At 32.3% G+C, this 60,720-nt stretch overlaps 4 protein-coding genes and 1 non-coding gene across 7 annotated transcripts; 4 read left to right on the forward strand and 1 right to left on the reverse strand.

Moving 5' to 3' along the window:
• Positions 1 to 9,285: 9,285 nt before the first annotated feature.
• On the forward strand, positions 9,286 to 10,696 carry LOC124833455 (uncharacterized). Of its 2 annotated transcripts, none has more exons than XM_047307948.2 (3): positions 9,286 to 9,640; positions 9,804 to 9,909; positions 10,231 to 10,696. In XM_047307948.2, exons 1-3 carry the CDS (start codon positions 9,605 to 9,607, stop codon positions 10,374 to 10,376), a joined length of 288 nt encoding a protein of 95 aa, XP_047163904.1. In that variant the 5' UTR covers positions 9,286 to 9,604; the 3' UTR covers positions 10,377 to 10,696. The 2 variants fall into 2 exon arrangements, with proteins under 2 accessions (XP_047163904.1, XP_047163905.1); XM_047307949.2 differs by having other exon boundaries at positions 9,295 to 9,640; positions 10,234 to 10,696.
• Positions 10,697 to 33,160: 22,464 nt separating this feature from the next.
• Positions 33,161 to 37,719, forward strand: LOC124833451 (Tetratricopeptide repeat (TPR)-like superfamily protein). Of its 2 annotated transcripts, none has more exons than XM_047307944.2 (2): positions 33,161 to 34,344; positions 37,474 to 37,719. In XM_047307944.2, exon 1 carries the CDS (start codon positions 33,248 to 33,250, stop codon positions 34,337 to 34,339), a length of 1,092 nt encoding a protein of 363 aa, XP_047163900.1. In that variant the 5' UTR covers positions 33,161 to 33,247; the 3' UTR covers positions 34,340 to 34,344; positions 37,474 to 37,719. The 2 variants fall into 2 exon arrangements, with proteins under 2 accessions (XP_047163900.1, XP_087947540.1); XM_088091414.1 differs by lacking the exon at positions 37,474 to 37,719 and adding an exon at positions 35,341 to 35,357.
• Positions 37,720 to 42,963: 5,244 nt separating this feature from the next.
• Positions 42,964 to 49,458, forward strand: LOC124833453 (uncharacterized). The gene is made up of 5 exons (XM_047307946.2): positions 42,964 to 43,334; positions 43,738 to 43,826; positions 44,035 to 45,957; positions 46,907 to 47,090; positions 47,929 to 49,458. The coding sequence occupies exons 1-5, from the start codon at positions 43,319 to 43,321 to the stop codon at positions 48,546 to 48,548; spliced, it is 2,832 nt and encodes a 943-aa protein (XP_047163902.1). The 5' UTR covers positions 42,964 to 43,318; the 3' UTR covers positions 48,549 to 49,458.
• Positions 49,459 to 51,766: 2,308 nt separating this feature from the next.
• On the forward strand, positions 51,767 to 51,849 carry LOC124833463 (small nucleolar RNA R16). The gene has a single exon (XR_007028416.1). It is a non-coding gene; the product is annotated as a small nucleolar RNA R16 (small nucleolar RNA).
• A 5,588-nt stretch (positions 51,850 to 57,437) lies between these two features.
• On the reverse strand, positions 57,438 to 59,594 carry LOC124833446 (protein SODIUM POTASSIUM ROOT DEFECTIVE 2-like). Its single transcript, XM_047307933.2, has 3 exons — positions 58,720 to 59,594; positions 58,283 to 58,358; positions 57,438 to 57,814 (listed from the first exon to the last, which is right to left on the reverse strand). The coding sequence occupies exons 1-3, from the start codon at positions 59,311 to 59,313 to the stop codon at positions 57,639 to 57,641; spliced, it is 846 nt and encodes a 281-aa protein (XP_047163889.1). The 5' UTR covers positions 59,314 to 59,594; the 3' UTR covers positions 57,438 to 57,638.
• Positions 59,595 to 60,720: the final 1,126 nt, after the last annotated feature.

The following is a 60,720-nucleotide window of genomic DNA, read 5'->3' on the forward strand; positions in this document are numbered from 1 at the left end:
TGGAGTTGTTTTGGTATTTGAAACTAAATTATAAATGTTTGAAGTGAGTAGTTATCAATTTCTTGTGTTTTAAGCTTAAAAAGGGAAGTTTTGATAGGTGAGTTTGATAGATAAGTATTGGGGAGAGAATAACAATTGGTTTAAAACTGTCATTGGGCCATTTAAGACTTGTTAGAAGTGTTGTGTGATTGAAATCTGATATAGAACAAATAGTTGGTCCAATGTTGAGGTTTTGGAAGATTTTTAAGTGTGAAATTGAGGTTTTGGGTGGTGAGATTTAGATATAATGGGTATAACCTATTTTGGGAGGTTGGGAACTTATTATTACACTAATTATGACTTATCTAGGTCTTTAAATAAGAAAAATATGGTATGGAAGTGTGATAGTTGCTTAATAGGTCGACTTTTCTTAGTACATTTTAGTATAAATAAGGGTTTTAACTATCGGAAAATAAAAGTAGGAATTCGCAATCAAATGTGTCATTGTTTTAACTATCACCTATGATAAATATACTTATATAAATAAGGATAAAACGAAAGAATTGTAAAAATCAATTAAAGCACGTATCATAGATCAAAGTCTTTCAAGCCTTTATAAGTCAAGCTTGTTATAAGTATTATGATCCAAATAGAGTCAACACTCTCGGATGCCTGAGAGGAATTGAGAAGGAAGATCAAACAAAGCTTAAACTTGAGAAAATGAATAAATATCACTAAAATTGAGACCAATTACCAAAATAAGGGACTCAACTAAAGGAGGTCAGATAGGAGAGTATTCAACTCGAGTCTATAGTGGACTAGGTTAGCTCGTGGGTTTTAATTCATTTTGACTACTCTAATTCAATGATATATTTAAGTTGTTGTTCTTAAAATTTGAACTACCTATAAATAGTTATTGATTTTTAAATGATATTTTGTTTGATTTGGGTGTCACAAATTTTTAATATACTTTGACTTTGAGTGATACTACACACTACAAGTAGTTTGGTCTATATATTATATATTAATATGTTATTTTGGATCTAGGAGAAAACAAGTCTACCTTTTATTTTAGAATTTACTTCAACTACTTGAGTTTGCTTCTTCATGCTAAGTAATTTGAACCTTTAATTATAGATTTTCATGGTTATTTAATAATATGACAGAGAATGATAGTAATTTATTTTTCTGATTCTACTATTATATGTGCTTTTTTTAGTAGACAAAATAAAAAGAAAAAATGAATTTTTTTTATTTTAATTAGAAAAAAATATTTTATATATACAAATTTTAATTTGGCATCCCTCAAATATTTTTCCAAGCTCACACATGTTTTCATTTTTTATTTTTCATATCATAGGTAATTCCAAAAACTTATTAATCAATGTGTTTGATTTGACTTTACCTATCTGTTACTAGAGATCTACACTGTCAACTAATGCATTGAATTAACTTGGTTAACGTCTTAGTGTGAACAATGTAACTCACATGTGTGTGGGGTCCCCAAAGTAATTTTGTGAAGAATAAAATACATGAAAGGTGAATTACGTGTTTAATTATAATAAAAAAAATTGTTATATTTTTAGAATATAAAAAACATAAAGACATTACTATATATAAAAAAAATTAAGATATTATAAGTTTTTATTATAATGTATTTTTTATATTTAATTACAGCTTATAATATATTAAATTTTTTTTCTTACAAGCTTTTAGACGAATCAGAAAGAATAAAATTAATTTTTTTACAAAGGAAAATTAATTTGTTCAAAAATTATATGGAAAAATTATTTTGTATTAGCTTATGTGACCTTTAATTCATTTATAAGTTAATTTCAGTATATAAAGTTATTTTATTTTATTTTTCTCCGTTTTAAAAGAGATAATTTTTGTGTAGTGCAAGAATTGTTTTTCATATGGATAACTTATTATCAGGTTAATTCATGAATAACGCCTCCCCACGTTTTTCAAAACCCTTTTCTTGTTCCATTCTTCAATCAACTGTCGTAATGGCGACATGATGGAGAGAGTGAATTATTTTTGCCGACATGCACTGAACTCAAGGTCTTTTAATGGTGGAATGCTGTCAGGTACAAATTCCATATTCAGAGGAGATGACTAATTAGCGGTGATGATTTAAATATTGTAAAATAATAAAATAAATGTATAAAATGAAGAGGAATAAAATAAACTAATAAATATAAAAAATTATCATTTCGTTGTCAACCTCGTCAAGCATGATGCTAAAGTAATAAAATAAATATTATAAATAGTTTTATGGTTAAAATAATTGAACTTATTTAAAAATATAAAAGTGACAAAAATAATAGAGATCTTCACACCTATTTATTATATATATATATATATATATATATATATATATATATATATATATATATATATATATATATATATATATATGGGTTTGGTAATGCACACCTGTTTTTCAGTTGGTACATTTTAGCAATGTGTACCGGATTTTAGTAGACAAAAATACTCTTATATATCATGGATTCTAAGTTTTAAGGTTAAAGATATTTTAATAATTTTCATTCTCAAAACTTAAAAAAAAACCCACTATTACTTTAATAATTGTTAAGGGTATTTTAACAATTTGTTACCTTTTATAAAATTAAACCTATATATGTTAAACTTCCAAATAATTCCACTGTTATGGTTGAACATGCTGGAACTATCCAATTTTCTAAAGATTTTGTCATCTTCAATGTGTTATACATTCCTGATTTCTCTTTTAATTTAATTTCTGTCCTAAGTCTAATTAAGGACTTAAACTGCACACTAATTTTTTCCTCTGAGATGTGTCAGATAATGGACAGCTCCACTTTGAAGATGATTGGGCGTGCTAACATCTCCGAGGGACTTTATTACTTACAACTCTTTCCTATTTCTGACCAAAACTTTGTTCACAAATCTGCTATCTCCTATGAGTGTATTGATGTAAATTTGTGGTACTATAGATTAGGCCATCTAGGACACAAAACTATAGAACAAATATGTAAAATTTTTCCTATGTGCAAATGACTTCTAATAGTGTTTCTTTGTCCAACGAATGTTTTTACATAATTCACTATGATATCTGGGGTCCTTATCTCTACTTCTTCTGTTCATGGTCACAAATATTTCCTTACTATAGTTGATGATTACAGTAGACATACTTGGGCTTTCTTAATGCATAATAAAGGTCAAACTAGAGATCTGTTACAAAATTTCATTATAAGAGTTAAAAATCAATTTAATAAGTTTATTAAAACTGTTAGATCTGATAATGGGTCCGAATTTAATTGTGTTGCTTTGTATGATTCTCATGGCATTGATCACCAAAAGAGCTATGTTGAAACTCCTCAACAGAATTTTGTTGTGGAGCACAAACACCAGCACATTCTAAATGTAACCCGTAGTCTTCTTTTTCAGTTCAATAATCCTAATGCTTATTGGTCTTGTGTTGTCACTCATGCTATATATCTAATAAATAGGTTGCCTTCTACTGTTCTTAATGGCAAAACCCCTCATGACATAATGTATAATACCCCTCCCACTTATCTCAATTTAAAAACTTTTGGGTGTTTATGTTTTACTTCTACTCTTGAAAATAATAGGAGTAAACTTGATCCTAGAGCTAGGAAAGGAGTCTTTCTTGGCTATAAGAATGGTGTTAAGGGTTATATTGTGCTTGACATCAATACTAGGGAACTTTTCTTAAGCAGGAACGTGATCTTCTATGAAGATGTTTTTCCCTGTAAAGACCAACAAAGCAGCAAGGAAACCCATGACAAGGAAGAAGACAAAATTGTCTTTCTTAATGACCTTATATGCAACTATAGTCCAGTTGACATTGAAAGACCAGCTGAAAGGGATATTGATGACCAGAGGCATACTGAACTTGTTGATACTAATAGTAACAACAACAACAATCCTGCTGAAGGAGAAGAAAATTGCAATCACAGAAGATCTGTTAAAGTCCGAAGAACTCCAGAATACCTAAATGACTATGTGCATCAGGTTAATCAATCCTTGTGTATGAAAAATGTTTTAAAAACCCCTTATCCCATTTCTAACGTGTTGTCTTATAATTCCTTATCCAAGAAACATCTAAAATATACTTTGGCCATAACTGCCAATAATGAACCTCACTCTTATGATGAGGCTAAAGACACACATGAATGGGCAGATGCCATGTAGAAAGAAATAAAGGCCTTACAAGAGAATGATACTTGGTATCTAACTCAACTTCCTCCTGGAAAGACGCCCATCGACTGTAGATGGGTGTACAAGACTAAATATAGAGCTGATGGGACCATAGAAATATACAAGGCCAAGATGGTTACTAAAGGATATACACAATAAGAGGGAATAGATTTTTTGGATACTTTTTCTCCCGTTGTTAAGCTTATTACTGTCAGGTTACTCATTGCTCTTGCTGCCTCAAAGAATTGGTTCTTACACCAGCTTGATGTGGACAATGCTTTCCTACATGGTGACCTAAATGAAGAAGTCTGCATGGAACCTCCACTAGTCTACATGTCCATGAAGAAGGTCAGGTTTGCAGGCTTACCAAGTCTCTATATGGACTGAAACAAGCTAGTAGGCAATGGTTTGAGAAATTATCTTCCTTCCTTATGTCTGTCAATTATATACAATCTAAGTCTGATCACTCACTCTTTATTAAAAGGACATCTACAGATTTCACAACTCTCCTTGTCTATGTAGATGATATCATTTTAGCAGGAAGTTCCATGACAGAAATCAATCACATAAAGGCCCTCTTGCACAACAGATTTCAGATCAAGAACCTAGGAGAACTTAAATACTTCTTGGGCTTTGAGGTTGCCAGATCTAAGAACGGCATTCACCTTTGTCAAAGGAAATATACCCTAGACATCCTTGAAGAAACGGGGATGTTGGGATGCAAGCCTTGTTCTACCCCCATTTTTAAAGGATACTAGCTCACTAAGTTTCCTCATAGGGTTAGGTTCAGATCTACCATTCCCAAACTTGGATTAGTGAGTATACACCATCCAACTTGAGGGGGACTATTGAGTCAATTAGAATCAATTAATCTATTAAGATTACTGTTTAAATGCAGTAATCAATGTGTATCCTAACAAATTTCAGTCAGTTAGGGTTTCTATTAATTTTCTCCCTTTCGATTGTGAGAACTCTATAAATAGGGTTCCCCTTTTCCCTTTTCCCTTGATTGTAACAATACATTTGATCGTATTACAGAATAAATATTTTAGCTTGCTTTATTACCTGTGTTTGCGTTCTTCAGCTGTGTGCTTCTCTTCATGTGCGTTTTGCTTCTTCTCTGCAACCATGGAAACTCCCAAAAGTTCTTTCCTCCACTTCTTTCTCTTCATATACCATTCTTAATTTTAACCTTTAAAACTTTTTCTTTCTTTCTTAATTTGCCATTGTTTCTGAACATTGTTCTCCCATATAATTATACACATACTAAAAAATATATATGATATTTTATTCTCACTTATTATCATGAACAGTAATATCTACTTATATTTAAGATATCTTTTAATTTATAACAATATAACAATATCTTATAATACCAATTAATATCTAATAATATCTAATGTATTTTTTTCTAATTAAATCATTTTCACCCAATCTTATTTTTTGAAAAATATTTTAAATTATAACTAACAAACTCATCCATCTTTTACATATTTTTTAGATTATTAAAATTTCTAACATCTCACATCAAATATATAGATAAATATATTTAAAATAAACATGTCCGGGTAATTAAATTAAAAATATTTAAAAAAATAAAAAAGGAAAACGAAAATAAAAAACTAGAAATATTGGAAAATCCTTAAAAATTGGTTGAAAGAAATAACGTGTTTCCATTTACAACTATACTTTTCTTCATAAACTAAGTGATGAGTACAAAAAACTTAATTTAAATTATCCCAACTAAAGTAAATTGTAATATATGAATATTATAGTATGTAGTTTTCTAATCACCGGTTAAGTGTTTAAGGTGTTTCTTCGCATTCCCCTTGACACACATCACATCAAGGAGAAAAAAACGTACAAACTTGCAATATTAAATTTTTCCAAACGATCAAGATAAAATTGAGAATTTCTTTTTTTTTATTATAGATATATTGAAGTTTAAAATTAATGTGTTTAGTTATACATAAAGTTGTATCACAGTTTTAATTTATAAAAGATATTTTAGAGATGAAAAAATACATATTTAAATTATCTTATATTTTGACTTTTAAATGATATAAAATTATTAAATTTTATAATAACAAGTATTTGTACGAGAGAAAAAAAATGAAAAAAAGAGTAGTTTTTTTTTTTAAGAATAGAAAACTATTTTTAATAATAGAAAAACTCTTATGATAGAGTTTTCTCTCTAATTTTAATTATTTTAGTTTATTCTTACTGCATCTTGTAATTAATAAACAACATTTCCATTGGAATGACTTAATTGAGAGTTGGAGATGTGAAGTCTTTTTGGGTACTCATTATATTTTTTCTACTATGTGAAGACTTAATTTATTTTATGTTTAGCATTTATTTTTCAATTTTAGGATTGACGATTTTTTTTTCAAATATAGGATTGATGATTTTATTTTAGATGTATTTCAATAGTTAATTAAATAACTATTTGATTTGTCAAAGTTGATATTATTTTTTTTAATATATATCTGTAGCCTACATTAAGTTTATATTAAAATATCTTATAGATTAGATATCTGTCCGAAGCGTGATATCTTATATTTTAATTAAAAATTATTTGATTATATGCAAACCTTTAGGTCAGCTTTATCAACTAAATAATCATCATTTAGGTTAGTGCATATATATATATATATATATATATATATATATATATATATATATATATGGGGTTTGCTAACGCGCGTACACCTGTTTTTCAGTTGGTACATTTTAGCAATGTGTACCGGGTTTTAGTAGACAAAAATATCCTTATATAACATGGATTTTAAGTTCTAAGGTTAAGGGTATTTTAATAATTTTCATTCTCAAAACTAAAAAAAAAAAAAAAAACCCCAAATCCTTACTCACCTCTCTCATTCCTGTAAACCCTTTCTCTTTCATCTTTCTCACTCCAATTTTTTCTCTGTCATCCCTACTGTAGCCCCAATTGAAAAAAATCAGAAACAACCTACTGTAGCCGTTAAACAATCTTACAAAAAAATGATTTTATAATGAGTTTTGATCTTATAATTTTTGTCTTATCTAATTTTATCCAATTTTCACAAGCATAAAGGAATTGGTAATTGACCTGGAAAAAATCAGAAATACTTGTTGTTAAACAATTTCTTACAAAAAATGACTTTATAATGAGTTTTTATTTTATAATTTTTGTCTTATCTAATTTTATCTAATTTTCACAAGCATAATGACATCCGAAAGAATTGGTAATTGGCCTGGAGGGTTTTTTTAGAGATGATGATTCAACATATGCAGATGATGAAATTAGAGAAATTAGTGAAGATGGTGAAATTGAAGAGATCTTGAATGAACCTTTGCCTCAAGGTGAATATGTCAATGACTCAACTCTTTAGAAAGACAAATTGTTTAAAGGCAAGTGTTTCTGATTTTTTCAATTGGGGCTACAGTAGGGATGACAGAGAAAAGATTGGAGTGAGAAAGATGAAAGAGAAAGGATTGAGAGGAATGAGAGAGGTGAGTAAGGGTTTCGGGGTTTCTTTTTTTTTTTTTTTTAAGTTTTGAGAATGAAAATTATTAAAATACCCTTAACCTTAAAACTTAGAATCCATGATATATAAGGGTATTTTTGTCTACTAAAATCCGGTACACATTGCTAAAATGTACCAACTGAAAAACAGGCGTACGCGCGTTAGCAAACCCCTATATATATATATATATATATATATATATATATATATATATATATATATATATATATATATATATATATATATATATATATATATATATATATATATATATATATATATATATATATATATATATATATATATATATATACTGTTAACAAATATTTTACGCAATCAAACTAATATAAAGCACTTTCTAATTTTAAGTACCCTTTTAAAATAAAATTTATAAAATGTTTTATATACATCAAAAATTTATATTTGCTTATTGTGGATGTGTCATGTATAGCAATCTACACCATCTTATATTATACACAATGTAAATTATATAAAAAAAAAATCTCACAAAAATATTATTGACATTTCAAAAGTAATAAACATACACATATAATTACGTAAAGTGAATAAAAATTTCTAAAGAATATGTCATCCACTGTGAAATCCAAATTTGATTATAAAGACTGATTGTCTTTATAGTCTAAAAGAAAAATAGTAAATTATGATAGAGACTTTACTAATATAATTTAAGAAAATAAAACTAATTAGATTAATCAATGGACGAACCCACTTTTTTCAAATAGGTTAAGTATCAAAATGAATAAGAAGGAGTAAGTAAAATTAACAAAGAAAAATATTAATAACGTATTTCTACCGTACTACTTTTGTGTTCATTTTACATTACCGGATAAATTTTGTTAAAAAACACAAATTTTATGAATCAAATTACATATTTAATAAATGTATTTCCTAATATTTAATTTAACCAACAATAAAATAGATGCTAAAACCAAAATCTGAATAATTTACTAAGATAATTGGGGACACCCATAAAATGTTCTAACTCAACACCATATATAGTGGAACATACTTTACTCCCACCGTATCACCAAAATTGATATATATATATATATATATATATATATATATATATATATATATATATATATATATATATATATATATATATATATATATATATATATATGTGTGTGTGTGTGTGTGTATGTATATATTAATTGAAGTGAATAATGAAGGAATAACTTTACCCTCTGAATAATTATTCTATTTCCAACGTAGCATTGATTGAAGACACCAATACAACAATATTTTAGAAAAAAGAAGCGTCCAACACATGGTTAGAGTATGGTACATACATGCATGCATTGAGTGGCCCTACCAGTGCCACTTTGGAAAGACATAAGGATCTTGGGTCCCACATTTCACGTGAAGAGGGTCCCACTGCCACGTAATATGCCAACAACGGCGTTTGGTGCTCTTCATTCAATGTAGAATCTCCTCTAATCTTCTCTCAACCAATCCTGGTTTTCCTCCCACGTGGTCCGGTGGGTCCCACCCCAGCTGCCTGACACTCATCCTATTCATATTCATTTGTTTATGTTTGTGTCGTGCCCTCTTTGTCTAATCTTTCTCTTTTTTATATCCCTCTTTCCCTACCATCATGCCATGCTTATTAGTATTCTTTTATTATCACTGCACCGAACCACCTTCTTATAAACCTACCTTTCTCATTTTTCTTTCATCTTTGCCTTTCTCTTTTTCCTCATCTTTTCTTGTCCTTTCTCTCTTTTTTCTCATCTTCTCTCTGCCCTTTCTGCTCGTTCCACCATCTCTTCCTCCTTCTCTTCTAATCATATTACTTTGGACTATATAACATAACTTTATTTATACTAACTCATCACATCATTTACAACCAGAGAATCCAACCCTAACAAAATCGATCAACACCCATGGAAGACTCTTCCTCTGCTGCTTATATCCGTCTGGTCAGTTTCAATTTACTTTCCCGTTTATTTATTCATTTATCTCCCAAACTGTTGTTAATTTCTGAAAAAAGAAAAAAAAAAGATCTTTCAAATATTCTCAGTCCTTTCTTTTGTTTTCTCTGGTTGCATGTGTAAGTTCTGATGATCAAATATATATGTTCAGGTGCACCGTCTGATAGAGGAGTGTATCTTGTTCAACATGAACAAAGAAGAGTGCATGGAAGCTCTTTCTAAGCATGCAAATATCAAGCCTGTTATTACTTCCACCGGTAAATTCATTCTAATAATTTCACTAGTTTTTTTTTTCAAGCTAATGAAATTAATAAATTATAATATTTGGAAACTGTGCTTTTAAATTAACTAATTCGTTTAGTCTATTATAACTTCTAGACAACAGCCACTGTCACTGTTTATTTGACTAAATAATTAACGTGTTAATTTGGTAACAGTACGCATATATATGCATCTGCATATAAAAATATGAAGAAAGTATGTGAAAATCTATTATATATATGGTTTATCTGTTTTGTTGTTTTATGCTGTATTTTACTTGAGACATGTGAATGACACATGCATGCATGTGATGGAAGCAGTTTGGAAGGAGTTAGAGAAGGAGAACAAGGAGTTTTTCGAGGCATACTCTAGAAGCAGAGCAGAGAAAGCTTCGGTTTCTGAGAGAGAGACGAGGCAAAGGATAGAGAACATGGTTTTAGATTCTTCCAACGAACGAGTTTAGATATGAGACGCAATCGAGATTAATGATGAATAAAACGAAGAAGAAGGAAGCATGTTGTTTATGTAATAATATCGCAATCTGAGGGTAATAGTTGCAGAACCAAACAATATTAGACCACGGGACAACATCGTAGTATATCATCATGTATGTGGGCGGCATAAATGGCTTTATTTGATTTGTCCCAAGATGTAGAAGTTGAAGTCAGCACTCTACAGTGATTGCAGAGTGTGACATGGCATACAACTTTCTTCTAAATAATTTTGAAAAAAAAAACTGTGTTATTCATGTATAAATAAATAAAATTATTATTAGATATTTTACTTTTTTTTTTTGCTTCATTTACATTTAGTTTATGTTTCGGTGTACATTTTCCTGTGTGTCTCTGTTGCTCCTGGATGTCTGGGATGCTTGCATTTCTTCAACTGTTGTCCTTCGTATTCACCAAAGGAGGGGGAGGTACCTGCAAAGATACTCCGACGCTCAAGTCAGATGTGAGTTATGGAGCTGAAGCTCTCAAGAGAGTAATTGGATACTGCTCTGAAATATTATTCAGGATCTCTAGAGCATAAAGAGAACGTACCTGGACTTGGGTCCTGTCACTGTATTTATAAGCAAAATAATAATAACCACCTTACCTAAAAGTGTGGTTAGTGGCTTTGACTGATATTTTAACTGTCTAAAATATCTAAGATATTTATGTTATTACATAAATATCCTTACTACATAACATGCCCCCCAAGTCCGAGTTAACCGTTCCGTTTTATGAACGTGGTAACTCTAGGACTTATGAGTTTGATGGAGGCTGTCTTCGCTGTAATTAGAGAGCGTGTGCAAGTAAGGAATTTGATGGACAAAAAGGAGGCGAAGACGAACGGCAAAAACCAAAAGGTTGAACAAATTTGAGGCCGAACGGCCAACTTCTTGAGTGCTCGTTAATCATGAATGTCGAGCGATGTTTGAACGCTCGCTGATACGGATTGGTGAGCGCTTATGGAACGCTCGTTGAAACGGAATGTCGAGCGATGTTTGGACGCTCGTTGACGTGCATTTGATTGTCGAGCGTTGAGGTCGACCGATTGACCGAGTGGACGATCGTTGACATTTGATTGTCGAGCGTTGAGGTCGAACGCTGACTGAGTGGACGCTCGTTGACATTTGATTGTCGAGCGTTGAGGTCGAACGCTGACTGAGTGGACGCTCGTTGACATTTGATTGTAGAGCGTTGATGTCGAGCGTTGACGCTGTACGACTGACTGAATGGACGCTCATACACATGAGTTGGCGAGCGGTTGAAACCAAAGGGAGGCCGAACGGCCGACTGCTTGAACGCTCGTACATGGATTGTCGAGCGGTTGAAACCAAAGGGCGAACATCTTTGAGGCCGAACGGCCGACTGCTTGAACGCTCGTCCATGGATTGTCGAGCGGTTGATGTTCTGGGTGTTCTGGGGCGAACATCTACCAACGGGAGTGTGTCCCTTTGTTCGATGCACCTGGGTGTTCTAGGGCGAACATCGGCCAGCGGGAGTGTATCCCTTTATGCACGTGTTGTTCGATGCACCTGGGTGTTCTAGGGCGAACATCGGCCAGCGGGAGTGTATCCCTTTATGCATGTGTTGTTCGATGCACCTGGGTGTTCTAGGGCGAACATCGGCCAGCGGGAGTGTATCCCTTTATGCATGTGTTGTTCGATGCACCTGGGTGTTCTAGGGCGAACATCGGCCAGCGGGAGTGTATCCCTTTATGCACGTGGGTGTTCTTGGGCGAACATCTGCTGGGTTTAGAAGTACTTCAGGATGATCGGCTTTCAAGTGTCCGCTTTTATGTACAAGATATGTTTATCTGCACTGTAAGAAATAATATTAAGCATATAGGTGAGACTGTTTGGTCAAGTTGCAAACCTGGCGGCTGGACACTTGAGGCCGAGCGTCAAAGAGATGAAGTGGTCGAATGCTTCCTGCGGAAATATGCGAACGCTAATGAAGTGATTGGCCGAACGGTTGCAGCTAAGATGCCGAACGCTAATGAGGCCGAATGTGGGAGCGCTCTTCTTGATGTATGGTCGAGCGGTAGAGACCGAACGTGAGGATGAGCGGTTGAAAGCGAAGGGATGCCGAACGGTTTCACACTGATTGTTTTGACGCTCGTACGCACTGATTGTCGAGCGCTCGATTCTGAACGTCGAGGCCGAACTTTGGCTGTTTGGACGCTCGTACACACTGATTGTCGAGCATTCGAGCACGAAAGTCGAGGCCGAACGTTAGCGAGGTTGTGTGTGTGACGTTTTGAGGAGGAACTGACTCCGGATGGCTGATAATTGAGAACAGAGTGGACGAACGTGAACGTCGAGTCCGAACGTTGGCTGTTGGGCGCTTGCACACACTGATTGTCGAGCGTGCGAGCAGTAACGTCGAGGCAGAACGTCGAGCGTTCGAGCAGGAACGTCGAGGCCGAACGTTGGCTGTTGGGCATGAACGTCGAGGCCGAACGTCGAGCGTAGGAGCAGGAACGTCGAGGCCGAACGTCGAGCGTGCGAGCAGGAACGTCGAGGCTGAACGTCGAGCGTGCGAGCAGGAACGTCGAGGCCGAACGTCGAGCGTAGGAGCAGGAACGTCGAGGCCGAACGTCGAGCGTAGGAGCAGGAACGTCGAGGCCGAACGTCGAGCGTGCGAGCAGGAACGTCGAGGCCGAACGTCGAGCGTAGGAGCAGGATCGTCGAGGCCGAACGTCGAGCGTAGGAGCATGAACGTCGAGGCCGAACGTCGAGCGTGCGAGCAGGAACGTCGAGGCCGAACGTCGAGCGTGCGAGCAGGAACGTCGAGGCTGAACGTCGAGCGTAGGAGCAGGATCGTCGAGGCCGAACGTCGAGCGTAGGAGCATAAACGTCGAGGCCGAACGTCGAGCGTGCGAGCAGGAACGTCGAGGCCGAACGTCGAGCGTAGGAGCAGGAACGTCGAGGCCGAACGTCGAGCGTGCGAGCAGGAACGTCGAGGCCGAACGTCGAGCATAGGAGCAGGATCGTCGAGGCCGAACGTCGAGCGTAGGAGCAGGAACGTCGAATTGCCGAATGGTTGAATTTTAGGGATTAGAATTTGGGTTGAATGACGTGGAGGAAGAACCGAATCACGCGTGGATGGCGCGATTGTTGCGGAAGACGTGGAGAATGGGTCTGCGATCAGTTTGGCAATGCGGTTTTCTTGGAGGCGCCGAAATGGCTTGTCCCCGAGTTTGGGAATTTAGGGTTTTCGGTTTGCGAATTGTGCGATCATGGAGATGATAGGGATGACCTAACGGTGCTCCTGCAACAGCAGTGCCTGGTGGCGCGACGGAGGCTGATGGGTGGACCCGATTTGGGGATTGTTTTTGGATTTTGTGGAAATTGGAAAATTAGGGATTTCTATTGTAATTGGGTTTTCATTGATTGGAATTGTGGTTTTGATCTTCGCAGCGGCGATGATGAAGGCGGCAGCCCTCTCCGACGAAGATTTCCCACGTTTACCGACAAAGGAGACGGTGAAGCCAGATACAGTTCCGATGCGTCACAGTCCCTGCATCAGTCTTCAACCCGTTCTTGTATAATTGGATTGGGACATTGTTGTTTCCTCCAAATGGAAGGGAAAACTGGGGTGACGGCGTCGACATTAAAAGAGGCAGTGAAAGAAGTTTTCTCTCTCGCAAAGGGTGTGATTTAGCGGAGGCGCTCAATGGCGCGATTTCGCAGAGGTGCTCGCGGTGGCGTCAATGGCTCGCGGAGGAGATTCCTGGCAGTGATGCGGCAGTAGCTTTATCTGAAGAAGGGTTTCGTCAAGGCCGAGGCTCCTCTCGTGGCTTCTTTGGGTTGGCACTCGGCCCCACGGTGGGCGCCAAAATGTTTCGGTGTACATTTTCCTGTGTGTCTCTGTTGCTCCTGGATGTCTGGGATGCTTGCATTTCTTCAACTGTTGTCCTTCGTATTCACCAAAGGAGGGGGAGGTACCTGCAAAGATACTCCGACGCTCAAGTCAGATGTGAGTTATGGAGCTGAAGCTCTCAAGAGAGTAATTGGATACTGCTCTGAAATATTATTCAGGATCTCTAGAGCATAAAGAGAACGTACCTGGACTTGGGTCCTGTCACTGTATTTATAAGCAAAATAATAATAACCACCTTACCTAAAAGTGTGGTTAGTGGCTTTGACTGATATTTTAACTGTCTAAAATATGTTACTAACTGCTTTCGATCTATTTAAACGAATTTATGTGAAAAATAAAATAGATATGACTTAAATAGTAATAAAATTTTAATATAGAAGTTTTCTTGTTTGAAGGAAAAATCTTTTATAAAAATTTAATAATATAAACTATCAATCCTTTATATTAGTTTTCTAATCTTTTAAGTTGTAAAAACACTTACTTGTATGTCAAACAATTCTATCAATTGGTTTTCAACATATATAAGATGATTAGTACATTTAATTTGTCATCTAATATTTTTAATCTAAAATATGATTTAAGTAATTTTAATTTTAACAAGCTTCATTATGGTTACTATAATATTTGTTGATAATACTTTAAATTTAAATATGTGTTTAATTTTTGTAAAATTATGACTTTTTTTATTTTGGTATAAAGTTTTTATCTTTATTTTTCACTTTAGTAAAATTTAAAATTAATCTTGTTGGTCTTTATAAAATATGTAAATTCTTGTAGTTCCGAATATTTATTTTTCCTTAACTTTTAACACTCCAAAGTTTAGAATAATGATTTGTAGTTCCGAATATTTATTTTAAGATAAATTAATAATATTTGTATTAGGAATCTTATTTTTGGAGTGTTTTTTATTATATTATAACATTAATAAGTCACTTAAAACTATTAATACGAATACTAATTGTCAACTTTTGAGAGACTAAGGCTTTCTTTTTTTGAGTGGATTTGAGAGATTGAATTTGAGGGAATTTTAAGATAAATCTTTTTGTCGTTTATTTTGAGTGAATTTGGAGGTAAATGAGAGTGAATTTGGAAATAAATTTTTTTAATTTGTCACGTCAATATAATTCTATACTAATTCTCACAAATTTTATTTCCAAATTTACTCTCATTTACCTCTAAATTCACTCAAATAAACGACAAAAAAATTTATCTTCAAATTCTCTCAAATTCCCTCAAATCCACTAAAAAAAGGCCTAAAAGAATAATTATTTAGATAAAAATAAAAACTCACACTTGTTTACGGTACTACAAACATATATATATATATATATATATATATATATATATATATATATATATATATATATATATATATATATATATATATATATATATATATATATATATTCGAGAAAGAATCTAGATTTTTAACATAAATACTAATTATATTGGAGTGTTACTGTATTCTCTTAATACTTTCAAGTTCTAAAATAAATCAATACATAATTTACCCTTGATATATCGAAAAAGGAAAAGGATTTTGATGCGTTTCATCATGATTATGTTTCAAGTCCGAAAATAAATCAAGACAATCAACATGATTATGTTTACTGAAACATCATTAAGACGATATATTCACCATTCATCCTTGAAAATGTTCAATTTTGTAAATTCCAGTAAAAACAAAATAACTTTATATGTGAAAATTGTTTAAATCGAGACTTAATAAAAAAATTATTGATATGGTAAGTAAAGAAAATATTTAACGCAATAATGTTTTAGAGTAAAGTATCTTATAAGATTAAATATTATCTTTAAATTATTATACTAAATACATTTTTTATCTTTAAATTATTATACGATTTTGGTTTTGGTTGTTTCCTAAATTTTGATCCATTTTTATATTTTTTTTAGAAAGTACGAGATTTAATATTTATAACCATTACTTTTTTTTCTTACATATGATTAACCGTGTATAACGTATTCAAGACACGTGTTTAACTAATTATTTAACATGACTTGAAGACGTAACACACCATTAGTGATGTAAAAGAATTAAAATATTAGTTATAAAACACTAAATTTCAAACTTTTTTATAAAAAAAATGATGAAAACTAATCAAAATTTGAGAGAGAAACGAAACATACCATAGTTTAAAAATTAAAAAATATTTAATTTTATCTTATATTATTATTAATATTTTTATTAAATTGTGTGATTTTTAATCTTTCTTTAAATACGCAAAGAATCTTAAATATATGTACTAATATTTACATCATAAACAAGATATATTGAATACCACATACTCATTCATAGTAAAAATAAAAATTTTCATCTCATAACTAAATAAGTTACTTCAATTTTTAATTCAGAATCTTCACAAAAATTTGGTAACCAAGATACATAAAATATACATTTAGTATTTGGCTATTAAATTTTTATCATTAAAATGATTTCATGAAAAATTACATTTGAAAAATAATTCCAATATATCGACTCGGACAAAGAATAAATACACGGTAGAGATAAATACATTTGAAAATCATGAAGTTACATAAGTTAGAGATAATAAATGAGTTCTATCGTATGTAAGACCTTTTTTTCTCTCTTCATTATCATTTTTTCATTCCATCACTTACAAGTTTTTTTTTTCATCTTAGTGGAACAGATCATAGTTAAAGAATATAGGTGTTCAATATATTTTCATCCAACGAGATAATTCTTAGTTAAGTATTAATTAATTAGTTTTAAAATAGATTTTTTTTATTCATCCTTGTATCATGATTTTTTTTCACATGTTAATTCTATAAGAAAATTGTATATTATCTATAAGTACAATTCGTTGATAATAGTAAAAATTAATTCATTTTTAACAAAAATTTGTTGATAAATTTTATTAATGGTGCACAAACCCGTCAATAAATATTTGTGGATAAATATTTGTTGATAATATATGTTAGTAAAAAATGTGGTCTAGATCTTCTTTCCAATCTTCGTTTTCTTTTTGCTTTATTTATTCATCTTTTTCTTCCTCTGCTTCGTCGAGCTGCCATGCCACCACAACTATCTCCTTCTTAGGTATCATTCTTCATCTATTGATGATTTCTCCCTTTTAGGTTGGAGAGGAATATGGACTACGAATTGGAGGTGGAGATACAAATGTGAGGCACAATTAGAACATGAAATAGCTGCTACGAACCTTGGGAGGGGCCTTGCTTCTTCTATGGTTTCAATTTCTTTCCTATTGTTGATATTAGATGTAATCAATTGAGTTCTTTTGTAATTGGATTTGTTAATATACATGTTTTTCCATTTTTATGTTAATATTTTATTTTTATGTTTAAGGCTTGTTATGCCTTGACAACCTATCGCTTGATTATTGGTTCTTAAGGTGTTGAAAAATGTCTTTTGAACCTATAACTAAAATTAAGTACCTAATGAAGATTGTATTTATGAAAAGAACATGATTCATTAGTAATATTAAGACTCTTGAACTTAATGCATATTTATTTGTTGATGATTGTAACATCCCATCAAGATGTTATTAAAATACATAGATTTTTCTTTCCCAACATATTCATTTTGCAACTTTGATATTTTCATTTTGCTAATAACTTAACTATAAATACTTCCATTTATCTCATTAATGTTCAAAATAAAAAAAAAACTGTCCAACTTGAAACCATTGTGATATACTTTATTTAAAGAAAACATGAAATTGTTCGATAAACATCAAAAGTAAATATAGTTCTTTGCTATGCAAAGCCAAACTCCTAACTTCAGGTTAACATCTGCAATATCATCTGCTCATATATAACAAGTCATATCATTATAAGCGAAAACCACAATCACAAACATGCAAAAGTGAACTAGCTTAAACAAAACATCAATTTGAATAAAATATTACTACTACAATAATCGCCACAATCATCTCATCCAAGCATCTATAAACAAGCAATCAACTGTCATCATACAATCACTCACAATAATTGGTGTCTCATCCTACAACAACCAACCCATGTATAATCTTAGTCCAAGAGGTTCAATCATCAATATAATTGCAACTCTTACATGTAGCTTACCATCAAAACCAACCCACCTCTAGAGTCAAACCAACTCTTCCTTCCTACTCCTACCCTTGGGTCTTTGCGTAGAGTGTACTTCCTCTGCTCCTCGAGTCTTACAACAAAGTCCCTTCCTTATTGCTCTCAACAACATGTGACAGAGTACGCATGTGTTACTTCTCATCATTTTTCTCAAGACTTTCATTGACGAATTTCACTTTTGGTACAACTACATTAAGTCAATCACTTATGTTGCTCTTCCAGAAACTACAACCAGAGCACTCAAGACTAACTCCTAAACCCCCTCTAAATCAACTCCCAAAACCCTCTCAAGATCAACTCCCAAGGCCCCTCACCTTTTATTAAAACACACACTTATTTTCCCACCATTACAACATATATGCATTATATTAATATATAATAACACACGTTCTATTTCATTATACTTGTTTGATATTCCATTAGGCTACAACAATACATAAAACATATCAATCTATAAGATGTTGAGCTCGCCAACTACATAGAAAAATGTTGCAATTGACAATTACGGTGCCTTGCCACATACTAAAAAAACATGCTGCATATGCAAATAAAAAAAACGCACCCACACCATATGTCGTACGTTCTCCAACCTCTATTCTAATTCACAACTATTATATGAATACAAAGTAATATCAAACTAAACCAAAAACAAAGACTATAACCATATTTTTATTATAAGCACCAACTGCAACTTACCAACCACATGTAAAAATTAATTTTATATTATTTAACTTTAATCAAAACATAACAATTAAATACCTGCAGCCACAAACCAAACAGTTATATACTAACATTGATAAGTTAAATTAAAAAATTATATAGTAATCGTTAATAAAATCAAATAAACTAGGATTATATTAATAATATGTTCATTATTAGAAAAAAAAATATTATTTACGAAAAAATTCGTTGAAAAAGTAAAAATTCATCGATAATGATATTTTTCCGACAGATTATCGATAGATTAAAATCTGTCGATCATAGTGTTGTCGATAAGTTTATTAATGAAATTTTGTTTTTGTCAGTAATTATTGGCGAAAAAATCCATCAATAATTATAAAAATTTTGTCGATAATTACTGAAGAAAAAATTTGTCAGTAACATTTGTTGGTAAATACCGCGATCTGATTCATCTTCTTCCTCCTCTCTCTTTGCTCTTCTCCTAGGGATTTTTCAGATTCAACTTTTAGGAGTTTTCATCTACTTGCTACTGCACAGTAACCATTTTTAACACAACAAGCACCTAGAAAACATCAAGTCCCACCACATGTCACCGTTGGTGTTTTCTCCTTTTGCAACCAAGGATGCTCGTCAGAGGCTCTTTGTTTACTGCAGGTTTTCATGGAGACTTTCCATGGTACGATTCACGGTGCTGCGAGGATGGCACAATGTTTGGAGAAGACGTGAGATGGTGGTTTGGGTCGCGCTTGTTACTACAAAGGAGATTTGTTGGTGGTTGTTGCAGGTTTCTTGCGGTGGCTTAGTGCTTTTGGAGGTGGTTGTTGACAGTTATGAGTGGTTTGTATCATCGCATACTTATAATGATGTCTGATAATGGTTCATAGCATGGGTACAAGAGAAAGAAAAAGAAGAAGAACAGGAAGAGCAAGAAGTAGAGGGAGAAGAGGAAATGAGTGTTTGCCTCGTTCTACTCGCATGAGAGAGTGAAATAATGAGTGGTTTGCGAAAAGCAAGAAAAAAAGACGAGAAATTTGCCGTTTTTTTACCAGCGACTTTATTTGTTGTAAATGAAATATGTATTACTGACAAATTTTTTTGTCGATAAATGAAATATGTATTATCGATGAATTTACAGATGAAAAAATTCATCAATAAAATATCTATTACCGACAAAAAAATCTATTGATAATTAAAATTTCAAAAATTCATTAATAAAATCTGTCAATAAATCTTAATAATTGAAAATTTTATTTCTATCGATAAAATTTTGAGAATTTTTTTACCTCTAACTCCAAAATTTTAAGAAAATATTACTAGCATATATACATATATTACTAAAAGCTTAAATGCAAATCATATTAATCATTACCCAAAAGACAAAAGAAAGTCACAACCTTGATAAGGTTTAAATGAAAATAATAATATCAAAATACTTTACCACCTCACCAAGATACTTCCGTTTCGAGAAAAAAAAAAACTTAACCATCAAAACATAAATAAAATTCAAGATTATTCTAAAATCGATTAAATAAAGATAAACGGCCTATTACTAAATAAACAAACATTAAAATACATTAAAGTGCTATCGTTGGGATGATAGAAAAAATGTTAAAGTGAGAGAGATGAAAGAGAAATGATAGAGAAAAATGAGGGAGGTGAGCAAATGTTTGACTGTTTTTTTTTTTAGTTTTGAGAATAAAATTATTCAAATACCCTTGACCTTAAAACTTAGAATCCATAATATATGAGAATATTTTTGTTTACTAAAATTCGATATACATTGCTAAAATATATCAACCCAAAAATAAGCTTACGCAAGTTAACAAACCTATATATATATATATATATATATATATATATATATATATATATATATATATATATATATATATATATATATATATATTGAGTTGCAACTCATTTATCTACTATATACAACTTCAGAGCAACAAATCAATTTGTAATGAATGTATGGTAAAGATATGCATAAAAAATGTATACACATGCACCCAAAATCTACACTTGACCCAACATTACACGGAAAAATTATTGTGTACTCTACAGAAAACTATACTGTAGCATAAATTAACACACATAACCACATCTTCAGTCCAAGGCAAAATATATATATAAAACACAACTATCATATAAGCAAATTAGAATGTATGGACACTTTCCTATCTTTCATTTCAAAAATAAAGATTTTTATTCACAATATTTAATATAATAATTATAATTGTTTTAAAATATTTATATCACAAAAACATATTAATGATTTAATATCTTACAGTGAGAAATTATGTTTAGAATTATTTGAACAATACATTTTTTTATTATGATAATGAAAATGAGTAATAAAGAGAACGATAAGAGGGAATAAAATGATAAATTATATTTTCATCATTTAATTTCTAAAAATAAGAAAACTATGTGACTCCCAAAAGAGTTTTATATATATAGTTAAATATATACTTACAAGTAAAGTGAAATATTACCCAAATTAAGTATTTGATTGACTTTTTAAAAATTCTATAAACCATGATTAATTCTTAAACTTTAACTATGGTAGGTAAATTAATAATTATTCAATTAATTAATTGAAAATCACTCACAAATACATTTTTTACATTAGTAAAAAGATAATTGTAACTTTAATAATTAAAAAGTAACAGATGTTTAATAATAATTAAACTTTAAGGTAAAATAATTATTATTTAATTAATTAATTAAAACTCACTCATAAATATAAAGTTATACATTACTAAAAATAATTGTAATTTTAATAATTAATAAGTAATAAGTTTTTAAATAAAGTTATATCTAAATTCTATCAAATCATTTGTTATTTCATAATAATTTATTAAAAAATAAAATAAAATAATACAAAACATATAATCACATTAAATCTATAATAAAAATTACACTGCAAATAATATTTATTATAAAAAAATCTAAATAAATTTATTAAAATTTATAATTAGATAATACGAGAATGCTGATACTATATGTATGTATTTTTATTATTATAATTATTATATACTTCTATTTTTCTGATATTATTTTGTTTTTTTATTGTTCTTCCCATTAAAGTGAGTGTGCATCTAAGAATTGGAGTAATGATGTTGTCTGCGTATTTGTCGGACACGTTTCTGGTATTAAATTGTGAAAGGTTTTATTGTCTGTAGCGTAGGGCATGGACCATTCTGTTTGGTGGATCTTTGTCCTATATGCTTTGTCTGTGTTCGGAACTGTTGCACTCCTTCATAACGATTCTATCAGATTTCTCTTTCACTTTCACTCTATTCTTTTTTTCATTATTTACTCGTTTAACTTGTGCTCTTGGAGCCATTACAAAATACTCATTTTCTCTTCACTCATGCTTCCTATTCATGATGCATCACACAAATTACTCACTGCCACAAAAGTAAAACATCATTCTCTTAATCCTTTTCAGTACAATAGATCTTTCATAAATGTTTTACAGTTTCTAATCAGAGTTCGTTTTATTTATATTATTTATTGTTTTTAATTACATGACGGTGTGCTATCTTTTCAACTTATTGTCCTTGTAAAAAGACATTGTACTGAACTTTATGTAATAATTATGAAAAAGAATACGTTCTAAAAACAAAACAAAATTTTAGATAGATACTTTCCAATCCAATTTAATCAACTTTCTTATTCTTTACGACCTTTTTTATAATGTAACATTTTCATTTAATAGCATTAGCCACTGTTAAGGAATATAGTGCAATTAATAAAGCTAGAACAATTACTAAACAAACGGGTATATAAAGTATTTATATAGTTATTCCAAAAATAACCATAATTCAAATGTATACAGATATCAGTCTAAAATTATTTACAAAAGTTTTTTTGAAAATATAACTAAAACAAAAGAATATTACAAACTACTCAAGTTATAACTAACTATCAGCACCCTCTCCACTTTATAACAACTCATCAAATTAAACAAATTTTATTACACACAAATCATGATCTAAACTCAGTTTTTAGATTAAAATTAAAGATAAGGTTAGCTTCCCTTAAAGCTACCACGACTTTATGAAACACATTATCCTTACATTAGTTCAGAAAATTATAAAAGTATCTATATACCATAAAATAGTTATCAGAGTAAGTTCTTGGGACCATTGATTGACAAGAAGCTAGAAAAAGAGATTAGGTGGCACATGCGAAGAATTTTATATCCATGCGTCTTAAACTGATAATTAAAGAAAAAGGAGCATAAACTTACTTACTCTATAAGAAAAAATTATCGATAGAGATTGGAGGACTCATTATTGTGATCTCTTAGGCGCTTCCTAATCATCAAATAGATGTCTCAAAAGTTAGAAATTTTAGAGAGAATGAAGGGAGAACTCAGAGAATGAGTTTTATAGAAATAACGGGTGTTTTAGATAATGAGACGTATGTATGAAATTCTATTTATATTATTGAATTATTTTAACAATTAAATACTCAGTCTTATTATTTTAAAACACATATCAACTCTAATGTTGTATTTTATAGGTTCTTGGAGTTAATATTTCATGTGATATAGTTGCGGTAAAATTAATTTATTAAGATTTAAATGTTAGGTGAAGTTAAACTGTGTAGAAATAAATATATAAAATAATATATGTGTAAGAAGCATTTATAAGTTTATTGTCTTTGGTAAAAGAAATTACATTTTAATGAAATTTTTAAAAATGTTTATATTTAAAATTGTTTTATCTTTTAAAATTGTTTTATTTTTTTAAAATTATTTAAATTTGAAAAATAAAAAAATCAACTAATATATTTAATCTACATATAAAAATTATAAGAGTGTAAAATTATTCAAGAAAAATATAAATATCTCAAAAAGAAAATTTCATTAATAAAATTGATATGATATAAAATATCACTTAAAAGATGTTCATTTCAATAATTTTACATTTACATTTTTTTTTCAGAAAATAGTTCTATTAAACATTTATAATTCAAGAAATTTATTAACAAAATTTAATTGTTAACTTTTTTAGTTTTCAAAATTAAATAGAAAACAACTCTATTAAATACTTATAATTCAAAATTTTAATAAAAGAAAACCCCACACTTTTAGAAAACCAGGAGTATTGTCCTTTCCTCTCATAATAAGAAATAAAATAGGAGTATTGAGCTAATTATTCATCATTAAATGATAAAAAAAAGGTATATATCAAATAATACTAGTGAAGTCCTTAAAAGAAAACATTGCTCATTTCCATTCTCAAATTCTATTGATTAACATATTCTCACTGTGATTTAAAATAATTTAAATACATTTTTCTTTTTTAATTTTTTCAACTTATCTTTTAAAAAAAGTACAAAATTTTAAATTTTAAAATAATCAATATTTGAAATTCAATAATTATCCTTAAGGATATTATTTCGTTAGACTAATAACAAGTTATTAACAATTTTTAGGCAAGTAGTTTGTATGTTTTAAAAATTCAAATTAAAATATTTTGAAACACAATAAAAATTAACATATGCTATCATTAATTACGGAAGTAAACTCTAATAAAAAAAACATGCTTTTGTCATTTACTAATATATTATTGCAACCTGTCGTGTCATTTTATGTTTTGACGGAACAGTTTTGCTTGATGCTGCAAGGGATAAGAACGGGTCACAACAGTGGCAAATTTGCTTCATTTGTGTTTGCCACTTGAGTTAGATCTGCAAATCTATTTGCACTTTAAAATAAAACACCTTTTAATTTAAAGATAAGTTTAGTAAATTATATCCCTTAATTATTAATTTAAAAGTATAAACATCTATTCACATTTTTTTTATAATTCTGACAAATTAAAAAAAAAACATAAAACTGTTTTTTTAAAACTTCAATTAATATTTATTGGAAAATTGATATAACGACAGGTTGAATTTTTGGTGCATAGTACAAGTTCGATGAATCGAGATAATTTGTAGTTTTAGAAAACTGTACACAGTTTCATCCACCCATATTATTTGATTTTATAACCAAAACCTTAAATATGTTTGAATAAATCTCAGGTCTTCTTCATCTAGCTGGGCACTTAGGGGCTTCAAGTTTAAGAGTTGATATTAATGAAAATTTAATTATAAAATTCAAAACTATTTATTCAAATCAATCCTACAACATAGTTTATGTGCACAGCTTGAACTATAAGACCTATTAGAAAATTTTATATTCTCATGTTAACTAGAAGTCGAAAAAGATTGCAAATGAAACTACAGAATTCACATTTCATAAGTTATTTTTAGGTTTAATAGCCAATTTAGTCCCCACTTTGGTTGAAAAATTTCAATTTAGTCCCTCGTTATAAAAGTGTTTTACATTAGTCCTAACTTTTAAAATAGTGGGTCAGATTGGTCCCTTTCGTTAAATATAAGTTAACGAAATTAATGGATGATGATGTGACACAGCTTAAAGCAGATGTGTTAGATTGGTCCCTCGTTAGCTTTAAGTTGTGTCACATCATCATCCATTAATTTTGTTAACTTATATTTAACAGAAAGGACCAATCTGATCCACTATTTTAAAAGTTAGGACTAATTCAAAACACTTTTATAACGAGGGACTAAATTGAGATTTTTCAACCAAAGTGAGGACTAAATTGGCTATTAAACCTTATTTTTATTAATTGGATTAGTTTCAAATTATTTTATTAGTAACAACATCCATGCGATAATATCGATACAGTGAGTTATCCATCTAAATGTATTCTTTCTTTCTTTTTTTACTGAGAATGACATAAAGATACACAATAATGATTGAATCAATGATAATCCAATTAATTATCTTATTCTTGCTGCTAATAGATATCGTAAGTATTCCCCCTTATTTTAATGAAAAAATATGTCAACAATTACATGATAAATCAAGTTTATTATTTAAAGATATAACAGTTAATCATTTCAAGATATTAATGGCAACGTTTCTTCTCAATCATGTAACAACTTTAATTAGTTATATTATTAATCTCATTAATACGCTGATTGTACAAAATATACATAATTGAAAGTTTTTAAACAAATCTAACTTACTATATTTAACAAGTTTTACATTATTATATTAGTGCTGTCAAAATGGATTGTAACCCGTGAAGTCCACGGGTTTGAGCCGGTTGGGTTTAAAAAAATGTAACTTTTTTATGCGGATTAGTTTTCAACCCGGTTCACCAACCTACCTAATTTAATTTAATTATTTATTATTTTGTGTTTCAATATTATTAGTTATCATTTTTTTTATTATATTGTAGATGATGATAAAGAAGATGTTTCAAAAGAGAAAAATATTATAAATTTATCTATTCAAGACTCTAATATTATAAATAGACAAGTGATACAAAAATTATCAATATTAAAAACTTATTTGTTCGCCTTTTGTACATGTTTTTGGATTACGCTTGGATTGTATGATACTATTTTTATTTATCTTGAATTCTCTTTGGAGTTTAACATCATTTTAGTGTGAAATTTATTTAGATTTGAATTAAAAAAAATTGTAATTTTTTTTATTTTAAAAAAGCTTATAATTAAATGAGCGAGTGAGTCAACTTTTTTAACCCACCAATCCATGGTGAGTCGAGCCAGGTTCAAATTTTTTCAACTCGCTAATAAGTGAGTCGGGTTGGGTTGACTCACTAAGTGACTAACCCGTGGTGGGTTGGGCCTGATCGAGTCGGGTTACTCGTTTTGACAGCTCTACATTATATTTAGACTTTTGGTTACTTTTTATCTTTATATTTGTTTTTTACTCAATTGAGTCCAATTTTTATTAGTTAGAATTAAGTAGTCTTTTATGTTAAATTGGTGTTAACGCCATTTGGAAGGTGACCATGTGTTAGTCCAATAAAATACTTAATTAGTAATTTGGTTTCTATATTTTTCTTTTGACTCAGTCGAGTTTCTATATCTTTTACATATAGACAATGTGGTTCATTTTTTTGTCAGCGTTGCCCTCTACGTATCTGGGAACAAATCCAAAAGTCATAACTAAGTTTATGTATCCATCTCTGATAGTAGACAAAAACAAATATCTTAGACTTGAGATCATGGATCTAAAGTAATTGATCTTAAATATGAAGGAGGTGATCTCGTGGACCGTGTCGCTGAAGAAGAAGAAATTGGAGAGGAAGAAGAGGATTTGAACTCACATGTGGTCACCTTCTAATGATGTTAATATTAATTTCATGAAAGGGACTATGTTGTCTCTATTTAAGCAATATAAATACTCAATTGAGTAAAAAAATGTATAAGATTTGAATTAGTAATTAAACATTTTAATAAAATGACATGTGATCACCTTCCAAACACGTTAACGTCAATTTAGCATAAGGGACTACATTAACTCTAATTAAAAAATATGGCTCAATTGAAAGACCTAAGCATAAGAACCAAAATTACTAATTAATCATTTACATTTATGCACAAAATAAAAGAAACTTTGCAGCCATATTGTTGTTATCTACTTATAATTCTATGCTCACATATATCATACTATCATCAAGCATGACAATGGTAAATTTTTTATATATACGAGTTATGATTCTTTTTCACATCACACATAAGAGACGAAACCTCTATCAAATCTCACCACTAATCATCCTTAAGGATGACAATACGAGATAGTCCATGTTGGTTGGCTCGCAAGGAAAAGAGTGAGGCAGGCTAGAATTTTGAACCAGTTGACCTATTACAACCTGATTTGTTTAACCTATAACCCACTCGGGCTTCTGATGGGGTAGTGCAGGCCAACTCGCTTAATATGTTGGTGTTTCATTTCACTTCACTATAAGCGCTTTGCAATTTGTTGGTCTTCTGTTATACTTTCATCTCATTTTTAGATAGGGTTTGCAAGTTGGGGCATTTATTTTTGTTCCTTAATTTAATTGGGGTGTGGCTTGGCTTTCGTTCCTTAATTTTTGTTTCTTAATTTTCGTTCTCTCAATACACCATCTAACATCACATCGATGTAGTACTTCGTCCTTAGAAGTCACTACATTCACAACATCCACATAAAACTCATATCCCATTCCAAAACAATTAAATTAACCATTTCAATTTTATTTAACTATAATTATAAAATATTTAGATTTCGCTCAACACCTTCATTCTTTCACAAGTGAGTCACCTTGATTTGTAGTCTGGCTCAACAACATGGCTCACCTAATGAAAGGCCTAAATCGAAACTCCATGTTTTCAAAATGAATGTTTTCGCGCAATGAAACCCTTACTTACTGTGCGAGTGGATACGAAGAGTAAATTTCTCAAAAAATTGCCTACCGAGACCCTTACTTGCATAGCAGGAAAACCCCTAAGAGCTAAACTTCACTTGGCTCGCCCTGTTAAGACAAAATCGTCTATACACCTAAACACTCATATGTTTTGAAATTTAACCAAATAACATTAAACGAAATAATAATATGGAAATAACATAAAAAGAAAATATAAGACTTAGAATCAAAGTTCCCAACACAGAAAATCGTAGGAAAACACTTAGGATTTTAGAAAACAAAAAAAATAACTAAGTAAAAACACCAATGCTAAACGATTATTAAGTCAAAAGCGTTTAAGAGAGTTGAAGCTAAACGCGTAAAGCTTATCATACTCAAAGGGTGTTTAATTTAACTCTCGGGAAAATGAAACAATGTTATGACGATGTCATTGAAAAAAATACTATAAAAGACTAAAACTTAAAACATCAAAGAAAATACAAGCAATGTTAAACATCATCTATATATAGGCAAAATCACAAGAAGCGTTTACTCAGTCTAAACGATACCATGAGCTAAACTAATATTTTGTCCAACGATAAAGTCTTTACTCAACACTTGGTATCTTTAGAAGAAAAACTTGATTGTTAAACACTACTTCAACAGTAGGAAATCAAAAGGTACTTTGTTGTTATGAACAAGCATTAAGGCCTTGTTCACTTGAGTGGATTTGAGGGAGAGTAATTGAGGGGATTTGAGAGGATTTGAAAATAATTTTTTTTGTTGATTATTTGAGTGAATTTGGAGGTAAATGAGATTGGATTTGGAAATAAATTTTTTTAATCTGTCACGTCAATCAAATCCTACACTAATTCTCACAAACTTTACTTTCAAATTCATTCTCACTTACCTCCAAATTGACTCAAATAAACAACAAAAAAAATTATTTTCAAATCCTCTCAAATCCCCTCAATTACTCTCCCTCAAATCCATTCAAGTGAACAAGGCCTAAATGGCATTAAATGCTCAACGTTCAAAAACAACAAAAGTGATAAGAAAATACATATCTGCTACAGGTACAATTTACTCTATTCTTTGCATATGAGCAATTATACACGCATCGACAAGCTTTAAATTAAAATATCAAAAATAAACATTAGAGACAAAAGAAATATTTATAGAATGTTTTTCACTTGAAGTGGTGTCTAAAAGAAAGTACAACCTACTTCAAGCAAAGTACTGAAAAAACATGTCTGCTTTGATAAGTTGACTTTAACCAACTACTGTTGTACATGAAGAAAGAAAAGACACAAAAATCAAAGCCAAAAGTTTAGTATAACGAACACTTATTCAAAAATCCTTTAAATAGAAGATCAATCAAATGAAGAATACAGAGGATAACATACAACGAAATATTCATCCTTTGAGAAGCGTTAAAAAAATAACAAAAAAAGCTCAAGAAAAAGAAAATGTCTGAGCAAAAAAAGAGAAGAAGAGAAAAGAAGAAAGAAAATACTCTCGAGCTTCATTGTAATATTGCTTATTGATTGTAAGAAAGAGAGAAAGAGAGAAACACATGCGAGTGTTTAGACTGCATTATATTGTAATCACATCCTCTCTAGAGAGTAATAGTTTGAACGACTAGTAAGCAATCGTTGATTGCAATTCTGAAGAGAATTAAAACACTTTTTGAACTCAGTTGAGTTAAAGAAATCTAGGCAAGGATGCCTAGTACCAGGATTGGTGAAAATACTCATCTAGTATAGGGTAACAGAAAGTTATTCGCTGACTGAGGAGACCAGGAGTGGTGAAAATACTCATCTAGTCTAGGGTAATAGAAGGTTATTCCCTAACTGAAAAGACCAGGAGTGGTGCGAATACTCAGTTGTAATCTTGTTGAAGATTATAGTGGAACCCTCCGTGGAGGAGACTGGACGTAACTCAATTAGAATAAACCAATATAAAAATATATATGTAATTATCTCTTATCGTGTCTAAACGCTTCTCTTATAAAACCTGCAACTATATTTTTAATCTTTTATAATCTCTTTTATAATCTTTTATTAGGTCGAGCATCTAATTAAGCGTTTATAAGAAAAACTCACAATATACTATATCAAAAGGGGTTGTGAAATTTTTTTAGGAAAAATATGGAAAACAACAAGTGTACCATCGATGGTCTCCATATGCAACAACTCCCACATAGGGAATAACACAACTTCTGAAAACTTCAAGAGTACCAACTACATCCCTGAAGATGAAGTAGATGACCTCATGTATCACTCAATAGTGGTGAAATATACTTTTTTGATCTAGAATCACTCACTAAGGCCTACTACAGAGTTGTAGCGAAATGTGCAAGATTGGCCAAGATTTGTGAAAGATTGAAGATACAAGCTAAAGGAATTTCAAAAGAAAATGATGAGTTAAACAAAAGATACAAGCGTTTACATGCAAAGTACCATATCATTAGTTTTATCTTATTCGTTACACTGTTACATTAGTTTTGTATAAAGGCACACTCTGGGTCTGAAACAAATGCTGTTCAGTGACATTTTCAGTTTAATTACTCTCTAATGTCCATGTTTATGTTCTGATATAGTTTGAACATGGTATCAAGATCAAGTACGGACCTGTGAAGACAGTTTCTGCCTCGTATGATATTTCTGCCCTCATTTTGATTAGTGAATTGCATCAGTGATTGGATGACTTAATTCGGGTTTGTGTGAGGATCTTGATAACCCAAGAGAAGCGTGTAGTGCTTTCAAGATTCTGGAGGAAGACTCAGGTTGTGTTGAAGCGATTCTGGCACAAAGAAGATGGCAGGAAATGGCATCATCATCCCGGAAGCATTAACTGTATTTGATGGCGGATTCTTTGATGATTGGAAGATAAAGATGCTTGCGATCTTTGGATTCCAGGATGTAGTCGATGTTGTGATGAATGGCATTACAGACCTTGATACAATGGAAGTGGAGGAGTTGCGACACTCTCTTGAAGCACGTGAATTTCGCATCAATACCCAGAACAAGTATTGCAGGCACGACATAAAGGAAAAGGGAAAGGATCTTGGACGGGTGGAAAATCCTCAGGAAAGAACAAAGATCGCAAGACCAGAGATGCAGGTGAAAATTCTAAAAACAAAGCAAATGGCCTGAAGTAGAATGTTTACTCGAATGGAGAAAAGGAATGGAAATTGCACAAGAGAAAGGTGAAATGCTATTACTGTCAGAAGTTTGGGAATTTTGCTCGAGAATGTTGGGATGGAGAAGGGCTAAAAACAAGCCAAAGACTCAAGTTAACATGGCTCTAGACAAGGCATCATCATCTGATTCAGAGACTATGTTGATGGCAAAAACAGATGCAGGGTGTGGTGACAACTCATCTTGGTATTTGGATTCTGGATCTTCCACTCACATGACAGAAAGAAGAGACCGGTTCATCAAGATTAAAGAGGCTTCAAGTGGTAAGATTCGTTTTGCTGATGATAGGAGTTTGGTTGCTGAAGGTCTGGGCGTGTTGTACTAAGAGATCATGATGGCAGAGAGGTAATAATTGATGAAGTTTGTATGTGCCTGGACTTAAAACGAATCTCCTAAGTCTTGGACAGTTGCTGGAAAAAGGCATCATCATGACTATGGAAAACAATTGCTTGAGTGTGTATGACAATAACAGGGAACTCGCAATTCGAGCAAGCCTCTCACAGAATAGAACCTTGCAGGTGAACATGAGCACAGTGCAGCATCAATGTTTTGCGACTTCTTAAAATCGTGTTGAATGGATTTGGCATTTCAGGTTTGGTCATCTGAATTTCCAAGATTTGTGTCAGCTTAGCCAGAGAGAAATGGTTATAGGGCTCCCGAAAATTGAGATTCCACATGAAGTGTCCAGGGAATGCATTCAATGTAAGAAGAAACCCTTAGTGGCAGAATGTATTCTGTGACATTCTTAGGTGACCTGACCAAGAAAATGTGGAAAAGAAAAGGAAAATGTTTTAAGCATGTTCCTGAACCACTCATCATGATTAGACATCACTACACTGGGGATACAAACTTAAATCCTGATTCGAGACAGGTGTCAACCAGCAGAGACGTTTATGTTGATGAGTCCGCAAGCTGTAATTGGAAGCCGTTCTGTAACCGTTGCACGTCCAAAAGTGTCGGACACTTCCCACTTAGAAGAAACAAAAGTAACTGTTGTTGCTTGCTGTCATGGAGCATTTGTTACATTTATATATTTCATATATAGAAATTATTTATCCCAATTTAGATTTCAAATAGTTTTTAAAATTGTGAAATTCTGTAAGATATTTTATTTTCTTAAAAAAGAAGAAGAAAATTGAAATAACACATTCTCTCTTTATCCCTCCACCTTTTGTCTTGTTTGTATTTTTCCCAATAATTGAAAAACCAAAATTTTAAAATAAATATTAAATAACGAAATTCATAAATAATGAAAATTAAATTACTTTCCTGTACGTAATCTGGTGTAATAAATAAAAGAAATTGAAACACAGAGCAGCACGTGATCCTGACAATATATATTTAAAAGGGTTAAATATGTTTTTAGTCCCTAAACTATTGGTCGTTTCTGGTTTTCGTCCCTCTTCCAAAGTAAGGTACAATTTGGTCCTCATTCTTTAGAAAAACGTTCGTTTTAGTCCTCAAAATTTTGTTTTTAGTCCTCGTTTTAGTCCTCAAAACGTTCGTTTTTTCGACTAAAACGAACGTTTTTTAAAGATTGAGGACTAAATTGTACCTTACTTTGGAAGAGGGACGAAAACCAGAAACGGTCTTTAGGGACTAAAAACATATTTAACCCTATTTAAAATTAGAAAGGAATTATTTGTAGGAAGTCTAGAATAATTTTGCTAGTTCCGGTGCAATAATTCCCGAGTAAGGGTTTTAGCTTCTTCTTCTTCTTCTTCTTCATCATCAGAGTACCCAATGTTCAGTCTCATATCTCCAAGCAGGGCTTTACCCATGGATTCTCTTCCAAAACTGCGCCACTCTAATATCACTCTCAATCACCACACTTTACCATTTCCCACGCTCTTATCCTCTTCTCTCTCTTTCCGCTCTCGACCTCCATCACAGTTTTCCTCTTCGTCGTCGTTCAGGTTGCCTTCCATCAGAGCCTCCACTTCACGCTCCTCAAACGACCCCGCGTCTCCCTCCTCCAAAAATGCCCTCTCTCTATCCCCATTTCTCCAAACCCTAAACTCCTTCCTTGCCCCCCTCGCCCAAACCACCTGCATCGTCATCGCTGCCACCGCCTTCTTCTTCATGCGCTTCCACCACATGCCCGCCACCGCCGTCACTCTCTCCCCGCCCGCTGCCGACTCTGAGACTGCGCTCACCGAGGAGGAAGCCGAGAGAGTTCTGGAGGAGCGGCTCAGCGCCAACCCTGCCGACGTCGACGTGCTCCGCGCGCTCATGGAGTGCAAGATCAAAGCGCGCAAGATTGACGAAGCGTACGGCGTTCTGGACCGTCTCATCGAGCTCCAGCCGGAGGAGTACGAGTGGCCGCTGCTGAAGGCCAACATGCACATCTACAACGACAACCACGCGGCTGCACGTGAACTGTTCGAGGAAATGTTGAAGAAGGACCCGCTCCGCGTGGAAGCGTTCCACGGCCTCGTCATGGCGACTTCGCAGTTGAACGAGCCGTTGAAATCGTTGTTGAAAAGAGTGGAGGAGGCGACTGAGGCGTGCAAGAAGCAGAATAGGAACTCGGATGTGAGGGACTTCCGGCTCTTGATCGCGCAGATTAAAGTGATGGAAGGGAATTTCCCTGAGGCGCTTAAGGCTTATCAGGATTTAGTGAAGGAAGAGCCCAGGGATTTCAGGCCTTATTTGTGTCAGGGTATTATATATACCCTCTTAAGGAAGAAAGACGAAGCTGATAAGCAGTTTGATAAGTTTCGCAGGCTTGTTCCTAAGGACCATCCTTACATGGAATATTTCGAGGACAACATGTTCGCGACCAAGTTCTTCTCGCAGAAATTGGAGAGGGAGGGAGCAGGTGCTAGGGACTGAGTAAGGTTATGAGTTTTTGTTTTCTCCCTTTCCTTTATACCCAGTCTTGTTTTTGCTTATATGTCTGTCTTATGGTAATTCAGATGTTGCCATAGGTTATTACCGGTTAGTTTATTAGTTTTAGTTTTCTTTCGTAATGGTGGTTCTGAATTACTGCTGGCTAGGTTTGTGGTGGATATAAATAGTAGGGTTAACGAAGAGAATCTATTTTTGTGCCGAAATATCAAATTGATGCATTGATTTTTGTTTTCTATAGCGTTATATTTTATTTGGATTGCAGCCTCAGTTATGTTATGTTTTTTTATGTGTATCTTCTTATGTTTTGGGACGGTAATATTGGGTGGAAGAATCTAAACTGTGCATAGGTTAAACTTAGTCGTTAACGGTAATATAGGGTGATCATAACAATATGAAACGGAGAGCTCTTTCTGAGCAACAGTGTAGGTTTTGAAAATAGTATTTTAATTGAGAGAGTTTATATATCTTTTGTACAATGTGTGTGGTATTTGGACAACAAAATAACATATTTAGAGCATAAAAAGTTTTTGTAATTGTTAATCATAAGCACTACCATTTTTGTTGCTGTTGCATAATCTTATTTGATATGGAACCATGCTGATTCTAGTTTGACTTTACTCCCCAAGTTATGGATGGTGGGTTGTAATGTTTTTCTGTTGGTGGGTTGTAATGTTTTTCTGTTGGTGTCTTTTGTAAATTCATAGGGTCCTTGATGGGCATGGATTGCTGTAGTTAATACTCAATTCCAGTCCAAATATTTTGGAGTATAGCTATTCTACTTTTTCTTCAAAATATCTCGTAATGTTTTATTTTTAAATGAAAGTAACTGCAAAATAATTTAGGTGATTGTTTTGTACGTGTTGAGTTTTGAATGTTATACTCGTAAGAAAAAAGAGCTAAATAAAGCCACCATTTCTTGTTTAGTTGGTGTCATAGAAATGTGAGTGTAGCCAACTGAGATTTGAGATTTGTTTTGCTTGCAGGACGGATTCATTTGTGCAAATTAGCCCATTTTTTGGGATAAATAATAGTGATATTTGACATGGTACCTTAAATGATATTTGCAAACCTATCCTATCGTAATTATCCCTTTTCTGATTTTTAGTGATCTTACTGGTGATATTAGTCAACTTAGATTAACCAGCTCCCACTGAAGTTACTTGTGCTTAGTGAAAGGTTGGCAATTGTGATGGTTTTGGTGAGATCTCTAGAGGAGATTGCGAGAGTTTGCATTTACTTTTAGATGATTGGATTTATTATTGTTATGTGGGGTTGGGATGGAGGAATAGTGCTGAAAGCATAGTTATCAAACTCGCGATTTAACTTATAAAATCGCATGAGTTTACAACCTCACTACCTGTTTTCAAGTTAGCATGGCAGTAGAATTGTGAGTGAACTAGGTGGGCTTGGGATAACTTGGCTGAACTTGGGAAAACTTACTAGTTTAGGACTGAGCTGACAAACTAGGCCAAACTTACGAGTTTTGGACTGATTTGACGAACTCTGCTTCAGGTTGTTCATTATTGAAATAGCTCCCTTTTGTCGATTTGCTTGCGGAAATAGGGAAAAGGAGGAGACCTGCAATAAGGATGATTTGTTATAGCATTCCTTGGCTTTCCTTTCCTTTGTTATTCTTCTCTTCGCACCACCTTTTCCATTCATGATTTTCATCACCACGCTCCTTTATTGTTCATCCTCTGCGACCTGGCTTTGTTGCTTTACCTCACTGCAATATAGTTTTTTCCCTTACTCAATTATTTCTCCTTCCTCACTGTGAGTACATTGCTGCTGTTGGTCTTCTTTGTGATTTATCTGCGATTGCTAACTCTAGCTCCTGGACATGAACTCAGTTCCAAGGAACGACTTGAATTGCATCTCCCTAGAAATTAACTTTCTGTTGTTTATATTTTGGATCTTAGTTTTTCTTGAATACCCTGTTTTGTCTTTATCCAAATTTGAGAATATGAATTTGTTGAAAAAGATGTTTTTTTATTCTAATCTGGTGTATATTTATAAGTAAGCTACCACTAGATTTAGTTACTTTATTATTGACGTTTACCATTTAGTTTTATTATGGGATTAAAATGTTGAACTAATGTTATCTATAGTTATTTTAATAGTTTGTTTAATAGGAAGTAAACTCTAACAAATTTACGATTTGAGCTTAAGGGTCAACTTTATGTGCTTCTATGGTTATGTGTAAATTCTCGAGTTTGCTAACTCTGACTGAAAAGTAATATTTTCATGAATTTCTACATTTTATCATATTAGCACATCAGTAAACTTTGGTTGAATCGACTGTGCAAACCTTTCTCCTGGAAAAAAGAGATAAACAGTTAAAGTGAATATTAATGTGTTTAACTTAAGGTGTTTGTTAATAATTGTTGCATAATATCAGGGGCCTTAGCCATCAGTTTAACCATTACTATTTAAAGTATAAGTTGATGTCATTTTCTCTTACTGTATGGCTTTAAACCGGGTATAAGCTAATGTAATTTGCATGTTAGCCTGCTTGTGCTTGAGTCTGTAGATCAAGACAACATATGCATATATTGTCTTAATTGACAAATTTCTGTTGTCAGTACCTGGGATCTTTTGCCCCGGGTTTTATTATACATGTTCTTAATAGATGTATGAGAATTTAGTTATCAGGTCCTTTGTAAATTGAGTTAGGCCCATCGTCTCACAGTGCCTTTTTATAACAAATTGTACATGTGAAATGACACTTCACGTATCTTAACTATATTAAGAAAAAGTTTTAGTTGGATCAAATGGCTTGAATGAGAGTATTTGCAAGATGAGTATAAGTTTGTTAATATCATCATGGTCTGTGTAAACATGGATTATTCTTTATGATATCTTTGTTTTTTTCGTTGGTACTAGTTTGCTACTTGTGGTGGTGAATTGATAGTACTTAGTATACTCTGGAACATTTCGTTGTCAAAATAAATGCTTGTCAATTTTACCTAAGCATGATAACCATTAGATTATGAGTACAAACTCTATTATCATGCTGGTTCATATTCTGGTCCTATCTGAATTAGAGGAGTTGTTTCCACAGGCATGCATGCTTTGTCTCAAGTATAAAGGGCTCTGACTTTGTTTTGTTTTTGCAGTGTATAATTTGGTTTAGTGAGTGCGCGAATGGGGATGGGCCGCAAATGATCCAAATGATATATACTTCTATACCTTTCTTTTTCCAAACTACCCTCATTTTTAAATACAGTCCGTCATATCCTTGAATTGAAGCCCTCACAACATTGTTTTTTAAGAATAGTTGTTCTTGTGAGTGGAAGTTACAGCGGTCAAAATATAGATCTTTTATATTTTTATTAATTATTTGGAACACCGTTAGTGAGTGAGATGTGGGTGCAAATGGGATATTCATCCTTTCTAGCAAAAGGATGAATTAAAACAAGATTCAAAAATAGTTTTAAAAAAGAAAACCGTGGGCTGCTTACACTATCACGTCTAAGATCGAAACAAACACTTTTGAAACATCTGTTCCAGTAAATAAGATATAAAAGCTCATTGAAGTAGGGTAATTTGATAGTCTTGAGTTTTGATGAATTGCAGTTGGTCAGTTAAATTGTCACTTGTTTTCTTCTCAAAAGATGCTTGCGCTTTAAATTTTAGGAGTGCTGCTAGAAAGACCAAAAGCTACATAAATGGACATATAAGTAATATGGGAAGGTAAAAATAACAACCGCCTGTATTTGAAGAGTGTTGCTCTCTCTACCATCACATATTCTGTGTACTTCCTAAAATTCTTTTATTTTCAAAACTATATTTAGGTAAAAGGTTAAAAAAAATTTACTTTTACTATGAATTTTTAATTTATTTTTCAAATCTTAATTTTACTTCATCTATATTTTCTGAACGCAGTAGCTGATGTCAACTTAATCTTCTATCCAATTATAACATATTTGTTAGTTATCATGTTATCGATTGAATATTTGAAAAAATATAATAGTATATTTTTTTATCATTGGATATTCATATATATATATATATATATATATATATATATATATATATATATATATATATTTTAATTAAAAAATATAAACTTAGATTAGATTAAAAAAACTTAAGTACAATTCAAATCAAATTATATGAAAAATTAGTGTAAATAAATTTAACTTTTTTAGAAATTAAATTTAAATAAATTATATCAAAATATAAATTTTAAAAATTTAATCTCTTACAAAATAAATTCAATAAAAAATAGAAATATGTGAACACAAATTTTAAATTATTCTTAAATGATTAATAGGTTTTCATTATTAATTTTAATTTCATCATTTAATTAAAATTCAATAATAATTATTAGGTATAATTGAATACATGATAGTTTATGTACTTCATCAATAGAAGGTAATTAAATTTTCATATCTGATATGGATACAACTAGGTAGAAGAAGATTAAGTTGACATGGAAGTGAGGTGCAATTATGGTGTTTAGGAAATATAAATAGGATAAAATTAAGGTTTGAGAAATAAATTAAAAATTCTTGATAAAAGTAAAAATGTTTTAACCTTTAACTTAAGAATAATTTTGAAAATAAAAGAATTTGAAGAAATGCATCGAGCATGCTGTGGTGGTGAAGAGAGCAATGCTTGTATCAATAGAGTTGAAATGTTCAGAAGATTTAAACTTAACTTTCTATTGAACTAGCTCGTGTAATTCATCAATTTATTTGATCTAATTATTTCATTAGCATTCAGGATTTATATAATTTTGTTTTTGTAGATGGTATTTTGTCAATAATAATTGTGACACAAATAATCTATACAGTTAATAAAGGAGACTTCTTTTTTGGTTACATTTTATTTTTAGTTTTAATAACCACTTCTTTAAATTAAAATAATTATTCATAATAAAAAATTAATTTTCAGTTTTAATATTTTAATAATTATTTTTTGGGTTCAAATTATTACTTATAAAAAAATTATAGAAACTACTAAGTTTATAATTATGTTTTTATAAAATAATTTATAATTTATTAAATTTTTTAATAATCAAAATCATTTCATAATTAAATAAAAAAAAATTATAATGGCAAACATGAACTTAACTCTTGTTTTTCTACTACTGTTATTTTATGTATATTGCGTTTGGTCTGGGGCATGGAGTCCTAGATTCAAATTGTAATGTAAAAAAGTAGAAGTTTGTTTTGACTGACCTAAAATCAAACATGTACATAAATTATGCAAAAGATAAACAGTAAAACAAATAGTTGTCTCGAATAGCGTGATAGGATGACGACGGATCAAGCCTGCGTTAGCAGATGCAAACTGCCACCATTTTTGCTAACGGATTCCTACATTTAAAATCTACACCGGCTTACAATAATTTGCCAAACCATTAACGCCAATTGCACAATTTGAATTATTCTCATATATTACCAAATGTAGAGTATTTTTTTAAATAAAATAAAAATCAATTTATTTTCAAGATAAAATAATTTGAATAATTCCTAATTTGCCGAAAAGAAACTTCAATAGCTTCAGTCGGGCAGAAAGTCAATTTGTTTCATTTCATTCCCTTAATAAAAAGAGTGTTTTCATTTTTTATTTTTTAATATCTTAAACTTGTGAAAGTTCTAAATTAGGAATGAAGTGGAATTTCTTATTATTCAAAGTGATCATATTTAATTTGTTCCAAAACAGGGGCCTTAACCCTCATCCATTTACACTAAGTTAAAATTTCAGACTTTGGTCAAAGGAAATTAAGAACTTAAACAAACTGCTTCATGTAAATCTGTGGCTATTTTAAGAAGTCTGTTAAGTAGAGTTTGGAAAAAAAAAAATATTTATAACAGGTTTTAGAATAATTTATTATTATTAATTATAATCAAGAAAAAATCTGAACCTGCCTTTTACTTATCTTACATAGTTTCTAAAAGAAACTAAATTGCTTTATGTATCCTTAAAATAAAATTACTTGTTTTATGTTTAATATAATTTTAAAAAAGTTTAAATAAACAGGCTTATAAATGTTTCCTTTTTCCAATTTTTCCCTTGTTCTACTCCAGTAAAGATGTTTTCACAGAAATTATATTTAACATATTTTTATGAAAAATCAACAGAAAACAAATTTTGTAGCGTCTTAACATAAATATTTTCTTAAATTTAATAGAAACCACGTTCCATAATGAAGTTCTTTAAGCATATATAATTCATGATGTCACTATTTAATAAAGAAAAGGTAGAAAAAGCCGTAGCTCCCTACAGACAGACCTACACAGACGGATCTCTGGGTTCATTATTCTTGAAACTACTTCCAAAAAACTGCATATTGGTGAGTTAAAGCGCAAAATTACAGTTAAAAGTTGAAATGAATTGGAGCAACATTACTCTCGCAAATTACTGGTCTTGATAGCATTGTTATTGTTGAGGAGAGGATTTTCTTGCATTGTAATAATTTGAATCTGAAGCACTTTATATGAACAGCTGGCAATGCTGGGTAGACAATAGCAAAGTCACTGACAGCAGACGAAAGTAATGGTCCTAAACTATGATAAACAAAGAGAGTTAGCAGATATAGCAGACAAAGTTATCAAACAGAGATAGAATATGGAATTGCGGCTTATGTATACTTTCTACAAAAGTGACCTTCGCTCTATACCATTGAATCTTAATTCATCTGCATCCCACAAAGTTACATTTCAAAATTTACTCCCACATAACTTAAAACTATAAACATATTTATCTATGAGATCTTCAATAAAAAATTTTAAAATCATGATTCTGATATCATCTTAATAATTCACTTTAAAATTAATTTAACTTTCATAAAATCAGAATGTATTATAATTTAACTGTCTCTGATTGACGTGCTACTTTCAATAATATTATAATGAAAAGTGAATACTTGTTGAAAGCCTCGTTATTGCTATTTTATCCATTTATTTCATAATTTACGCTTTATGGAGCTGATTAAGAGATATATGTGGGCTAAAGTTTTCAATATTGCTGATTCGGTGTCATGACTCATGGGCAAACGTCCAAGTTTAATTGCAGTACCTACCGATTTAGATCATATGTCGTCAAAAGTTTCTTACTCATTCAAATGTCATAATTGTCTGGTCCTACATAACTTTATTTAACCAACTTGCTTTAAGCTTTTATTTGTTTTAGCTTTTCCTATTGCTGTAAAATAATCTTGTGAGAAAAAATTAATTGAAATGATAAAAAAAAAGATTTTACGAAGTAATGGATGCTTATAAACTGTATATGTTTCAACGAAAACCATTTTATTCTAGAAGCTCCGCAATCATAGCACTGCCGCATAACTTTATTCTTTAACCTTTTCAAACAATATTTTTCTTTATTTTTTATCAATGTTTTTCTAATGGATGTGAAATAAAGGTAAAAATGTTTCACTCTATAGTTATTTAAGGAACGACCATCTTTTGTTGTCGTGTCTTTTCCTTCTGATAGGGACGACACTGAAACCATCAAAATATGAATTTACGAAACAACGTGGGCTACTTCCTCGCACTTTGAACTTAGATTTTCTCCATTAGTTTGGCTATGGATTTTGTTCAAATGTTATACATTGAAATATGTGTCTCTTAATAGGACTAGCCCTAAGAAATGGTTTTATGGTTTCTGCTTGATTTGTATCAAACATGCTTATGGTACTTTAGCGTAATGATTGATCATAATATTTTACCGACACTCCAATCACTCTTAAAAAGTAAATTAAATGAAGAGAAAAAAAAAAAGCAAAAGAATAAAGGTGTAGTAGAAGCATGCACTTGTTTGCCTTTTTGACTTGTCTGTCTAGAATTCAAATATTCATCGATTCATCGATCATCACGTCTATATGCTCCCTATCTCCTACTTGTTTATTGTCCCTCCAACATTACACACAAATATACACTATTAATGTCAATGACACTTATAAGCAATAGATTATTATTGCACATAAAGCTTATTTTATTGTGTTTCTCCTAAAAAATCTTCACAACTTTTATATTTGTGGTAAGAGGGGATTTGAATCGAGAAATTTATACACACACAATTATGGCTTGTGTTTGACCGTCAATGACATTGTGGAGAGGCAATGTTCCTCATGAGTTGCCCTATTTATCAAGTAAAATCGCGTGTCATAATAAATTTTACAATTATTATAGTTTGCTTTGTAGGCACACAAATGGAAATTTTCTGGTCAAACATTGAAGTGACAAAATTTAATGTCACACCGCTATGTAATAAGATAAAAACTTAGAATGTTACATCTTTTTAGAAATATTTACAAACAAGTGAAAAAAAGAAAAAAGTACCTAGAATTCACAATACACACGAGATTTTGGCACCAGAAATGTCTTTAAAATCCAATTTTTTTTTTTGCTAAAAACGATTTTTCCAAAGAACAAAACCACCTTCAATTTCAGGAAAATAATAATAATTGGTTCAGTATAATCCATTGAGCTGGGCAGTGTTAAATTCATCTAAAAATTTACCAAGCGGCAAATGTGAAGGCTTTGGGAGCCTACGTGGCGAAAGCAGAGATGACCACGTGTCGTGTAGCATGGACGGAGCATGACACTCCTATTCTACTCTTAGTAGTTCCCCGCGCTGAGGGTGAGGCCTCCGGTGTCAGTGTATCGGTATTTGAATTGAAACTTCAAAAAATGAACACTATCCCATCGCATTCCCATCACACCTCTCTCTGTCTCTCTCTTCACGTTTTCTCTCACACTGTTTCGGTTTTGGCTTATTAACTAAAATCAATCACCTCGCACAATTCAAGATCTGTGCTTCTTCACGTTTTTTTTTTTACTGTGCTCTTGCTTCGTCTTTTTTTTTTTCGTTCTGTTTTTGGTATCCTGAGCATGACATCCTAGGGTTTGTTATCATTTGGCAAACTATTTCTTCCATTTCACGTTTATTTTCGAATCACATTCTCTCTCGGACTCTCCTGCTTCTTGAACGATTCAGTGTTTTCAAATGCAGAGACCTAAAGGTGGTGGATCAAGTTCCTTCTTAACTCTCTTGTTTTTTTTTTGTGTATGAGCTTTTGATCTGCTTTTTAGCTTTTCCTTAGTGCTGTAGGCGTAATAATGCTGTTCTGTTTTCATCATGAATTTCTTGTGTTGTTGTGATGTCTTGTTACTTACGCTGCTTCGCCTTTGAAAATTATTTCCAAAGCGTTTCCTTTCATTCTCTTTATCTCATGCATGATTGAGTGGGAGGCGTTTCTTCTCATACTCTTTCAATTACTACTTTTACCATAGATTCCTGACAAGTAGTGTGTGTCTCCTTTTAGTATTTTTGAAGAATTTTAGTAATCTCATTCTTAATTAAACCCTTTGTCGTACGCGCTCTTGAATCTTCCGTCCTAATTTTGTTGTTTAATTCGTTTTCAGGAAGCAAGCAGGTTCATCGACGTAGAAAACTCCAGAGTTTTCCCTCTGATTCTGGTTCTTGCAGTGATGGGGTTGCGGATGAAGATTCAGTGAGCTTTCTATTTCTTTCAGCTTTCATATCTAGACGCTTGGTTACGATTTACTTAGCTGCATTTCGGAGTCATGAACCATAATTTCTTAATTGAACGCACTATTATGTTCGAATTAACACATTGCATTACGTACACCTTATGTGTGGTTGGGGGGTGCGTAATCAGAGAAATTGACTATCGTGAGAAAATGCATTGATTTTTTCAGGGATCATTTCAATTGGGGTTCGGGTCCTCGAAGCAACCGTTTGGAACTCCCATGAAGAAGCTATTAGCTGAAGAACTGTCCCGAGAAACTGAACCCAAAAGAAGAGCTCCCGGTGTCATAGGCAGATTAATGGGTCTTGATGGACTTCCGTTGCAATTGCCTGCTAATAAGCATCACAAGCATGTGCCAGAAAATAATGTGAAAGGGACAACACCGGCAGCGAAAACTCGAAGCAGTGGTAAACTATACGGCAGTCGAACATCTGGAAGATATTCAAAGAATCAGCAAGAGTTTAAGGATGTGTTTGAGGTCTCAGAGATCTCAAACATAGAGGGTTGTAGGTATTCGTCCCAGGGGTCTGCAAAGTTGAAGATCACTGATGATGAAATGTCATTTGTTGAACAGAAATTCATGGATGCCAAACTCCGTGCAACTTATCAGGATTTACCGTCTTCCCAGGATTCCCATGATACACTCGAGATTCTAGACTCTAACAATGATCTTTTGCAAAAATACTTTAAGCGGCCAGATTCTTTGTTTAAAAGGCATCTAGATGATCTGCAAGGTTCCCCTTTCGAATCACATTTTGATCACATCAAAGGTACCAAATCATCAGATATAGAAAGCTATGAACATGGTGACTTAAGCCCGAAGCCGGGTAGGGAGATAAAAGGGTTGAATTACAATAGATCTCATCAGAAGCATCGTGATGGTTATTCTTCCCATGTAATCAGAAAACAAGATACTCATAGTTCGCCAAAATCATCAAAGCTTCAGTTTCGGGGAAGAGGTGAGCCTGATGCAGTCCCAACAAGGATTGTTATCCTAAAACCTAATCTTGGAAAAGTGCAGAAAGCTACCAAAATTGGTTCACCACCTTGTTCTTCACATACTTCTCTGTTGGATTATGGAAAGTATCCTAAATTTTCAGATAGCAGATTTAGGGACGCTGAAGTGAATCAAAGGATAAATTTGCCTGATAATGCCTGGCATTCAAGGCAAAATTCTTTGGAATCAAGAGAAATTGCAAAGGAAATCACAAGCCAAATGAAAAATAATTTGAGTAATGGCTCCATGTTATTATCAACTTCTAGATTTAGAGGAAATACGTGGGACAATGGCTCATGTAGTTTTTCTGGGAATGAATCTCTTGAGGAATCAGAGGTGACACCTGCAACCTTGGGAAACTCATTTTACGTAAGTAATACTATCAGCCCATCATCATGTTTTAGTGAATCATTTGTGAGTAAAGAGGCAAAGAAGAGATTATCAGAGAGGTGGAAAATGTCACTCAAGTCTCAGCAGGGTCATTCTGTATCCAGGAGTGGTACTCTAGCTGAAATGCTTGCGACCCCTGATAAGGAAACTAAAACAGCTAATTTTGACAGCAGCTCTAGTGGGGGTTTACGTGATAAACTTTCTAGCAATGGTAAACCTGCTGGGTGGGTTGAACCATTGGGTATTAGCAGTAGGGATGGATGGAAGGATGGATGTATTGGAAGTTTACCAAGGTCTAAATCTCTTCCTGCCTCATCTACTACTTCTTTCGGAAGTCCTAGAACAATTTTGTACCATGAAGCTCTTCACGATGATCGATTTATGATGCCAAAGGTAGCCTGTAAACGGGAAAGGAAGAAAGTGGTGAAATGTCTTGATCAGAGACAGTGTATGAATACGAGAAACCTAAAAAGCAAGAAGTATCGGTGTCCTCATCCATCAAATCTAGAAGGCAATGAGTCATCCCCAGACTTGAATACAATTCAAAATAAAGTGAGGCTTAATCTTGAAGAGGATTTGCCGAAGCACGAAACGGTTGCCGCTGGATCATTAGCTGATATCGATGGAGAAACTATTGCAGTTACTGAAGCTGTTGTGAATGTGGCAGATGAAAATGCAGTTGTTTCATCTGAATCTTATATTAAGGTGCTTCTTGATCTGAAGTTATTTTATTTTACTCAAAGGTGACACTGATGCAGTTTTGAAAGACAATTAATGCTGCTGTTTAAGCTTTTAGCATTTTCATTGGCATCCTGATTATATGCTTATTGACATGTATGAATGCCATATCATAATCATAATTGTTTTACTCGACAGGTCAACTTACAGTAAACAGTAAAACACTTACCTGTCTCCCTCAGTTGACATTGATATTGTATCACGTTAAATTAAGTAATCAATTAATTCACTTGTCACAGATTATAATCAAATTGGAGAAATCCTTTTGATCCATTTGCTAGGTTGAGACTTGAGTCTTACGTTAGAAGTATGGAATAATGGTGCGGGGTTTGTAAGGCCTTAGGCTGTCCAACTGTAACAGCTAGTTTTTGTGGTATGGTTCTTCCAAGGCTCTTATCAACCGAAAGCCTCATGTTCTAATTGACTTGAAACTGGCTATGAGCATTGCTGAAAACAGGATGGGGTCACATGAGATGTCTTTGTAATTCGGTGGAAGTGAATAAAGGACAGCTTTTTGACAGCTATTTTACATTAGTTTACATAGTTTGGTTAATCCTTCTCTATGTGTATTTGTGGAAAATTCCTTTCGTATCCATTCTCTTAGTTCTTCCATCTGCCATTCTTTTGGAGTTATTCATATTTTCAGTAGATTTTCACGGTTATTCATACACTTTTGGTGCTTAAATGAAATGCATAGAGTTTTGAAAACATCTAAATCTACTCAGAAACTATTAGTCTTTGCAAAACTGTTTAGATGCTGTAATAGTCTAGTGGGTAAACTTCAAAGACATTAGCTTATGTGAGAGAGTGGTTCTTTTGTCTCAGCATGTCCAATTAATTAGGCCAGTAATTGTTAAACAAACTTTTAAAGTTCATTAAGTATGTTAATCTTGCTTGACATTTTGAAATATTTCAGGAGTTATCAGTTGGGTCTTCCGCTAAAAATTCTGTCCCCTTACAAACACCTGTATCTGGACTTGAATCTTCATGCTGTAAAGATGCGGATCAACCCAGTCCAGTCTCAGTGCTAGAACCTTCTTTTACTGATGATCTGTCATCGTGTTCCGAGTGTTTTGAAAGTCTCAGTGTTGACATACAAGGTACTCCCTCAGACATTTACTTGGATTACTGTATATAGTCAATGTTTAGTTTCCTCATTCCATCCTTTGTATAGTTCCTGATTTATTCCCTTTTACTCCCTTGGCCCTAGTTGTCAGGTATTCCTTCACATTTTTCTGTACTAGTTACAGGAGTAGTTAGTATGATGGTTTTTTGTACATACACTTTATCCGCAATGTAATCAAGAAATAAATAGGATGAGCTCTTGCTAATTGATTGAACCTTGAGAGATTAAACAGTTAACTGAAAAGATTTTTTTGTGCTTTGCCTTTGTGATTTGCATTGCACTTGGTCAATGAAGAAACAGGAGACCATATGTAGTTTCATGCATGTCCTAATTCGGTTCTAGTTTAAGTGAACTTAATATTTGGCATGGCATCTTTTATAAAATTAAATAAGAAGATTTTGTGATTGTATTTTTTTCCCATGCGATGGCATTAGCGCCCTTTAATTTATCATTTAACTAATTAAAATTGGAATTGATGGTATACCAGTATATTTTTATGCATTCTGACTTCCTAGCTGCAATTAACTAATAGATTTTGGGCGAGACTCTAATTTGACATCATAATTGCCTCATTTCCTGTTTTGCATAATGTGAATTAAAATTTCAGATGGGTTGAAATGATAAATGATGAACATGAATGAATTTGTCCCTCATACTTGCATCCATGCTTGGCTTCAAGCTTTTTCCAATTACCTTGTTGAGCTTAACAGAAGAAATGATTAGCGATTGATTTGGTGTCCTCCTAAACATATTTGTCTTTGATGTTTTTCCCCTTTTCGGATTCCTTGGTTTCATGTGTTTCTTGTATACAGGGCTTCGAATGCAACTTCAGTTGCTGAAGCTAGAATCTGAAGAATTTGTGGAAGGATCCGTGCTAATTCAAAGTGATGAAGATGGTGGGGAAGCATACACAGGAATTTCAGAAGACAACGGATTACTTAATGGAGATAGCTGGGAGTCTTCCTACATGATTGATGTCTTGTCTGAATCTGGAATTGATAGAGCTTTGCCTGATGCATTTTTGGAAGTTTGGCATTCTCTTGAATGCCCTGTTAGTCTTTCGGTGTTTGATGAGCTTGAAAAGAAGTACTCTGATTGGAGTACTTGCCCACGGTCCGAAAGGAGATTGCTTTTTGATCGTATCAATTGGGGAATTATCGACATATACGAGCAATTCGTTAGTGCACAACCATGGGTAATCCCTTCGAGAGCCACAAATCTTTGCTCTAGTTCGAAATTGATTAAAAGTGGACTCCAAGAATCTTTGTACAAGATGCTGTGGAGTCAGGGAAAAGTAAAGGATACGACACTGGGGAAGGTGTTGGTTAGTGAATTGCAGTGGTTGAACTTAAGAGATGACATTGATGGAATAGGTAGCAAAGTTGAGAGGTTGCTACTTGATGATCTAGTGGCAGAGATAGCTGTTACATAGGCATTTTGCGCCTGGACATTTTTGCTCTAGGATGTTTCGTAATACATGAATCAAGTAGTAAAATGGTAATTTCGCAAAATGAATAAAAAGTGTCAGACAGAAAATGAGCTCGCAAATCATTCTGCAGAAAATGGAGTAAGCTTGTTATAGTGACTTCCAATTTGCATTTAATAAAATGAAAGTGTCAACCTTTAAACAATAGGGGTAAAGGTTTTGCCTCCACTCTTGTCAATTGTAAAACCATCCACCCTGTAGCGCTCGCCAATATTTCAACACTAGCATTCAGTCTCTTTCTCTTCGTGCCTTGTTATTTTCACACTTGGAAAAAGCCAATCGGACATTGGATCTCTCTCATGGGTCTCTTATGCTATAGATTGACGTTAATGTCATCAGTGCATCTTTCCTTGTATATAGGTTAATAAAATATCTATGGTGTAGTTATTCGTGAACAGTTAGTAGATTGAAAATTATTGTTTGGGCCAATACTTTGTTCTGATGAACATAAGAGTACTGACATGGATCTGTTTAAGCCCATGTATTTGGGCACTATCATGTGGAGGGTGCTTCTTCCTCGACCTCAATAGTTTCTTCCAGCACCTCCATAGGTCAAGTGCAAAGATCATTTCACCGTTATCTTCTTCCCATCATCTCTTCGTGTGCACCCCTCCGTTCACCCAACATTGGGATTGTTCTTCTACCTTGATCTTGCAAAATGTGAAGAAACAATGGGTTTCTCACTTCTAATCTATGCACCGTTGATGAATCCATGATCCCACCTCCTTCTTCCTCAGCAAAAGCCACCGCGACAACCATGAAATTGAAAACCAGAAGATGATCCACATTGCAATTGAAAGAACCGCAAAAAGCAAGATCACCCACACTGTATTTTGGATTGTAAATGTCTTTTTCATTTTGTATTACAGATTATATGATTCAAAATGCTTTTTTTTCGGATTTTTTAGTTTGGAATATAAAAATTAAATTTCGAATTATGTAATATGTAATTTAATAATAAAAGGTATTTTTTAAATTCTACAAATTGTTTTTTTTTATTTTGTATTCTAAATTACCTAACTCGGAATGTATTTTTTATTTTTTATTTCAATTTGTATAATTTAAAATATAAAATTTATATTTTGGATTAGAGATGGCAAAAATGGGTCAGTTAATGCAAAACTCATCATGCAGCAGCGCGAGTTGGTGGGTTGATCAGCCAATTTTTTTTTATTTTTACTGATGAGACCTAGTTTAAGATTTTTTTTTCTATAAATGCAAGTCTAGTTTGCAACCCTCAAAGCTAGGATGTTGGCTAAAAAATATATCTACGTGTATCTAATAGATACAATCTGTGTCTAATCACAATAGATAGATTTGCCAATTCCTCCTAACAATGAGTGAAAAACAAATAGTCCAAATACAATCTCATGTAAACAACATTCTACGAATATGAAAAAGAAATCTAGAATGTATGAACACTAATAAACATAAAATCATATAGCCATCAATAATATTAGTTCAAAACAATACAATCTCAATCTTCATCATGTTCATTCTCAGGTTGTTAGATGCACTTTTAGAACAAGTTCTCTCCACTCTTCCGTCTTTGTCAGCTTCGTTGTCATCTTTAATAATATCACATGGAATGGAATTGAAAAATAAAAGTTGGGTTATTTATGAAAAATAAAATAAAATTTAAATTAGAGAAGTTACCACCATTATCATGAAACTCATGCAAACTCATGCTTCTAGTTAAAAGTACAAATAATTGAGATACTTGGCAAGTCTCTAATAATGGCTAACAAGTTTAGAAAATCATTACTCTTCCACCATTCTTTCAACATTCAAGAACATTCATACGTCTAGTGATATGAATATGTAATGTTGGTTCATCCAAGTATATATTAAGTTGATTCATTCTCATTTTAGCAATAGCATGAAACTTGCATTTTTTATTTCCTAACATAGAAAGCTAAAACAAAGTTTAATTTATATGTATAATAATAATAATAATTAAATGGCAATAAAGTAAATAGCTTAGATCAAAAGTGGTTTGCTTGATTGAAGGAGTTAAGGATGATGCTGAAAAATAATTATGCTTACACTTTAAAACAGGGGAAGTTAAATTAAATTGGCAGAGATCTCACATAAATGTGGAATAATTAAATTGACACATATCTCATGGAAAATCATTTGATTTTTTTTTCTTTCAATTTTCTTTGTTTGACCACTGTCTTTTGCCTCACATTTTCACATTTACTTTTACTACATTTTTCAATGTGATGCCTCAAATGAGAAGTGTCATGTTTTTTGCTACTAGTTGTGCATTTTTTATTACAGCCGTTAAACCTTATCCTCTCTTTTCCATCATCACTAACCCCAATCCTAGTAAAGTGTTTCTAGGAATCAGAAGTTGACTTATCCTTTTTTTTATTAAGTTGAACACTTTCATTATCAATATCATCTTCAACCTCATTATGGGTTACATCATTCTCTTTGTCATGGACATCAACATTTCCAATAGGTTTGCTAAAGGACTGATCCATTAATTTAGAAAATGATGTTACCAGATTTACTAAATTCTATTATAGTGGTGTTGGCTCGTGTATGCACTCATGGTGGTGGTTTAGTGAATGAGGTCATTGACAAGATGAACTTCTTGAAGTAGGAGGAAATTACCAGTGAATGTGAGATGAGAGTACGAGAGGTGAGATAAGAGTCTAAAAATGAAAATCAAAGAGTTTGAATTTAGCATAAAACATGTTTTTTTTTAACAAAACGATTTACAATTTATAGGCTAGCCCAACAAGTTGAAATGTTTTTCTTAGCTTTTAATATCCCTATTTTGGATCATACAATCTAAATATATTTTCAGATTGTATATTCCGAAACTCAAAATAAAACAGGATAAAATTGAAATTTTAAAATATATTAAGTGCAGAAAGAAAGAAATTATGGAGGTGCTGTAAGAAATCAGTAATGTGGGCTAAATGTAGTTAGATCTTCAAGCCCACGTATGCTTCGGGACATGATGTAAAATTATTACCTTCAGAGGTATAAATACAAAGCAATGCAACGTCTTCTTCATCTCACTGTCGATTAGGGTTTTGCGCAATCTTTCACGAGCGGCATGATCTACGCCGTTTAACTCCTTTTCTTCTTATTTTTCTATCAAAAGCGTTTGTATGTTGTGGTCATAGTCATCCTCCGTACTTCTCTGATTTGGCAAGTGATGAAAAAAATCTTATCCTACACACTGAAATTACTGTGTGGATTTCAACTCCGCTTATTATCTGATGCCTAACATTTTTTCTATGTTGCATCATATTAATTTTAGTCAGATTGGATTATTTGTTTTATGTAAGTATAGATTGGTTTGATTTGAGATTTTCTTTTGAGTGTTATGTTGAGGTGTATATATTCTGGTATGATGAGTTGCTCATATACGTCTGCAAATACGAGATATTTCGATGACTGTGTATGCTCTCTCTGATCAGAATGCACATCTCTATACACCATTTTTGTTTGGCCTTTTATTACTGTATTTTTTTTTATTGAACAGCTTTGAGCAAACTTTCGTCCTTCTTATACAGAGTTTTAGGTTGTATTGTTTTTTTTTTAATTTTTCCAATCAATTTTTCTGTTAGGCTTCTCATCTTTAATATTATAGGTCATGCATTTGAAGTTTGTGGAAAATCCGTAAATTTCTTTATTGATTTTTCGTCAATCAAATTCGTTCCTAATAGTAGTATAACCAGGCTCTGACCGGTACCCAAGTCATTCTTCCTGCAAAATTCATACATTTTATTGATTTTGGGTATTTTTAGCATTTGTTTGCTTTAAAATGATTTAATTTCTCTCAACTTAAATATAAAGTACTTCTGTTATGTATTTTATAATACATCTTATCTTACTTTTTAAAATTATATGGATTAAACCTTGAATACATAATTCTCGTTCGAGTGAGCACTCGATTGAAACGATTTTTTGGACGTAATGAGCACTTTTAATACATAACTTAAAATTCAGTTAAAAGCTCAGCTAGCAGTCTGAGGATAACTATGTTCAGAGTGATTGATGTTTAGAATTTCATATAGTTGAAATATAATTAGCTCAAAAATTCTCTTTTTTCTTGAAAATTTCATACAATTTGCGAAACGATTCTTCAATTTCGGTGAGTTTTATTTAGTATATTAGTTATTATATATAACTGTTGAGATTGAATTTAGTTTTCTTTCTTCAGTACTTGTAAAGATAGTTTGGTGTTACTTTTGTTTTATATCGATATCGATGACTAAGATGCAAAACCTGAAAAGTGATATTTGTTATGTAAAAGTTATTTCAATATGATTATTTGTTAGGAATGAATTTTAGCATATTCATTTGCTCTCTTTAATGTTGGAATAGTGAGTGGAATTTACATGAGAAGCGGTTATTAAAATTAAATTAGATTCAAATCACTCTATGATAAAATAATGTGTTAATTGCTTATAAAATGACGGTTCATGTTGAATTATATATGAAATACATAAGGTTTATCATTATATATAAAAATATATAGCTTTTATGAATCAAGAATTGCTATAAAAATTTTAGGTTTAAACCCTCACTTGGTCCTCAAGTTTGTATGGAAATCTCAGTTTGGTCATCATCTTTTTTTCTGTCTCAATTGGATCATATTTTTTGTAAAAATGAGCACATTGTACCATAACCGTTAAGTGGTGTGAGACGGCGTTAAAATTGATGTGAGCTGGATTTTTTCATTTACTGACGTGGCATTGTGCACTAAAATTGAAAGGTCACGTGGTGATGTTTTGACTAGAACCAGATCTTCTCCTCCTTCCTCCTCTGCTTCCTTCTATCGGCGCCACCCACCATCTACAACACAATCGCAGACCACTGGAAAACACGGACCATGTAGCAAGTTGGCATTCCTAGATTCTTGTAGGAAAAGATATCCCTCTCTGACATATGAGGTTCGTGTGCTTGAGAAGGAACTTGAGATTCGGAATGAGGAGAGGGATATCCCTCTTTGACTTTGAGAGGTCTGAAATGTGATCAGACATTGGAAGCTTATATGATGCAACGTTACTTATATGATGTTGTACACTTAAATGCCCTTTATGTAAATCTTCAATCTGCGACTCAAGATGCAAAAGTTTGGAAGCTGTTCGAGTAAGCATTACTCTCGAGAATTGAAGCTCATTCAATTTCCTATTTAGGGATTCTTTTAAAACCTTGTTTTCTTCTTCCACAGCACATAACTGCTCTATCAAAGTATTGATTTTTGTAATGGGAGTCTCAGGAGAAGTGTCAACTGAAGATTCAACCAGTAAACTGTTGGTGCTCAATTTGCTCCTCCTTATTTCAAATGAATCCCGTCCCAACATTTCAACTTCATTTTTCATTTTTGCCAGGGCAGCAGGACCTGGTAACCGTTTCCGGACCAGAAGCCGCAGCCTCTGACATTCTAATTCTAACTTGGCAATTTTTTTGGTACTCTCTAATCCCTCTCTGGCATGTGAATGATTTCGATCTGTTTGACTTTGATTCAAGTAGAGGCTTTGGTGGGTGGCGCCGATGGAAGGAAGCAGAGGGGGAGGGAGGAGAAGATCTGGTTTTAGTCAAAACATCACCACGTGGCCTTTCAATTTTAGTGCACAATGCCACGTCAGTAAATGAAAAAATCCAGCTCACATCAATTTAACGCCGTCTCACACCACTTAACGGTTATGGTACAATGTGCTCATTTTTACAAAAAATATGATCCAATTGAGACAGAAAAAAAGATGATGTCCAAACTGAGATTTCCATACAAACTTGAGGACCAAGGGAGGGTTTAAACCAAAATTTTATAATTAGATTCAAATTATATGCCCCATGAAAGTGTAACAAAGAAACTACCAAGTACTTAAGTAAGGCAAAAGCCTTGAAGAAAATGCCCATCACCAATCTCATCAAATTATATACTGAATTGTTGTGATTTTTTAAATTTCTATTAATTTTGGTACTGCCAGCTTTGGTTTGGTCAAACATCCATAAATATTTGTGTTTAGTAAACATATGGACACTGTCTTTAAGGCTTAATGTGACAATCAAAGAATTTTATGTGCAAAATAGACCCTTCTAAAATAAATGCAATTGAATTGTTTTCAACTTTATTTTTCCACCTAGTACTATCCATTATTCATGTTCTAGCACAAAAATATAAGCTAGAGCATTGAATATGCTCCTTCTTCTTTTCATTATCATCCTTATTTAAAGAATTATTATGAAAAAATAAATTTTTCTTAGATTTATTATATTTATTATTAAAATAATTCTTTTATTATCATTAAAAGTAATTTAAATGTCTTAATGATAATATCATAATTTGTTCATCAAATATACAATACTAACACATGAATATATAATCAATTGGATGGAGACATATCTCTTAGGGTTATAAGATTAAACTTTAGCCATAATATTACTCAATCTCCCAATCTCATATTTTTGAATTGAGAGGCTCACCATGAAATTTGTTTTCCAACATTTTGTCTCTAAGTAAATTCCATCAATGACTTGTATTATGAAGGACGAATAAAATTGTTGAAAATTCGATAACTGTGTTGTTATTTTATGATTAATATCACTAGTAATTCAATCATCAACTTGTATTGTGATCGAATGATTAAGAATGCCACTAATTTAATAATCAACTTGCATTGTGATCAGATGATTAAGATGATGAGTCATTTGATTTATAACTTTAAGATATGATTGAGTAATTAAAATCATCATTCATTCAATTCACACCTTTATGTTGTGATAAGATGATTACGACCATCGGTTATTCGATCTACAACCTTAAGTTGTAATTGGATTATTAAGCTCACGATCATTAGATCTATAACTTTCTTTAAGTTGTAATTGGATGATTGAGATCACCAAATTGTATGATCTACAATAATATGATTGGTTTTCTTGAATCCTTTCATTATCATGGTGGTCAAATTGATAACATTCCTTTCTTTATTTATGCCTCATAAAAAGCCCAAAAGAAAAAAAAACACTATAAAAAGATTAGCAATATTCCATGTTAAAAGTTATTTGGATGACTTCTCTACCATTCTAACTAATAAGTCTCCCTCCCTAAGACTTCACTTAATAAAATTTTGGATATCTTGACGATAAATTAATGAATCATCAAATTTCTTTTATCTTCTTTGTTGTTTAAATTCATTATATTTATTAATAGGATACTTTTTTAAAAAATGAGGACAACTAGGAGAGAAAGATGAAAGAAATATACATAATAAATGAAGTAAAACAAATTTGATGATTCAACTAATTATTGTTAAGATGAAAATTTTTTATTGAGTAGGAAAGTTTTGGGTAATGAGGCATATTAATTAGAATCACTTTGTGGAGAAGTTATCTGAATAACATTTACCATGGAATATTGTTAATCATTTTTTCTAAGAGGTATAAATAAAGAGATGACTGTTATCATTCATTTAGCCAACATGACACTCAAAAGGATAAGAAAAAGTAACTATATTATTGCAGGCCATATGATTTGATAATCTATCACATCATCACAACTTAAAAAGTTATAGATCAAATTGTTGTAATCTTAATCACTTACTTACACTTTAAAGTTGTAGATTGAATATAGGTGATCTTAATCACCGATCACAACTTTAAGATGTAAATCAAATTAAAAATTGAAAATAAAAAAAATCTTATTATTTATATAATTTGTCAAAAAAAATAATTAAATGGATGTTAGATAATGCAATCCCAAATATAAAAGTTTATTCAAAAGAATGAATTAAGTCTGTGGATAATAAATTTAATTGATTTGAGAGAGGAAATAAAGTAAAAAGAATATGTAAAGTGCAAGATAATTTGTTTAGATAGAAAAAAATAAATATTTGTAAATTTTAAATTGAAAAAAGAAAGATATTATTTATATTTTTAAATTTTAAATTTTTATTTTTTACAAAAACTAAATTATATTTCCCCTCACATAATTGTTTAATTTCTCTCTTTTGTCAGAACCAATTAAAATTTATTTTTAAAAAATTGAATTGATATTTTTAAATAAATATTTTCCTACAATACATTAATTTGAAATTTTTATTATTTTCCTCCTCTATTCTTCCTCGAATCTCTTTTGCAAATAGATTTTTTTAAAAAAAAAAAATCCAAACTAATTATTTTCTCAACCAGCTTTATTTTTTCCAAAATTCGGTCATGGAGTGCCGAACTCCAAAAGGAATTTTGTTCCGGAACACGTAAATGGAACTGAAAATTCTCAAAATAAGCTAACATATTTCCCCATAAATGGATTTTTTCTGCTTCTCATGCAACGTTGCTTGCAAAACCAACGTGTAAAAATATTCTTGATTTTCGCATAAACTGGTAGAAATGCATTCAGCCCAAACGCAGAAACAGGAATTGCTTCCTTTTTTTTCCTTCTTGATTTTTGCGAATATATGCTCAAAAGGCTTCCAATTCACTAAAACAAGAGCCATTCTAAAGCACATCTATATAAAACATGCAGCCAAAATGTGGTTATAAGACTACAAATTTCAAGATTTTATTGATGTTTTTTTATCCGACACTCATAATATCCTTATTAAATTAGTGACATGATTTATTATCAAGTTTTTTCTCTCTCACAAAACAGCTATCATTCCTGTCATCACATTCGTTTATGAAAAAGACAAAGATTCTCGATAACCTGCGCATAACCCCATATTATAAACACTGGAAAAAGTTACAGAAATCATTTTATTGCTTTATGGATGCCGATGATTTCCCTAACACATTCTTTCATATCGCAGGTAAAAAGCCAAATACCGCCAACAAAAGAAAAGAGGAAAATATTTGCACAAATGGCAGTATAGTAAAACTTTTCAAGAGAAATTAGACCAAACAAAATTAAGGTTCCTTCCAAATAAACTCTAATACCTCTTCAAACCCAAAGTTACAGTACCTTTTACATTTGTATTTACACTGATTAAATTACTACCCAGATCACCAGTTCCAACCTTGAAATTCTAACTGAAACAAAAAAAAAAAGCAGAATAATAGTAATATGAGTCAGATAAAATTTATTTTTTTCGTTTCTGCATAACCGGATCCAACTACTGAAGCAGGTTCTGGCCAAAATTGTGCATTCTTCACCTTTGATATGCTTGCCAATACGCTTAAAGGAGTCACATCACCAACCACTGTAACCTTCTTTGCCGCAAAGTCTATGTTGAAGGATGTTACTCCTGTCCGTGTAATTAAACAATACATGAATAACACCATCAAAGAACAAAGTCCCTTTCATAATTAATCACAACGTTAATGAATTTATGCTAATTATGTCAGAATAGATGGAGAAATCAAATTTGATCATTAAATACAAGATTTTTAAGTCAAATAATCAGAATATACAGTTACTTACAAAACTGTTTGAAACTGTTATCATCTTATGTTTGTCAAATCTTCTAAAAGAGGAAACATGCCCTCTTATTCATGAACTCAAGCAGTGATATGTGTATTTTCACCTCTCATCAAATTAATAATATCACCTTGGCCTCTGTACTTTAATTTCATTACAATCTTACCCTGCAAGCCTTAGAACTTTAGTTCTGAAACTTGATCTAAATGGTGACAAAACATTTTAATAATTGCATGTGACCTCGTGTTAAATTTATGGTTCGAAAGAGAAGATTTTACGAGAGTGATTTTCATACCTCGCATTCTGGAGAGATGTTTCCTCACCTTCCCTTCACAACCTTTGCAGTGCAGAGAAACCCTCAAAACTACAACCTGCAAGAAAAATCATTCAAATGAAAAAGCTTTCTTATATACATCTGCTGTATATAGTCTATCAGAAGAGGTTAAGAGTAGTAGACACGAAACATATGCACATAATTCAGATAGAAAAATGTAAGTGTTTAGGGTCATGTGTGTGTAAGTACAAGAGTCACAAGGAGAAAACTAAAATAAGAAAAACTAACTTTAAGTGTAATATGTGCTATTCTTCAACTGTGATTGAAGTTTCACCTCAGTGATTCACACAAATAAATTTTGTATTGAAACGATTATGCAGACGAGACTTCATTCTGATGGAAGAACGGTTCAAACAACATCTAAGGAATTGTATATAAGTTTTGTAAAAAAATTGAACCTGGTCTGAGGAAGCAGATTTTGGAAGAGAGGAGCTAGAAGAGGGTTTAGATGAATGGGTGGTTTCATCATGATGAAGGACCTGAGCTTTGTCCTTGTCAACGTTAGTTAAAGCCAAAACAGGATCATAAAGTGATGATCCACCATGGAAGGAAGGCATGTCACCGAGCAAATATCTTGAAGAACCAGGAGGGGTGATCAAATCAGTAGGTGGCCTAACCCAACTCCTCCTCAGAATACTATCAATTGGTTTTGAAGAGTAATTGTTTGTGATGTGTTCGGTCAACTTTTCCACACTACTTTTCTTCTTTTGATCAAGACCCTTTGCCGGATTTTTCTTTTTCTGGCCGCTTGGCTTGGAAATGGAGTTTTTCTTAGGCTTGGGGAGATGATCATGCAAAGGTTTAGGAGAAGAACTAGGGACAATGAAGTCTCTGGAGGGTGTTCTTCTTGGATCTGTGATGATGGGGTTGTGGCGGTCAATGGCTCGGCCACCTAAATGAGTAGTGTTGGAAATGGAGGAAGAGGGTTCATCCATGCTAAGACATATGGCTGTTGAGGCCTGTGATGCACAGAAGATATCTATGCCTTTCATATCTCGATGATCAAGGGTAAGAGGTTCTGCAGTGTAACAAATGAAGAGACAGAGAAGAAGGTTGAACCAGAAGGAAAGTTGCTACTCACTGCTTTTAAGCTTCAATTGGGAGTGAGTGAAGTATGGTTGGTAGGTTGAGATATAGAGCAAAGAGAAAACATGGAAAATTCAAAATTGAATTGGTTTCTTGTTTAATATGTGGAAACAGCAACAGTAAATGACGTAGGAAGGAAATGTTTAAACTTTCCCAATACCATAACTCGTTTGGATATTTTTTGTAACACTATACCACACATGCATCTTCAAAACTAAACTATATAAACGATGACTAAAGTTATAAATTTATCCTCATGTGAAAATTCTTAGTATCGTTTCTGATAATTCTCAAATATTAATTATCTCATCTTCATATTTTACATAATCCAGAAATAAGTGGTGCAAATTCTTCAAAGCATTCCATAATACTTATCTTATATACTAATTGAGGCTTTGTCATTCTCTTAAAAGGGCAAAGATGTAGAAAGGAAATCATCAAATTTATGTAAAGGCAGAGAAACACAGTGATTTTTATGACATGCAACCAACATTACTGTTGCTTTAAAGAATGAAAATGACACAAAATAAGTACACTGAAATTGCCTTAACTCTTTGTTTCTTTCATTATGCAGAAAGAAAAAAAAAAACTTTCAATGCATCTATTCTTATACATATAAAAGTTTAATTTCAATGCATCCTCAATTAATAAGAAATGATTATTGAAATAATTTTGAAAATGGCTATGATTCATTATCAGTGCATGTGGTATTTAGCCGATTTATATATTCCAGGCTTAGTACTTTTTGTATCTTTTTGCACGGGTGACTAAATGTCTGTGATTATCATTGCTCCCATAATAATACTACGTGATAATTATTTCTTAAAGTAATGATTTTGTGCAACAACATATGCATACATGGAGGTGCAGACATGTTTTGGAATGACGTGAAGTTGCAGCGACATGAATTTCCATTTTATGTGGTGGCTTGAATGGAATGGATAAAAAAATGGGAGGCACAAACAACTAAAGCACAGTGAATTTGGGTAATTCTCTGTTGCCGTGTTGGCTTGTTGGGCATGGCCTACACTACTTACCTACCAACATGCACTTGACAGAAGCACTTTATAGAACATTGAAAACTTAGTCAGAGGAAACAGCACAACCATTGAGTACATGCTACAGTTTCATGTGCTAAGTTCATTCGGATCACAATTTGTGTTTTATAAGGAAATAATAATGCTATCGGTGAGACACTAAACACACCAAATTAAACAAGTTTAGTGTTGATGATAATTGATGCTGGTAAGCAATAAGGAAACTAGTAAAGCATGAAATCTGCTTGAACGTTTGATGCTGGGACACATGAACTG

Source organism: Vigna umbellata, chromosome 5, assembly GCF_029865625.1.
Source record: "Vigna umbellata cultivar VRB3 chromosome 5, Vumbellata_1.0, whole genome shotgun sequence".
NCBI classification, from domain to species: Eukaryota; Viridiplantae; Streptophyta; class Magnoliopsida; order Fabales; family Fabaceae; genus Vigna; species Vigna umbellata.

What these genes read in the sequence shown, in the direction of transcription:
- LOC124833446 (XM_047307933.2), bottom strand. Translation starts at nt 59,313, where the DNA reads ATGAAAGGCATAGATATCTTCTGTGCATCACAGGCCTCAACAGCCATA. An exon ending in AATCTGCTTCCTCAGACCAG is followed by an intron (nt 58,359 to 58,719) that starts GTTCAATTTTTT and finishes TTTTTCTTGCAG; the next exon opens with GTTGTAGTTTTGAGGGTTTC. An exon ending in ACATCTCTCCAGAATGCGAG is followed by an intron (nt 57,815 to 58,282) that starts GTATGAAAATCA and finishes TTACACGGACAG; the next exon opens with GAGTAACATCCTTCAACATA.
- LOC124833453 (XM_047307946.2), top strand. An exon ending in GGGTTGCGGATGAAGATTCA is followed by an intron (nt 43,827 to 44,034) that starts GTGAGCTTTCTA and finishes TGATTTTTTCAG; the next exon opens with GGATCATTTCAATTGGGGTT. An exon ending in TCTCAGTGTTGACATACAAG is followed by an intron (nt 47,091 to 47,928) that starts GTACTCCCTCAG and finishes TCTTGTATACAG; the next exon opens with GGCTTCGAATGCAACTTCAG.
- LOC124833451 (XM_047307944.2), top strand. Translation starts at nt 33,248, where the DNA reads ATGTTCAGTCTCATATCTCCAAGCAGGGCTTTACCCATGGATTCTCTT.
- LOC124833455 (XM_047307948.2), top strand. Translation starts at nt 9,605, where the DNA reads ATGGAAGACTCTTCCTCTGCTGCTTATATCCGTCTG. An exon ending in CTGCTGCTTATATCCGTCTG is followed by an intron (nt 9,641 to 9,803) that starts GTCAGTTTCAAT and finishes ATATATGTTCAG; the next exon opens with GTGCACCGTCTGATAGAGGA. An exon ending in GCCTGTTATTACTTCCACCG is followed by an intron (nt 9,910 to 10,230) that starts GTAAATTCATTC and finishes ATGTGATGGAAG; the next exon opens with CAGTTTGGAAGGAGTTAGAG.